This window comes from Pithys albifrons, chromosome 3, assembly GCF_047495875.1.
Source record: "Pithys albifrons albifrons isolate INPA30051 chromosome 3, PitAlb_v1, whole genome shotgun sequence".
Classification (NCBI taxonomy): domain Eukaryota; kingdom Metazoa; phylum Chordata; class Aves; order Passeriformes; family Thamnophilidae; genus Pithys; species Pithys albifrons.
This window is the reverse complement of record NC_092460.1, coordinates 62920518-62981465: the sequence shown is the minus strand read 5'-3', so window position 1 is coordinate 62981465 and position 60948 is coordinate 62920518. Positions and strand designations below refer to the sequence as shown.

General features: G+C 41.0%; 1 protein-coding gene across 1 annotated transcript; it reads right to left on the bottom strand.

Moving 5' to 3' along the window:
* Nucleotides 1-17282: 17282 nt before the first annotated feature.
* On the bottom strand, nt 17283-37099 carry E2F7 (E2F transcription factor 7). The gene is made up of 13 exons (XM_071552179.1): nt 37061-37099; nt 36834-36914; nt 33452-33727; nt 31586-31754; nt 29282-29563; nt 28494-28652; nt 27321-27458; nt 26330-26482; nt 25595-25679; nt 24483-25002; nt 23325-23595; nt 21712-22130; nt 17283-20436 (listed from the first exon to the last, which is right to left on the bottom strand). Exons 2-13 carry the CDS (start codon nt 36912-36914, stop codon nt 20260-20262), a joined length of 2730 nt encoding a protein of 909 aa, XP_071408280.1. The 5' UTR covers nt 37061-37099; the 3' UTR covers nt 17283-20259.
* Nucleotides 37100-60948: the final 23849 nt, after the last annotated feature.

The following is a 60948-nucleotide window of genomic DNA, read 5'->3' as shown; positions in this document are numbered from 1 at the left end:
TGCATGGAGATCAGGTCTGTGTGTGGTCAGACTGGAAAGCATGCCCAGCCTGATCAGATGCAGGCCATTTCCTGGGGACCTGGCAAGACCTGGAAGGCACCAATACTCTGTACAATCCCACAAACTGCACGGCACCACCACACATCATGTGACACAAATGGTGCGGTGCAGAACCTCTGTGCACCCCCAGCTGCTCCAGTCCCCATGGTGACTTGGCACAGCCTGGGCAGATGAATAGCTGAGAGGCAATTAACTTCAAAAGAGAAAGACACCTCAAAGGTGTAACACAAAGGTACTATTTGAATGCTGGCTGCCCAAGCTGGTTCTGGAAAATTATTTTGAGACTCGTGGGCCTTTAAGCTGCAGTAAACCAACTTTTAAAAGGAAATAGGTTCCCCTACCCTACTTATCCAGTGGACAGTGATGTTGATCCAAAATGTTCACAGTGACGAAGGGCTATTCAAAGTGATAGGGGCTTTGAACCCTGCCTGTCAAGACTGGGTCTTTAACACATGTCCCCTCGGAAATCAGCGTTACAGGTCTAATCTGGCAGGCACTGCTTTGGAAAAGCCCAGCAGTCTTGTCTGTAAAAGAATGGCAGGAAGGTACTCTGTGGCATTTCTAATCCCAATTGCCATAAACTGTAACAGGATTTTTAATGCTTTAGTTGTTCAGATGGGTGCCTTGGCAATTGCTTTCTTCTCCTGGCATTTTTCTATTCTTTTTCTTGAAATGCATATATGGCAAATAATACTGCATTTTATGGAATAGGACAGAAACTAGACAAAAGAAATAAGTAAATCCATGAGACTGAGCAGTGGCTGATTCTGTTCTGAAGTAATTTCTTCCCACTGCTTTCTCTTCTCCAAGACTGGTAGCTCTCTTATTTCCCAGGTACTCTCTTTATTCCCAGCTTATAATGCATGAGATGAAATGCTATTAATTAACCATATTTAGGAGACACAATCTACCACCTTGCCAGTATCTATAATAACAGGACTTTAAAAGCTACACAGAGAAAAGAGAAGTCCATTTTTCCAAGAGTAGCAAACCTACTGCTCAGTAATGGTTTTGTCAAACTGAATCTCCATGCCCTACTGTTAAAAATCAGGTGCCTGGTAGAGTATTCATTTACAGAAAACCTTTCTTTTCTACTATCTGAAAATGGCCTCTTACTCTAAAATAATGATTTTAATATATTTCCAAGCATTAACTATTTGTTCTCCCTTAAGACTATATAAAAACCAGATGGGACTCATTTTCTCTGACTTGATCCAAACATTTCAACAAGTGGATTATTTTTCTTGTCAGCTTCTGGACTACCCACTGTTCTTAATAGGATTATTTGAATGAATAAACTGATCCAACTTTGACCCTTTATTAACCACACACCTGAGGCAGAACATGCAGAAGTTATTGGAAAGAAAGGACATCTACTCTGGTAAGAAGTGAACTAATGTTGTTTTCCATTAAAAGGCATAAAATTCTTCTTGCCTGAAACAAAATATCATGGTGTTTTGGCATACATGTCCTACTTTACTTCTACTGTAGTTCAACAAACACCAAAAAGTGGACAGGTTGGAACATGGTTTAGGAGGGGAAAAGAAAGAAGACTTACTATAACTACATTATGGTTTACAGATGCTTCAGGTAGTCATATAGATGTCTCCTTTGTTTCAGAGTTATCCCTGTATGATTTTGGCAATGTTTAAACTAATTTTTCCCTTTAAGGCTTAATCTACCTTAACTATGGTTGGAGGAAAGCAGGATATAGTCTATCATATAGCAAAAGAAAGATAAGGAAATCAAACAATGAATCAAAACCAGTTTCCACTATAGACATGAAAAGAAAAATTTTTGAAAAGTGAAATGATGAAGCAAAATAGAATGGACATCCTCTTTTTCCTTCAGGGGCTGAATAAATTAAGAATGCAAAGACACAATGTCATACCTGTATCAGTGATAGATTTCAAAGACAGCACTGAGATGGAGATCCTGAACAAGGGAAGTTAAAAGCTGAGCAGCATTGTAAATATGCGGATCATGAAAGAGGTTCAGGTTAAATTCCCATACATCCTAGTTGACCTTCATCTGCTTCCCAAGCTCTGATCATCAAGGAAATGAAGCTGTAGTAAAATGTACCAACAGGTTGTACCTATCTTTAAGATTAAATACTTTGATGCTGTGAATGACTGCCATGACTGAAGTGCTCTGACACATAACACTGTGGAATGTTTGTGGCTTTGTCCTCATCATCTGGTCTTTTTGTAGAGGGATTACAGGTCTATTGGTGTAATGGAAATGATGCCATGATAGACTGGAAGTAGGAGTGAGACTGAAGCATCCCTTGTGCCTTATGATTGAAGGTGTATGTGACATTGACGGCTTGTCCCAGCATGCAAGAAAGCATGCATTGCAAACAAATGCAACAGTGTTTCTGCTGTCCTACAAAAAGCTCCTGTTTGCTCAGATTTGTGGGTAGGGCTGCTAATGAAACTCCCTTCCTCGGTTCAGTCCACGTGAACTGAAAGCCAACACCTATGAATGGAGTCGTTTGGTCTAACAGAAGTGGTTGAGTAGATGCTCTCCTGAGGAGCAGGGGAGAGCTAAGAGTGCTGAATTCTTCAGCTGTTATGTTGTATTTGTCCTTGGTATCAGACCCTTTTGTGAATTTATCACCCTGTAAACATGGAGCTGGTTCCAACTGTGAATTCAAAGAGTAGGGATATAATTGTTTGTTACCAACACCTTGAGCTAGACCTGCATTAGGACAGTTAGCCATGGCACCTGAAAAACTAGACAGATCTGTAAAAGAATTTTTTCTGAAACAATCCTCTTATCTTTTATAGAAAGTACTAAGTAAAAATAATTCAAGTTGTGGGAGAGTGTGTAAGTAATGTCACTGTACTGTAATGTCTTGATATTCGATGCTGTGGAAATAAAGAAAGCAGACAAAGTGGCTTCTTTGGCAAGAGGTAGAGGAGATGACCCTGCACAAGGTAATTTTGTTTCTGAACAGGCCATATGATGCAACTACAGTAGTGTTCTGCTTTGGACGAGAAGAGTTTTATTAATTTTTAATAAAATATTTAAGACCTTGTTCCCAATGTAAATGTGGCCTAACGAATACTGTGTAGTAATATCTGTTAATGTTGACTGTACTGTGACCTTGGATAAATCATTGCATGTCTTTGTGTGTGTTCTCATCTCTAAAATGCCTTCCTCACAAATATGTAGTGAAGGTTCATTAGTTAATATTTACAAAGTACTTTGAAGACATAATTATGGTTATTATTTTAATGATTCTTAAGTTTTGAGATTGGGAAGGCATCTTACCCTCTGCATCCCACTCATCAGTCAGAGGCTGCAGTAACTGTCTAATAAATAAATGCATCTTTCACATTAGTCCTTGCACTTAACTGTTATCTGCTACTAAATGTCATTATAAATCTACATGGTCAGTGGCTGTCCATGATCTATGACTGTCCAATATTTTATAGCATTTAAGGAATAAATTATATTCATTTTTACCAAAATTTTACACTAGAGATGAAGATCTTTTGCATACACTGATGTCATTTGTCACTCCAAGCAAATACAGAGTGATTTGCTTTCAATAGTTCCTTTATTCATCTAATCCAGAGCACCTCATTTCCCAGGCAAACAGCAGAATCCTATCTGGACCTGGAGGTACCATTACAATAAATACATTTGAAATTCATGGGTTTATTTCCTGCTGAATCTCTGAATGACATTGGCAGGTATCATTATAGTGTCTTTTACAAGCTTTCAGATTAATATACCCAATTGATCTATCTCTGCTTCTTGTGCTGTAATTTAATATGCAACAGGAGATCTTTTAGCACAGTGAAGCAATAGAAGTCTCGATGAGAGCTATTGAAAAAATGAAAATGCTCGTCAAATCCAAGTAGAAATAATGTGCATTGCTGAACATCAGATTTCCACCAACGAAAATTAAATCAGACTTTATCCCATATTGGTTAATAACATATATTTTGGTCTTTTTTGGCAAAAGAAACAGCAGTGACATGGAAATAAACAGGAACTTTCAACTATTAGAATAGTTCAACATTGCTCTGATTTATATATTGATATATGGTCTCTGTGTTAATGGTAGATAAAAATACAGTTATGGTCAATGCCTCCATTTCCCTATGTCCTTCTATTCTTTTGTGTTGGGGCTGAATGGGATCACTTCCACCACAAAAAAAGGGAAGAATATGTGGTGATGAGGGGGAAAACATCTGTACGTCTGGAATGGCATGAAACGAGCCATGAAAAACAGGAGGAATCTGCTTTCCTTTACCAGGAAGGATTACTAGGAAGGAAGACCAGGAAAACCATGAGCATCATTCATTGATGATAAAACAAACCATTAAGCAACAAGTTTTTTGACTTTGCTGCCATCTAGCAGAAGATGGACAAGCTGACACTTGTCCATGCGCTGGGGCAAAGAAGATTAGATTGTTGAGGAAGGTGGAGGATAATGTGGATTACGGCTGAGGTCTGAGCTGGCCATTCTGGCCTAAGGCCTTTTTGCAGTAGTAGTTGACTGTAGGTGACTTGTTTTTGGAAGAGCAGATTTGGAAGCAGAACTGGCTGAGACTCACTCATGTTGCTGGAGAAATGATCCAGGCTGTGCTGCCCCATGAGCACTGTTAGATTGAAGCAGACATACAGCAAAAATAATGGGACTTAGAAGAATTCAGATATGCCCTCTAAAGACAAACCTTATCAGCAAGATAAAAGCCATTTTCTTTTCTGAAGAGAGGAAAGCATACCTCATGTGTACAGACCACATTTAATAATAATCAGTCACCTTGTTTAAGGTTTGGTCAAGGCTCCTGCTAAAAAACCTTTTAGCTTCTAATGCATTTCAAGCAAGTCATTAGCTGATTCTAAGTGATACTGCTTTATCATCTGAAAAGTCTTGAACAAAGCTTGGTTACGTAATGATCATGTTAGGCTCCATAATGAGTTGCCTTTCCTGTAATTATTAATCCTCCAGCTTCCCTCTTTGTTGCAATCTCATTTTCTCCTGCAGTGTATGTTCCTTTCTCAGGGACAGATAACTAGGTCTCGCAGACAGTCATTTCTGGTCTGTATTCATTAGTTCACAGGCCAAGGAAGCTAAGCAGACTGCTCTGATTTTCCCTTTGTGCAATGAAAGCTGAACATTTATTATGGTTTTGTTGCTGAGGGGAAGTTCAATTGCTTAATGTAACACAGGCTAAAAATTTGCAGAAAGAAATGTTTCATGTTCTGGAACAACTGAGCTCACATGTGTTTTCCAGGAAAGTTAAAAATAGGCTAAACCTGAGCTGAGGTAATTGAAATGTTCTTGTGAGGCTGAAAAACATTATGAGAATGTTGTGCTTAGACTCAAAGTAGGGATTAACCAGAACACTCAGACTGAATGGTGAGTTTTAAAAGAAACTGAGGCAAGTTAAGATATAGGACTGTACAGACAAATCATCCAGGTAAGTCTGCCTTGTATCAGTGTTCGTTATATGACTGAAGGCAAATAATTTTCATGCCAGATCTGATTGGACTAAATTTTTAAAAGATAAAGTGAGAAGTTTTATTGCCATTCCCTTTCTATTGGACAATACAATATGGCAAGGGTCATTTACCTGGGAGGAGCATGTCAGAAGCAATGACACCCACACTCAACTGAGTTTCTGGGCTGCTACGTTTTCCTAGGGCTTATGAATTCAACACTAAATCATGTTCTAGGTCTCTAAATTACATTACATGCAAATATATGTTAAGTCATTTAAGAAAGGCCTTGGGAATGGGGATGTTGACCGCCCTTCCAACCTGAAAGGGCACAGGGCATGCCTTGCCTGCCTCACTGGAGCTGTCATCTGGACAATTCTCATCAGCAGAGCATGGGAAATGTCTCAAGGTCAGAGAGCTGTTTCACATGTTCAGCAACTCCAGAGCTCAACTCTTCTCCAAGTGCTGTGCATCAGGATATAGTTTGCCAGGGCCTGTGGCTAGGGTGGGATAGACATTACACTGTGAACATCTGCTTCAGTTTGGTAAGGTGATGGGCTGGAGGGAGGGAGGGAGCTGGAGAGTGAGGGTGTCCAAGAAACCACCATGGCCCATCAGAATGCATGGGCTGCTCAGAGATAACCTGAGTGTTGTGGACTCTGTCCTGTACATTGTGGGTCCTGGGTCCTCCTCCTCTTGGTCTCCCTTTAATTTTGCATTACGGATATTCTTAAAAGATTTTATCACATAAGCTTCCTTAAACTATTCCTTTTCCTCGGGTCCATTAGACCAGAAAGAAAAGGTGTCTCTGCTCAGATATGCCCCAGTAACCAGTCCTGAGGAGCTCAACCCACTAGTGTGGTGTCTGCAGTGCGGTGACATGGTCTTCATATGTTGTTTTTGGGGCTCAGCCTGACAAAGTTTCGTGGTTAGTCTCTGCTCCTGATTAAGGAGGAAAACATTCATGTATGCATAGGCAAAACAAATGACCTTAACCAAGAGAGAAAATGGGAGAAATATCTTAAGCTTTAAAACAAAATAATTTTCAAAGCATATTATCAGTGTCACCCAAAAAAAGTATTTTAAACCCAGTTAAATTAAATCAATTATATTGTAAACATGAGAATGTTTATGAGGATGGTGCAGAAATGTACATTTAAGCCATCCAAACAACACTGATGTGGGAGTATAATTATGAATTAAAGCCAGATTCAAATAAACTGTTTTTTCCATCAACCCAATGGTGCCTTTACATTCATTTGACTCTTTCTGAAGCCCCCCCCCCGTGCATGTTTCCTGTATGGAAGTCTTAAAAACTCTAGGGAACATTCCTCTATGTTCACCAGATCAAGGCTGGTGAAATTAGAGTTGCTTTGAAAAGAGAATGGTACCTGCTAGCCAAACCTACCTCTAACAGCAAAGGATCTGATAAGTAATGTGCCAATCGAACTCAAAGCTAAGTGGAGTTATGTGCATGCTCCTTATATTATTCTCACTTACTGATTCTTTATTAAATCACTCATGGCCCTGTAAGCACTTTCTGTGATAATTAACAGTTGGTCTGGAGGTTGGAACAGAGCATGTCTATGTCAACGCAATCTCCTTAACTGTAGGATGTTATTGATGATCCTCTGAGCATATGTTAACTTGAATTAAATTTTCAGGGTGGGAATTACATTTTCAGATTTGCTTATTATGTAATGGGTCCAGTACAAGGTCTCAAGATGCCTTTTATGCAAGCAGTGAGTGCAGCTAACTAGAGGAGGCAGACAGATGAGTCTTTTCTTTTGTTGAAGATATAAGGTACTGCCCAAAAAAGAACAATTTGTCCAACCAACACAGTGTTACTTAGAATAAATTTACAAAAATCCAGTACTGGACAAAGGATTTTTGGGCTACTGAGAAGTGACCAAAAGCAGGAAAGACCAAAGCTGCCTCAACCATCACCATCTCTATTATAAGTGTGCATTTATGTAATTGAGCATATATTGATTGATACATTCACTCTTGAATGTGTTTTTTGTTTGTCTTTTAACATATTGTCTGGTTCTCCCAGGGGAGAAGAAGGTGGATGATTTTTTTTAATGTCCTCTGTATAAGATTTTCACTTTCTCATTCACACCAGCAGTTCTTTGTGTGCAAATAACTGAACGGACACTTTTGCTTCCAGCTGTGACTTACAGGTCTGGCAGGTGTCAGTTAGGCACAGTCATGGAATGATGCTCCAGGAACAACAGTTTTGAAGTATGATGTTCCCCACACTGAAACTGTTCTGTCATGTGAAGGCTTATAGCTTTGTGGAAAAAAATGTCAAGGGCTATCAAGGAAAAGGCTCTCTGAAAATTCTCAAATGATGAAAGCTTTTAAAAAATATTTTGAAGAAAAAACAAAACAAACAAACCGGAAAATGTGAGGATTGGCATATTTCTTTCCAAGATGGAAACCATGAGCACAAATAGAAATGATTGTCTTTACCCCCCTGCTGTTGAGATATTTCCAGTCTCAGAGAATTTATGGCTGCTCACAAAGGCTCCTATCTGGATAGAAGAGCAAAAAACATAAGGAAAACAGAAAGAGATGCCAAGACAGTGTCATCTGTTATTTAAACTGCTTAGAAAGTGGAAAAAAACTACTCTGTTTATATCATGCATTGATTTAGTTTCTTGCTTAATAAGGAAAGCTGGAATTACTCACTATTTTTTTGAATTTTAGTGCCATATGATTACTTTGTAATGCTGGGGAAAAGATTAGGGAGTTTTACACTGTCCCTGGAGGCAGCAGTATCATTTGAGCCTCAGCACAGCTGGTATCTTTGGCATCATCTCAGACCAAAGACTGTGAGGTTCATAGCTATCAGATTTACATGAAGAGGCAGCAATTAATGCACCTTCACTGTTGTTTGAAATTCCCATCCAACAGAATAAATACCCAGTGCACAAGTGATACATTGCACATAGCCTAAAGAAATATATGTACCTGGCTACAAAGAGGGGAAACAATGGCAGGCACTGGCAAGCTGTCTGGACCCAGAGACCTATTTTACTCTTGCAATAGCTAATGTGAGCAGTGCTGCATTTTTAGGTGCAGTTTCTTCATTTCTACTGGAAAAAGACAGTGCTAGTGCTTGTCAGAAGCCCAGAGAAATGCACTGCCTTGCTCAGGGTCCTTCTATACCCCTCCTACATGCAGCTGTATGTCATATACACAAGTAAAAAACCCCAACAAGATCCAACATTTCAGTTAAAGTATATTGGGGTTATGAACATATTTGGACCTTGAGTGCAGCAATACAGATATCATTATCTAAGGCCACCATCAATTTGAGGTCACTTGGTGGGAACTTGTGCAGTGCAAAACTGAGTTGCTGTAGTTTTGCTGCTGCTGAGGTCTTGTGGATGGTTAAGGGGGAATTAAGAAAGGTTCTTGCTCAGCCTCACAATTGGTATTTGCTTCAAAATCAGCTAGCTGTTCACATGGACAAAGCTTAGCAGAACTTAAACTTGTCATCACTTTTGTAGTGAAGAATGCTCCCACTTGCCTGTCCTCTGAGATTCCCATTACTGAGATACACATCTATCTAGAACTTTCCGGAAATCTTAGGTTTCTTAGGGACAAAATAAACTTTTTTAATGTTGTGTCTGGGGAATCAGCTGCAAGTGTACTAAGAACTGGAGCAGAATGGTGTGGAATACTGCTACCTGGGCTGTTAGAAACTCCTGGAGACCATACCATTTCTATCTCCCCATTTCTCCCTTTCTGAAAAAATATGAAGCCCTATGTAGCCAAATAGTGCTTTTATAGAGTAGAGGACTTTGTCTGTGTGTGTTAGCTAGAAAACGCATTTAAAACTTTCCTCAGGTTTTCAAATACAAGATACTTGGTGTGGCTTTTAATGTGCTTTCTCTAGCCACAACAGATAGTGGTTTCGGCAAGGCAGTGATGTGCTTGCAGCAATTTGTAGCTAAGTAGAAATGTTGCTTAGTTTCATGTCAACTGAAATGTTCTCAATGGGTACAGCTCCCATTCCAGATGTGCATTTTAATAATTTAAATTCTGAGGTTATGGATATCTTGTCACTCTTGGCTCTGGGGGAAAATGTTGATAGGACAGAATTTAATTGAACTAAATGCATGAGATAACAATATTACCTGATATAAACTTACTGCAGACATTAAAAAATGTCTTGCAAGAGACACCTTAGCCTAAATAGCATACTACCAAGATATTTTTCTTAGGCATTAATCTTAGCATCTCCAGATATACCCATTGTTCTGTACTTTAAGAAATCAGTACTTCTTTGACCTTCCTTTCCTGAAGATGTACAAAGTTAACTCCTGTTTATTTCACTTCCTTAGCAAAACTGCACTGAGTTAGCTCCCGATGCAACTTGATTAACTTCAGCACGGTACCGCTCACTCTTCACCATTCCCTAGGAGAAAAACCAATCCATTTGATCAGATATAACTGACACACAGGCTGAGTAATTCTTTCTTACCTTGATGTCAATTGTCTTTATAGTCTGAAAGCACCTTCAGGGTTTTATATATATACAGGGATATTTTACTCATGGTATAACTTTTACTATCTTGAGAGGAATAACGAAAAGTTTCGACTCCTCAAACAGAAATCACAAGTATGATTTATGGAATCAAACTTATGTATGAGTTTCTGCTGGCAGAACTAAGATTCCATCTAAAAAAAGGAAAAGAAAAGGAAAAGGAAAAGGAAAAGGAAAAGGGAAAAGGAAAGAAGAGGAGAGGTTCAGAGAGGAGAGGAGGGGAGGGGAGGGGGAGGAAAAGAAAAGGATTGTCACTCTTTATTTATGGAAGCTTAACTGTCTTGCAATAAAGACTCAAAATAGAGCAGAAAAGTTCCTGAGAACAGACTGACAGATTCATTTGATTCCTTAAAAAGTAACTAGGTGGCATACAAGTTTTCTGGAAACAGTATTGTGTGGAATAGTCATCTGTTACCAGAAGGACTAGATCAATTCTCTACTACTTTTTTAAGAACTGCTGCAATGAGGGTAATTCCCCCCGTACCTCCAGGAGTTTCTCTATATTTCCTGTTTATTAGAATTCCTGATTTTTAAAGGTCAACTTGGGACAAGAAAACAAGGACTATCTCTATAGAAGCAATACAATTACTTGCCCTTTTGAGTCCCATCTCAAAGAATGTGAACATGACAAATTCTCCACTCCCTGGAAAGTTAGTTGAGAGTGGGGAGTCCTAGAGCAAATTTCCCCCAAAACAAGATGCATGGATGTGGGTGGTTGTGCCCTATAGGGCTATGCCTGAACAATTGCATCACCAAGCAACACATTTATGGATTTGCCTCAAGTTGCAACATCTTCTTCATTTTACAGAATTTAATTTGGATGTGCATCTGGTTTGCAGTGTGGAGAGCAATGGGACTCATCAGGATATATCAAAATGAAGTGATATAACAGGAATACAGGGTAGAAGAGCAGATGTTCATATGAGGGGCTCTCTTTTGGAAATGCAGGCTGTTTGACACAAATGGTTTCACCCTCAGTTAATATAAACAGGCAGAGGCAGCATTGCCTCCAGCTGTTGTATTGTGCTGGAGGAACATCAGAGCTGTGCCAGCTATTGCCATCCCAGAGAAGACCAGGTGAATAATTTGAGGGGACTGTCATGAAAAAGCATCATGGTGCAATAGTCAGTAACTTACTGCTTGGATTTGCTGATATTGTTTGCTCTTGGCAGAACTGATTCTGAAGCTGTGATCACCTCAGAGTTGCTTCATATTTTCCTAGATTGAAATGGAAATTACCTAGCTTCTATTCTGGTTCAGTTGGAGTTGATTGGCTGGATGTAGCTGACTGATTGTTGCCACAAAGGTTACTGAATTTCTTTTCTTTTTCTCTTCCCCCTCTGCATTGGTTTCAGTTTAACATCTTGTCCTCCAATGTGTTTTCACTGTTTTTTTCCCCCCTCACATACAATTTCAAGCTGTTTTAAACAAGCTGTATTGCTGGGGAGCAGACAGGAAACAGTTTGAAAGGAGAGGAAGGCCATAAAATAATGAATTCCCATGAGAAAAGAGCTTGAGTATCATCAGCTGTGGTTAGGTAGGATCTTGCACTTCCACTATGGCAATCAGACCTTCAGTACTGGGTCATTTAAATGCCACCTTGACACCCAATCCCATCAGGTCTCAAAAGCTAAGCAGGGTCAGCCCCAGTTAGTACTTGGATGGGAGACCTCCTGGGAATGTCAGGGGCTGTAGGCTCTAGTCCTGAGGAATTCACCGTCACCATCCAAGCTCGCTCGGCTGTGGCAGATGAACCTTTGGAGTTAAACACTGGGGCCAGTTCCGTGCATGCTGAGCCTCACCTAAAAAATCCACTGCACCGGCTTGAAGGACACACCCACATGGAGAGAGTCCTTCCCAAATGTTCGTTCACGAAGCCCAGCCATGATGATGACAATGACTGGGCCATTGGAGGGGATATACAAATTTCTTATACTACAGCTTTCTGATACGCTGCTAAGAACAAAAATCTATCAGTTCTAGCAAATTCTAGATATAATCTGAATCTTCTTTCTAGAAGAGAGCTTTAGCCAGGTGTAGTTAGGGAAAATTCCCCTTGTACCCTAAGCAAGGGTTACCGTTCATTGAGCAGTGGCTGCTGCCATCATCCCACAAGTGGCTGTGTTCACCTTGTCCTGCATGGGCATGGCATAGAGAATGACCACAGATCCTCTGACTGGAAAGATATTTAATCCAGCTCTTTATGCTGCTAGACATTATGGATCCAAATGTCTTCTCTTTGAAGTACTGCTGAAGGGGGAAGTTTTCTTTACTCCCACCTGGTTATGATTAATCTTCTCAGCCAAACCCTCTTTGGTCAAGGAGGGACCCAAGACAAGAACAGTCTCTCTCCCTCTTAATTACAACCTTTATCCTTTGGTTTAACACTAATAATTAGAGTATAGAAAAGCCAGTAGGTATATGTGAATATGCACATTTGCAAGGTGATATTTTAAAGCTGATTCAAGTCTGTACACAACCTCATTCTCATTACACAGGTGTAATAAATCACTTTGACTCATTAACTTGCTATTGGATTAAACAGTGTCATTTTAATCTGTTGTGGAACTTACTCTCATACAACAGAAGCCAATTTCCTTTGGCAAATACGATCAAGCTTTTCTATATGTGTGGATGTGGCTCAGCAGAGGTCTTCTAGTATTAAGTTGATTTTAGTATTTTTATTATTCACCTGAACTTGAGTACTATGTTAAAGACATTGTCTTGGAGAGCATCCCTGCTCCAGGCATCTCATTGGCTAAGCTGAAGAATTTAGCTGGCCAAGTCCAAGGTGGGCTCCTTTGCTGATAAGGGCTATAGCAAAAGAAACTAAAGGCAAAACACTGTCCCTCTTCTCCCTTGGGAGCTAGCTGCTTTTCATCTGAGGCTTTACAGCTGGTCCCACCTGGGCTAGGTGGCAGCTGGGTAGCAGCCGTCCCTGGGCTCATACCTCTGTCTATGAACTTGGCCCAGACTCAGACTTGCTGGCTCAGATGGGGACATTGTTGGTCTCTGTCTGGCCATGGCCACTGCCTCTGGATCCAAGAGGGGAAAAAATGACATTTGGTTTTCTCTGCCCTAACTGAAGAGGAGTTTAGAGGTAAAAGGTAATGAGAGAAAAGGCAATGGTGCTGACACAGGCAGCTGGAATTTGCAAAGCCAAAGAGAGGACATGCTGCACCATGCCGGGTGGGAGGCACATGAAACGGGCTGATTTGTTCCCAGATGCCTGCACCTTTTAAAATGATAAGCTGTTTCTTGAGTTGCAGATCCAAGGATCTCCCTGACTTTGGCTGACCTTGGGAGCTGGGAGGCCTCAAGAGATGTGCAAGTGTTCCCAGTGTGCCTCAACACCTGGAAGGATCCAGGACTGTGTTGTCCTTCAGACCTTGTTTACACCTCATAGCCCCTCATGGGGACATATGTCAGGGAGGGATTTTTCCTACTTATTATTTCATCACTTGTTTTTCTTTTAATATTGGCCAGGCAGAATCCCTCCTTGAAAATGAAACAGAGCAAGTAAGTACAACCCAACTTTCTATAGATATATGAAAATAACATTTTTCTCTACAAAATTATAATCCAGACCAATATTTCCTAAGCTTCAACAGAGTTTAAAGGTTTATGAACCTTTGAGATTAATTTTGCTTTCCTTAATTAAACTTTTTGTTTCTTGAGAAAGCCAAAGGGAGCTTACAGCCATGTTTAGCTGGCATAACAAATGGTGAGGACTTTGCTGGGAAAAAGCTGGTGGGCTGGTACATTCTTCTTGTCCACTGTTTTCTCCCAGAGATAACAATTCACTAGGGTTGTGAAGGACTTTGCAGCTTGCATTAACTTGAAGAGATGTCTGGACACACTCTTAACAGGGCAGGAGGGCGGTTGGCGCCTGAGTGAATCCTTTTATCCTCTGCAGAGGCTCCTGGAACTCAGCTCTAGTTACTCTGGCAAGGCATTGCATAGTTATCTGATTATAGCAAAATATACTCCCTGACTTGTCTGAAACATTTTTTCCTCTTTAATTGTGTATGCTGGGAAGACTGCAAGAGCCTTTGCTTTTTCAACGTATTATAATACTCTCTTATCAAATGCAGTGGAAATACTCTTGTAGATGTCTTATACACATAACAGGCTTCAATCTATGCGGTTTCAGCCTCACACTTATGAAGAGAAATCTTACACTAAAAATCAGTGGTCAGACAGAATAAGAAAGTCACTCCAAGACCATCAGGCTTGCACTGTAGGAGCACAAGAGGTTTTGATGCTGTCCCAAGCTAACAGGCTCTAACACGTCCTGACATATTAAAAAAAAAAAGAGAAGTCCCAAGCAAGGCTGTGTAGAAAAGCCCTAAATTATTTTCAAATCAGTGAATGTACTTTTCTGTTTCTTAATGCCTGCTCAATGGAGCTGTCCCCTGCTCTCTTTCCATCTCCCTTTTACCCTGCATGCCACTTGCATAAGCTAGATCCTCAACTCTTGAGAGGCCAGGTGTCATTCCTGGTTGATTGACATTGCTCTGGATTAAGAGATGCCTAAGACTGCTTTGCTCAGTGTTTTGCAGTAGATGATGGGTTAAGAACTCCTGGTTTCCCAGAACCAGGATGCTGATCCTCCTTCCCTTTGAGCCAAAGTAAATCAAGAGTGAATCCATCCACAAGTGTTTGAGTGTTTGCCACTTAGGCCTAGAGTGTCGGTAGAGACATTTTGAACCCACATCTTCCAAATATCCTGGTGCAGTAGTGATGGGAATGCTAAAGTAGATGAGGTGCCAGTGGGTGATTTTGTCATCACCCTAGACAAGCATGGGAGCAGAGCTCAAGTCAACTACTCCCTAACATCTTCTACCTTGAATTCATTAAATTCCCAGTGCATTTCGAGCACAGAACTAATTGTTCCCTGGTAATAAAGATTTTGAAGGTGTGCAGATTGATTAAATTACATGTTGGTTGGCTATCAGTGAGATCCAGACTGTGAAGAGGCAAAGTATTTTTCTTAGCATTGAAGAATTGGCTGCCCATTTAAGGGAGGAGTTTCCTTCTGGACAATTTTTTGTGAAATCTTTATACCTACATCTTATTTTCTAGGCTTTAAATTATTTCCCTTTTCTTCCCAAAAGATTTTACCTGATCCATATTGGCCTATTTCAGCTGTTGTTACAGGCACTTACCAAGTTGCAGTATTTCACATATATTGCTGATTTGTTTGATTTCACTACAGTGCCTTTGCTATCACACCATGCTTTGGGGGTAAGACCGTAAACTGCTGGTTCACAGCTGTCAGTTTTGAAACAACAAAGCAACTGTTGGAAAAAGCAAGTTTCATGCTCCTCTCCCACCCAGATTTGGTATATCATCTATGAAATTACACTGTTGTCACATCCAGGGTGAGAAATATCCAGCCAGAGATGGGGGAAAGGTGTAAAGTCTGGCATCTCACATTCAGGGCAAAAATGAGTACTTATTTATTTGGAAAATACAGTAAAATGGAGAAGATCCAGTTGAGGCAGAACTTTGTGTTCCCTGGGAGGCCCCATGATATTAGATTCGGGGGTCTTGGAATTTTGGAAACAAGCAAGGCAGTCTTTTGCCATCCCTACAAGACAAATGGGGGAAGGCTTTAAGAATGGGGGAAGACCTTAAACTGATGCTGACTGACACCACTAGGATCCATTTCATCACTCCAGAAATCCTTGGAGAAAGTGCTGGAAAAAAGATCCTAAATTCTTGTTGCATTTCTGGGAGCAATAAAGAATCTGGATGCTAATGCTTACTGCACACATGGATCTTCTCAAAGGATCACAGTCAGCACAGCTTAAATTTGCCTGTTGCGTATGAAGCCTTTCTTTTCCCTCCTTTACATTCAAAGTTACTAAATTTTAAATTATTAAGCAGGCTACAGAGCTTTGCTCGGGAACTCTGGTCTGGAAGGAGAAAGCATTGCCAGGCACCTCTCAGGAAACCCTTCTTGTTTACAAAGACACTGGGGAAAACCTGCTTCTCTGGACATGGTGTGAGGCTTTGCTTTGCCACCCATTGGAGGCTTCCCTTCTGCTTCTGGCTCTGACTGGATTTGCTGGCAGCATTCAACTCCTTCCAGTATCAGTGGGTTACGCTTATCTCTCAGGTGGCTCTGGGCTGCACAGCTCAGACTCTGAAGCATTAAGGCATTCATTCACAATGGCACTGCTTATGGATTTCCCTTTTTATAGAGAGAACTAAATCAGACAGAGTTTGATGTTCCTCTCTAATTACTTTTTACTTCAAAAGAGGGAGTTCTAAGTGCACCACTGAGGACAAGAACTGCTGGAAGCTACAGCCTTCCTCAAGGAAATGATAGCCATGGCCCTGTCAGTGAAGCTGGAGAGCAGGGTTAGGGCTTGTTAATGCTTCTCATACCCTATTATTAGACTTCTCACTTTTCTTCTATTAAAAGGGAAGGGCATGATTGCTGAAGTAAGAGGTCAAAAAAAGCCCCAAAACCATACTGAGTGAATTTGAGTTTTCCTTTCAGGAAAGAGTTGCGCCTCACAGGCCTTTTGCAGCTATTGTTAGTGGCACAGGACATCACAAGGATGGGTAAGGTGGCAATATTTGGTTTGTTGAAATCAATAGTGAACCTGCTATTGATTTTATTGGGACCAAACTCAGGTTTGGGTCAAGCTGTGTCTTAGGTGTCTGTGTGATTAGGAAAGGGAAGACGGTCTATGGCTGTGTTCTTCGCTTGTTCTTTACAAGCAGCTGGTGGTTATAAGGATGCACATGTCAGTTTCTTGGGTGTCTGTGGCCAGCGCTCAGGCAGGCATTGCTGCCATCCTGTGGAGAGCCAGACCAAAGGACAGCTGCAAGAGCCACGGCGTGTCTGGGGCAGGCCCCGCAGAGGTGGTGGGAGGCAGCCCGGTGGTGTGGAGATCACTTTGCATGGCTTTGGGCCAAGGCCACCAGGTGTTGCACTGGTGTGCTCCAGGACTTTAAGTGCCAGTTTACATTGCACTGGTCTTTGTGCCTGCAATAGCTGGAGTGGGAATCGTGCTCATGTTGCATAAAATAGCTGGATGCTCTAGCCACTGGGGTGAGCTGTTGTCCTCTGAGACTCACTCAGTGCTCAAATCCAACAGGGACTGCTGGACACACGGTGCCTGAGTATTTCTATTCAAGGGTGTCCTCCATAATGAAATCACAGTCTCAGTTTCAATTCCATTTTTTATCCTGTAAAAGTTTAATATTCTTCCAAAAGATAGTATAAAAAAATATTCAACCCAACAGTGTGATTGGAGTAAAGCTGTATGCAGACAGGCAAAAAGATAACTAGAGAGCAGGAAAAGCAGGACATCTAATCACTGAAGAACAGTTATAAACAATAAAACAGTTATAAGCAATAAAATTAATATCTATATTAAACTAGCAGTGCAAGAACAAACTGAAAGCAGCTTTACATTAAAAATACAGCTTTTTAAATACAGAAATAGCACCAATTTACAAAAGACAATCAGAAATGTAAACCTGGCAGATTCAAGTATAAGTCATATGCTCATCCTCCTCAACAACTGTCTTGGGACAGAAAGGGGTTTCACAAACCCTGCAGAACATCCTGGGTATGCACTTCGCCTCAGTGCAAATACAAATTCTGCTTTTCCAAAGCTACTTTGCTGATGAGTTGTTCTTAATTTATTTAACTTCTTAGCTTTCAGTGAAGGTAAAGATAGGAAAGGTAAACTCATTCATTCTCTCTTGAAAACCAACTCTTCCCCCTCACTGGTCTAGTTCAGCAGCTCAAGTAGCCTTGATCCCTTTGCTGCCCAACTGCTTCAGTGGTCCCACTCTATTTTAGTGAGAATTTTGCATTGACAAAACCAAGACAATATATCAACATCCTTCTTCTCCCAGTCCCAAAATCTGCTTTCCCAACCATGACCCATTGAAAAGGGAGTTGATCCTCATTGCTAGACCTGTGTATTTACGGAAACACAAAACGATAAGCAGAAACTGGAAACTGAAAATCCATTTTTCAGTCCCTGCATTTTCAAGTATAGTTAGGTTAGTTATGGCACACAATAACATTACTGAAAAAGCAAGGCAATTTTGGTGGTGATGCTTCAACTGGAGCAAAGAGTCAACATTAGCTCTAATGCTCCTCTCTGCTCCCAGCTGCCATTTCACTAAAAGGCTGCACCATACTAGAGAGAAAGAGAAAAGACAAGGTTTGGAGAATTGGCACCCACCATGTCACCTGGGACACTAGGATCTGCTTTCTGTCCCAACAGTAAGACATGCATGCTAGCAGAAGTGGAGGGGTAGGGTAGCACTTGCTAATTACACACTGCTTTTCAAAGAAAAATTAATCTATGTGGGTGTATAGGGAGAAATAATTCAGAAGGAAAAACTGTAAACTTTCATAACTGTAGTGTCATTAAGATATAAAAAAATTAGCAGTCTGAAGATGTCTCTTTACCTGCCCTGAAATTTCCTATAATTCTGCTATAGATTTTCTTTCAACATGGGCTAACCAAGCCCTCTTTAAAATGCTGTTATTGGTCTACTCTAAAAAAAGGCCACATTACTCAACCTCTCAGCTTCACTAAAATTCTTTCTTAAATTTCATTTTCATAAACATTTCATTATAAAAATAAATCCCCCTCATCAAATCCCCAAGCTTTTAAAGTCCTAGACTCCTTTGACCACCAAAATAGCACATTCAACAGCGTATCTACCCTCGGAAATCCAGTACCAGTACGAAAGAGAGAGCTGATAATGCTGGCCTTATGTTTGCTAAAAGTCCAGGACAACCTGATGTCAACAGCAACATTTTCTGTCTTTTAAAAAGGAAACTGCACATATTTAATTGCAGCTTGCTCCATGAATGAAAACATACCCAAGCATAAGAGCATTAACTCTTAAAATTATGTTCTATATTATTAATAGCACCATCCATTATTTGAGGACTCTGAATGTAGACTGTTAAGACTTTTCTTCCTTGTTACCTTCTCCAAAAGTATGAAGATTTTTTTTAATATTAATTTTAAAATTTCAGGCTCCTGCTCTTTTCAGCTTCTTTTTATGGTTTAGATAGAGAAGATCTCCCTTGTCTTCCCACTATGCTCAAATGCTCTATTAACTAGTTATAAAATTCCTGTAAGTGAAGAGTTAGGCACTTAAGTAGATACCCCTTAAGTAGACCTAAGTAAACAGCTAAGTAGGCACTTAGTAGACTCAGATTAGACTGAATCTAATAATGGGGTTAATGACCCATCAGTGTTCCTTGGTCCTAAAGTCTAGACTAGATATTTAAACAGGAGATGAAATCTTAGCACAGTCTTCTCAATGGCTTGTCACTCTCAAATTACTTTGTCAAACCTATTTAAGGAATCAGGTTTTGTATTCTTGACATCTAACTTGCATATTTTGCTTAGAGTAAAAGAAAAAAAACAACCCATGGACTAATAACAGTTCATTAACACAACTATAAAAATGTTAACATTCACAGTTATTTTGGTCTTAATATTTTTCAAATGTATACATTCAATCATATCGTGTTATTATTAGGTTTTTCTAACCACAAGTGCTGGGCACTGTACAACAACCAACTGACATTCAAGTAATCCTACCCTGAGAAAATCTGTTATTCTGAAGCTGCAAAAATCCTTTTTTTCACTAATCCCACTTCAACATACAAAATAAATAGCAAGAGACTGCACTGCAGAGGCAAAATTTGACAGATTGGAACCAAGGAAGCAGTTGCTCTCACAACTGCAGAACTTTATCATTTTCACCACAGATTTACTCAGGGTAAGTAGAGTACATGCAAATAAAATGCTTACCCCAGGTAAGTGCTAGCCATGAATAAAGAATCCCTGGGGACTCCAAAATCTCTTTGCATCTCCTCACGACAATAAAAAGAGTTTTTCAAATTAAAATCCCAAACAGAATTTGATGCCCACAAGGTTGTGTGAAACACAGAATCTGAATCCAAATCAGTACTGAAGGAACAATTCAGTAAAAGGATTTCAGTACCAAGGATGATTTGTGAAGAAGATGGTTAATAAACCAGTGGGTGAATGAATAGCGGGGCAGCATGCCAAAAGGGGTGACATTTTAATGTGCTCCTCTTGCCAGGTAGGAGCTTGTTCTCTTGTAATCAATACAGGGTCCTAAGACAATCTGCCTACCCTTTGCAAAGAGTGGAGTTAGTCAGCACTAGTACCAGAGATTTCCAGTCTCCTCTGCACAGAGCTCGCATTTCTGGTCTGGTTGCCTTCATTTTTCTTCCATGTCACAGGGTCTCCAAGACTTCCAGGAGTTTTGAAAAATGCCTCATGATGTGCAGGACGAATGCTCTTGGGAGTGAGGGGAGCTGATGAAGGCTATATGTGAAACAAAACCAAAGTGATTCAGCAGGGTTTACTCAAACCTTACATGCAAGCATGCAAACAGAGGACAGCTGGGAGACATTAATCCCTGTACCCTGTACTAAAGAGAACCACGTCACACATCCTTTCATAAGCTCCACATGAAAAGCTATGGCCTTTGCCCCTGCTTTTTCTTCTGGAACTGTATGCCAGTACATCACTGCTAGAAGATGAAAGCCTCTATCTCACTTCCAGCTTAAATGTTTTCATGATTAGTTCATATTCATTCGTTCTTATGCCAATCTTGTCCTTTAGCTTAAATGGCTTTCCCTTCCTTGATGTTTTACTCACTTTTGTTACTTGTTAGCATCAAGAGAAATCAAAAATTGGTCTTTTAAACCCTGACCACTTCTAAATGTCACTCTACTGTAACTTCTATGTTAGTATCTCTAATAAGATTGGCTGCCAACCAGTCTCTTACTACAGCCTCTTTCTAAAGCTTGAACAAGATAAACATAAAGCAACATTCATAAAGCTTCAAAATGTTCAACCTTTGTCACTGCATTAGACAATAGGAAAACAAATCACAGATTTAAGAATGTAACCTGAAATAGTGTCATAATGCCACTGCTATATAAAGAGCCAGGTAACATAGTGTAACATGATTGATTTATGTCACTCATTATATTTCAGATAAATGAGTCCTCCTTCATTTTTGAATTTCTCATTTTTAAAAAAAATCTTTAAAAAAAAGTATCAACAAAACTCACAAAAATAGTTGTTTTTCCTCAGTTCTAGTGCTGCTATTACATTTCCATTATGTAGTGAAGGGAGATCAGAAAGGGGCTGAGGTGGTACCCTGGACACTACTACCTGAAGAAGTGTTGCAGCCAACTGACTCCTGAATTCCAACAAACAATCCTCCTATCCTCTTAGTGTGTTTCTGTAGCCATTGCATAATGCACAATGATAATGTAAAATGGGGAAAAAGCGCTCGCTTAGATTTCTGGGGGGGTTTAAAATTCCTCTAAGGGTTTTAAAACTAACCACTTCACTGTTCAGGGCTAGATGAGCTATGCTGAGCTATGCTGAGCTATGTCTTCAATGCTGTCTCAAGCCCTGTGCCACTGCTACAGATAGACACACACAAATCAAGTGGAAGGCACCAGCTCCCAGCGTGCCAGCTCACCACTCTGACACAACAGCATCAGCCTGCAGCACAAGGTGTCTTGAGGCCCATGACCTAGCATGGTCCTCTCATCATCACTCTGTCACACCTTTCACCCTTACCTGCTGCAGCTTGAGAAGGGTCACTGGGTGCCCCACACACACAGGGGAGTCCAGTTTAACAGCACCACAAGATCTTGTAAGCACAGGACTCAGATGCAGAGCGGGATGAGCTGGTTGTGATGGATCCACAGAAGGGGTAGGTGAGACCTTCGGGGTGACCACTGCCGTAGTGCTTATGAAAACAGGTGTTGTTGATGCCAGGCTGGACATGCTGAAATTCATAGAGGCAGCAGCTGGGAAGGAGCCATCATGGGAAAGGGGACTGGTGAATGAGGGAGAACAGACGAGAGGGAAGGAAGCCAAGGCTGCTGATGGCACCATAACACAGGGTACACTTAGAGAAGGTAACTGGTTTGAAGGCAGGCTGATGGCACCAGGGGCTTGGTTTGCAGAAAACAGGAAATTAAAACTGCTTAATCCTAAACCAAAGAAAGAAAATAAAGCATTAATACAGTTGACAAATTATTGTAACTTCATCTAGAATAGGAAAAAGGTGTGACAATAAAGAAAAGTCTGCCTAGGAAGTAAACTATGACAAAAATAACAAAAAAAAAAGGAAGAAAACAGTCACAAACCGTAGATTCTTCTGTCCAGTTGCCTTTCCTCACCTTCCTCCATCTCCACACCTACTGATCACTGCACCTACATCCATTTACTTCAGTCATATTAAGTACCAACCGCACACCTTGCTGTTCTCTGCTTCTAACTTCAATTACAAGCAACATCCTGGCAAAACAAACTCTTCACTAATGGGAATCATATTGTCTGCTACATGAAAACATATACATTGCTTTTAGTGAGAAAAATACCCCAATCTAAACCAAACCCAACAAATGGGAGACACCCACAAAGATATACCATAATGGCATTAATTTTTCTGAGAACAGCTGAAACATTGTGTTGAAACAGAAGTTGCTCTGGCTTCCAGTTTGTCTGACCTTTCCAAACACCAGGATCAACATTTTCAAACTGAGCATCTCCATCCTAAGTAAAATCCCATAGACCCCACTCCATTTTGCAAGTGAATCAAAAAAGCAGTAGTCACAGCAATCTGCCACGTATCCTGTTCCAAAAAACCCAGTCTTCTGCTGCACACAAACACAGGCACAAACTATGGTGTACACAAAATCCTCATGCAGTATTTTCATCTGCTTCCTCTCTATCCCTATGGTGCCCTACAAGCAGGATTGGTTACGCTCCCAGTGCCTTGGTTTTCGGGGGGTTATTATGAGGATGCACGTACAGAGTTTGTGGGTGACTAAATTCATCCACTCAGGGGGATGCTGCTGCTCAATTTTGGTCACCTAACCACCAAAACTACACTTTTAACTCCTCTGAATGCCTTTTTGCCGCACACGATTCAAGCATGCAAAACTCATGTTATTCATCTCTGTTAAATGTTTGAGAACCTCCAAAAAATGCCTGTCTTTTCAGAGGAGCAACAGTTCACACAGAGTCAAGAGATTTCAGAGCCATTAAACTACTACAAAGAACTGCCATCAAGTTCTTTTCTCTGCCAAATACAGACTGTTTCACCTATTTGCAGGACTCTGTATTTGATCAGTGAACAGATACAAAGTTTGTGTGCTTCTAGATCTCATAGCAGTCCTTACCAGCAGGAGGCTGAACATAAAGATACTGTGGTTGGAAAGGTTGACTGGCATTTTCTTTAGGGATGTGCTCATTTCCTGGAGGAGGTTCATCAGGGTCTTTGTTCTGAGGTTGTTTTTCTTGCTCCTGACAATCTAAAGGCTTAGTAGAGTCCTTGCTTCCAGCCTCTGGAGCAGTGGGACTTTCCCGGTCAAGATGGTAAGTTTCTAGATGTACAGCAGAGCGACAGCCACTTCCTGGGGTAGATTCTGTCCTGGGTGATTCAAAAGGCTTCTAGGCAAAAAGAAAAATGGAAATAAATGAAGGGTCCAAAATAACAGTGTGATGCCTCTCATGCACCTTCTTTGGCTACAGAGTAAAACATGTATCTATGCAAAGGAGCAGCACAAACCTGATAAGCAAATCACCAAGTTAGAAACTTTGATTGAGGGTTTGAAAAGCCGTATAAGTGATGCCTGATTCCTGTGCCCTTTGCTGTAGTGAACTTTGAGTACTTGGAAATACTAGATAAGAAATACCTGATCTCTGGGATTTTTTTATTGCTAAGGAAAAAACACTTGTTTCAAATAGTTTATATTGAATATTCAAATGACTTATATGATACAGCCTTGAGCCTAATCCCTGCTTTCAGTAGTTAAGGGAACCCTGAGGTAGCTACACATCACCTTCACCATCATCTTTCTCTCAGCAGCCTGCTGTGGGTAACACTGGGCTTGAGAGAGAGAGACTCAGGCTGTAGAGAAGGGGGAAAGTACGAATCATATTTGCTATACCTCAGCAGAGTAAGCAATGCTGCTGCTGTCTGGGAAAGCCCAAGGTAACAAGGGAAGATGAGGAGTAATAGTTATTTTGTTTTCTTCCCCTCTGACATGTTGTTTTGTTCAAGACAATGATAAGGACACTGATTCCAAAGAGTAGCTGAGCATCACAATGCTAGGCAAAGCAGTAACAGTCTATTCTCCCCTGGTAATGTGAAAACATCTCTCAGTTAATGCCAGTACTTCCTGACACAGCCCCTTTACAACTATTAACATGTGGGAGGCAGCATTTGTATCTCTAACAAGAATGGTGTAGTGAATTTTCATTTCTGAAGACACTGTCTTAACCAAAAGTCTTTCCTTACCGTCAGGAAGCCTAAGTGATAATGAAATCCACTTTACCTTGGGTACTACAAGTGAGAGAGGCAGATCAGTTTGCTCCATATTCTGCTTTTTAGCCACTGGCTCTTCATCATCTACAGGTGGAGAGGGCAATGTGCACTTGTGGGAGCTGCGTTTTTGGCAGAGAGCAGGAGGTACAGCAGCCTGAGCTTCGGCACTCCAGTTTCCCTTGTCTCCTGCAGTGGGCTGGGTCTCACTCAAGTTATTTTCCTGAAGACCTCCACATAACATAAAAAGGGATGAAGATGGGAAGCACAAGAAGGGTTGGCTGGGGACCAGGGCAGGTTTGCCATCTTCTGTTTTGGAGGCTGCTTGTGTGGAAGGATGTGGAACCTGGCTGTTGATGCCAGCTGGTAGTGAGAAGCTTGGCACCTCTGCCTGAACCACAGGGAAAGCTGCCTGAGGCAAAGGGTTAACACAAAAATCAGAGTCCCCAGGAAGTGGAAGAAGGGAGAATGGTGAGGTTACGCTTGAGTTCCTTGCTGAATTTAGTATTGTTTCTGTGCCACAAGCGTTATTCCTAAAAAAAACAGTAATGAAAAGAAGAAAAACATTTAGTCCTATTTTATCCTTAGAAGCAAATAGATACATTTTGGATGCAAATGTGGAAAAATTCCTGCCCCCCAAACCACCATTTTTACACAGCTTACAAGGAAGAAAATTTTTTATTTTTTCTAATTACACAGAAGCAGACGTCTCAAGGTTTTGGAGGAACAGTAATGTTTTTGCTGCACTTGACTAGAGTCAATCATTCACAAATGAATTCAAGTTGGGATAGGTGTAGAGAAGACAGATGAGAGGCAGAGAGGCTCTTCCATAGAATAATGATTTGCTCAGCCTATGTAAACAACAGGCCAAAGGGCACAGGGATGACCTATATAAACACGAATGATACAGAGAAATACAGAAGTGAAATGACAACAGTGGCACAAGTACAGGTGGGTGTATAAAATGACCACAAAAAAGAAAGCCATGCTGACACCTATCTGTATTAAAATCATAATAACAAGACTTCTGGCAATTTTTTATTCAGTCTCAGCAATGGAATCTATCCTTAAGCTAAACATGACAAACATGAAGATGAAACTGAACAGGAGTTAAGAGTAACCTACCTAGTATCTTCCTCTATTTTCTGCCTGCAGACAGCTGCTAGATTTACCATTTTGGAACAATGTTCATCTGAATTCACAATATTGGCTGAAAGAACAAAGATGAATTCAATTAATCACAGGTAGGTTTACCAAGCATATTTTGATGCTGGCCATACAAAATAATTGCTATAATTTTTCAGTCCTGAGACATTTTTATAACATCCACTAATCACCTAGTGCCAGAATGTGCAAGTCACTCAGAACTTTGAGTCCCACTGCAGGGGTGCTCAACATCACCATTTCCTGTAAGAGGGGACTGTGAAAAGCCCTGTAATTGCTTTAGCCTTTTAAAAAACTTTACATTAGGTTGTTACAATTGTAAACTTCACTATATTAGGAACCATAAAATGAAGCAAGCGTTTTGTGGCTAAAGAGTCTTTCTTTATCTATGCCAAATTTTAAAAGAAACTGTAATACAGTTGCAGTTAGTAGAGAACAGAAACGTTTACCAGAAAACACACACCGCAGATTCAAGACAGTAAGGCCCAGATTCACCTCATCTAACTTTAGGTACTTGACTGAAGGGTCTAAAACACAAATCTCATCATCACATGCACAGTAGAAATATAGGCACCTCCCAAGAGTAATTCACATATTTAATTACACTGATTAACCCAGCTAAGTTCCTTAAATTGCTGGGCTGTCATTTGCACAGATCCAGTGAGATACAAAAGAACATGTTTCATTAGTAGTTACCTTGCCTCTCGTGACGTGGGCTGTTGGGTTCAGAACTGACTTTTCTTCTGGTCCCTTCACAAGGCTGTGCACCATTAAATGAAGCATGACGTGTAAACCTTTGCTTTCCAGTGGCACAGATCTGATACCGGGCACAGGCTTCTCTCTGTGTTTCTGGCAGAGGATCAGATGTTTGGCTATGCCCTGTCAGCTCATTTATACGGACATAATTTTGTACAACAGTCCTTGAGGCAACACTGCTCATCATTTAGACTTCTATTTTACCCAACTTGGTCTTAAGGGAAGAGGAATCCTCCCATACTATTTCAAACCCCACAACATTGAAACAGATTTAAGAGCTCAGGAAGCATCACAAGCTTCCCTCCTATTCATCCCATAGCAGGGAGAACACTCTCATGTGTGTAGCTGGAGTAGAAAAGGTACTAAGACAGCATTAACATTATCCTTCATTTTTACTTGGTCCTGACACTGATCTGACCCAAATATCAAAGCCTAAGGGCTTCTCTTTGCTTTGGCTTCCAGACAAGAATCATCAGCTTACAGAGATGATCTGTCCCACTGCCTCATTCTTTTGCAGACAAAACTTTTATACAAGGGGACACGTACAAGAAACAGCCTTGGTCTACCTTGGTAAATCCCCTTATAATGAAAATAATTCACTGCACAATTACTATGGAATTACAGAGATTTGCAACCCAGAAAAGCTGTAGACCCAAATTTGAAGATGTTGGTGTTATCTGGCATTGCTCTGCAATTCATAGTTATACATGCAGTTATCTAAGTCAGTAGACACAGTATACCTCAATAACCCTCCACAGTTCCAGCTCTTGAGCACAGTCTAACAAGGGCAATTGTTGAACTGGCAGAAGTAAATAATCACAGGATACACAGTGAATGCTGAACCATTCTTTACACATAGAAAGCAACCTTTTACCACTTGGGAAGGGACTGTCAAAACAAAAAGAAAATAAATGCAAGCTACACAAGTTACCGGTCTTTCCAGAGAATTCCACAGGCCCAATCCACTTGAAGGCTGGTTTGCGTCCTCGTTCCTCTGTGACGTGAACTTTCTTGATCAAGTCTAGGCTGGTGAGAACGTTGGCAATATCATACAGTCTTCGTACCTTTGCTAACAACCAAAAGCAGAGACTTAAGACAATTGGGTTTACAATGCCAACAGGAAATATGTGGTAATTTCATTCCAAAACATCAACACTGTTCACAGATGAGGTGGCTAAAATCAAATTGGGATGGACTTAGGCCACCTTCTACGAAGCCTGCCATGCCAGCTGCTACATGATAGTCACTGCTGCTTTGTATCTTAGCTTCTCAGGTTTAAGTTCATCTACCTCATTTTGATGGAAATAGGTTAGGGAACAATTAAGTCAACTTGCCCAGAAAAGGCAGCTACCTCCATGTGGGCTAAACACAAGCTGGGGGAAAGGGGCACAAGAGTGCACAGCTCATCACAAAGGACACATATTTATAGGTTTTAAAACTGTAATACACTCAGAAAAATCTCTGTGATTCTAGTAAGTAATATCTTTGATCTGACTATGATACCCATATGTTGTCCAGCTATACTCCTCAGTCCTCCTGATACTGGGGGTAGAATTTTAAGACTGAAGTCCAAGTACTTTATTTTAAAAGTCCTTTAAAGGTTTAAAATAAAAGTATTAATCTCAGAAAAAATATTTTCTAATGTTGACTTTTTCCATGTTGTCCAAGGGACCCAAGTACTAATCCCTACTAACTTAAAAGCCAGCTGCCATCCAGTTGTGAAAGATTTAGGTAAAAAGAAGTTTAATGTTTCTACAGAGAAAATTATTTCTCTTAAATTAAACATCATGTTTCTGTTCAATATGTTCTGAAACATGCAGAGCAATACAGGAAACAGGGTTTAAGTATGAAAGAAAAATTCAACTGAAAAAGAAATTTTTTTCTTCATTCTTAAGCTAAAACTTGGGAGACAATTGTCAAAGTGACTCTTTCCCATGCCAACTCTGTTTTCACAAACTGACATTTGCAATTAAAAAAATCCAAACTGTATTTCAGCAAAAGATTCATGACCCACTCTTGCTGTTACCTGCTGATGTCAATCCAAACATGCCACTGTTTTCTTTACTCACTTACTGATTGATTCGCCTCTCATTAGCCAGCTTACTTTTAAATTTGCTGTGATCCACTGTATCCTGGGTTTCTTCTATCAGTATCTTTGCTGCGATGTCCAGAGTGACTATCTTGGTCTTGGAGACAAGGAACAGCATGACAAACTTTTGGCTCATAATCCGCAATGACTTGTCCTTTCTGCTGTTTGCAGATGCTGTGTTACAAATAATACCCAAGCCTCTTAGCATATATCATCCATCACAGCCAGAAAACTAGTAAGTAGGTTTCTCACACGCAAAGGAAGTAAAGTATTTCCTTGTCAGGAAGAAGAAATCTTTTGAAAGGCAGCAAATAACTGAGTAATGCAGACAGAAGTGTCTCTTCAAAAGGCAATAAAAATTGTAAAAATAGCTTTTAGAAAGTCAGATTCCAAAGCTGATGCTATGCTATGTTACACAGTTTTGTGCCACTATAATTTTGTGATTCCAGTGGACTTTGTAGCTTAAATGCCATGTGTTACATGGGCAGCATGAAACACTGGACACGTGAAGATGGCACCTTCTGTCGGGACAAAGCATTTACTGTCAGGTACAGGTGGGAAAAGAACTAGAGTGTCTGGCAGAAGTTCCTGCCAGTCTGTAGCAAAAAGGGAAAAATCTGTCTTGAGACCTATGTTAGGGACAGAATAGAAGGAAGAATTCTGCCCCTTGCATGGTGAATTCAGCACTTTTTTTTTAAGGATAATTTTTTATTTTAATTAAAAGCAAAACAAGGGAAAAAGTCACATAGTAAACTGGAGAAAGAGTCTTGTGTCTGTGTATCATCACTCATTAGTTATCTTACCAGAGCTGCAATCTGGTTCTGAAAAGTCCAGTAATGGTCTGTCTTGAGACTCTGGAACAGTTTCCCTTTTCCGTTCTCCAAATTTGTAATCCGAGTCCTGCTCCTTGTGCTGGAAGGTCATTAGCTCTCCATACTGCAGCTCTCCTGCTTCCTGAAGCTTTTTCAGAGTTTGGCTGAGGTTGTGCCGGCCATGCCAACAGTACTGGTTCTTGGCAACACGGCTAACCAAGTGCAGTGACTCCAGGACATTCACTATATCGTAAATTCGTCTACGCTCAACTCCTGTTTTAAGTGGGGGAAGGGTAAAAAAAGACAGAGATGCTTATCTAGATTTAATGTGCTGCTCAGCAGAAGCGAACAGAGAACAGACTGTTCTCTAATACTGAGTGTCCACAACATTTTTCACTGTTCACCTGGACACGTTCCATGAGATCCATCCATATTTGCACAATTAAGACCTGATTTATGTGTGGCCATCCTCTCTGTATGCTGGTCTTTGTCAATTTTCTTAAATTCCAGCCCAGCCATGGCTTCATCTTACAGCAACTACGTTGTGTTTAGAACTAAGTGCAGTCTGCCCAGGGCCACTCACTCAGACCTATCCAGACTGCCTCCAGGTTTTCAAAGCACTTTGGCCCTTCCTGACAGAAATCTTCATAGCTCAGACACACACCTATGCACAAGCCTGTGTGTAACAGAGGACAGAAAAGGGTCTGGGCCTGGCACTGTCACGATACAGAAATAAAAGCCCCTCATACAGGAACCAGTGGGAATGTGGTCCTCCACTTGTGTTTCCAAGGGCAAAATTGCTTTTACTTGCTAAGAAGGTACCAAGCAAAGGAACATTACAATCTTCACAAAGTACAAAGCAGTGTAGGATGAGACCCACCACTTCCAAATGCAGTAGAAATGAGTCTTTGGTGCTGACTGGGTCTACGCCTAGGGGAAATGTATGAAATATGTCCAGCTTGAGTTCACTCTGCTCACTGCCCCAAGTACTCATGTCCAGTGCTGTTTGAAGCACGGCTGTTACACATAACACAGTGTACCATATGCTAGTGGCATCATCTGCACCAGAAATCCCCTAACACTTAACATTAGCTGAGCAGAACAAGTGCTAGTTAGGGAGAAAGATTTTGAAAGCCTTCCCTGGGGAAAGTAAGGTCTTGATGCGTTTGTTTACCCATCTGAAGAATATGGGTAATACTTACCAGCCTCAAACGGGTATTAGGTGAAACAATTAATGAGTATTTCTAAGTGTATGAAGATCTTGGATTGAAACATACTCCGGAAAAACAAGAGTGATACACATATCCCGGAGTGTGCTGGGCACAGGCAGTGTAGCCCCCTTTGTGGCCTTTCAATAGGTCTTCAGTGAACAAAGCAATCTACATTTGTAGCAAAGGTTGTATCACAGCTATCATTTGTTACATAGAGAACTGCAACATCAACCCTGAGTAGTTTTGTTGGCACTGAAGCAACTTGATACAAGGAAGCAAGGAAGGGAAAACCAAAGGGAAAAGGACAAACAGCCCCACTTCTGGAAGGCAAAATTCCCAACAGTAAGTTTTAAAAGAAACATTCTATTATTTAGGAAAGCAAGGTAACATCCCTCCCAAAATGACATAAAGGACTATTCATGTTGAGCTGTACAAGGCTGGAGCACAAGTATCTCATGCAAGCACATGCAGGGGTAACTACAAAATCTAAAGGAATAATGAATTTAAAAAGTAATTTATTTAACTATTTACCTAATCTGAATTCTATCCTATTTCCACTTCCCATCACCAGGGCAAATAAATGAGTATTTCAAGGCTTTTCTTAACAGAGTCACAGAGAATATGATTTAAACCTAAGATAACCTTTACAAACTATGAAATCTCAGAAGATACAGTCAGTCATGTTGCAGAAGTCAGGCAGTAGACCCAACTAATCTCCTGCACCTAGTTGTTTGCAATCATTTCCCCAAATTTGATAAAACTTGTTTGTAAGTCCTCCTCCAGAGGTTTTGCAACTCTTGACTCCTTCAGTGTTCAACAAATTGAATATTTAAGAAAGTAACAGAGTTGGTAAAGAGCAAGAGGCAGGATCTGTCTAGTGAAAAGTACTGTCAGAAAGTAGATTTCAAAGCGGTAGCACTAACAAGCAAGCAAAGACATTCAGGAATTTTAGGCATTTCCAAGTCTTGATTAGTATGAGCATCCAGACGATGGGAAAGGCAGTCTATTAGAAGACGGTCTTTGGAAGGCCCATCTGTTGGGTTACCCCAAGTGATCAGTTACCCCATTTTGCAGGTATACGTACCAAGAATTGAAGCCACTTCATCCAAAGAAATAGTAGTTTTCTCTGTTGACAACGGATAATTTGGATAGCGAGCCAGAAACTTTTGGCACAAGAGTCCTAAGCTTTTCTGTTTTCTGCTGGGCCTCCGTTTTTCAAATTCCTCAACCGTGCTGTCGTCTACTATATCATACTGTTAAAAAATAATTGTTAACCCTTTAGTGCAGAGCTTTAAAAGCAAGACATAATCAAGTGAGGCATATTTCAGATGTTAGCAATATTTAAGCTCAGATTTTCTAATAAGGAAAAAAATCATGGGCTCCATGCAAGCACAGAGCACTTGGGTGACAGGCTTGCAAGCTCTTTTTAATTCATCACACTGAGTGTCTACAAAAAAACTCTTATCTGCACTATCATGAAATAATGGTCACACACAAGGAAAAAAACAGTAAGGCAAACAACCAAGACTCTCAGATGTTAAGATCCTACTTGGAAAGAGTATTTCTTTTTGAGAGAAGGAGTAATATTCCCTCAAACACTTATGGATCTAATAAACAAGAAGGTGGAGAAGCCAGAAAAGAGTTCCTGCAAAACCTCTTTCAAAAGATTTTGCTGCCCTTCATAATGACACTATTATTTTAAGAAACTGGCAATTGGGGAAGGGCTGGGGGCACAATTCTAAGACACAATAAAAGGTGCTACCCAGTCTTTGAACCTTAAACTCAGGCAAGCTGTTAGGTTAAGGAATTCTGTAGGATGGCTGAACATGGTCTTTCATTTTTTGCAGCAGAAATAAAATAAAACCCAACAAAACTGTGATGCCAAGAATGTATGAAGAGGTATGTTTATTTATTACAAAATAAGGATGGAGGATTTTTCTGCAGTGGTAACATTGGGAGTTTCTTCTGTGTCAAAAAAAGGAAAATAAGTTTTGCACTCTGGGAATGAAAAGCTGAGGGTGGTGGCCACGTTTCCTTGCTTATGGGTTCTCAAACTGTCCTTTGCTAGATGTGACTGAGTGACCTTGTGGCAGGCTGTTGCTGACAGAATTCTTTGAGTTTTATATGGTAAGGAAATGGCAGTATTACAGTAACACTTCACTTCTTTTGTAAGTTACCTTTCTCAGTGAAGAAGATTAAATGTAAGTTTTATTACCTAGAAAATATTTGAACTCTTTATAGGAGCCACCCCAAAAATGTTGAGTGACCTTAGCAGGCTTGGAGTGGTAATGAACTAATCTTCAACATCAGCTATTTTTTAGTTACGGAATGCTATGCCAGGAATAATCCTTAGATAAGTGTTTGTTTCATTAGACCATGTAAGCTGCAGAATTCTTTAGACTAAAGTAGTCACTGTTCTTGCTGTAAAACCTACACTTTCTAGTGTGATCTGTTCCTATCAAGTGATGCTTCTCAGTAGGAGGACCCCGAAACTATTTTCCTGTCACTGAAATCACCAGGGAAGGATATTATACAAGAAATAATCCAGAAGAGGGAAAGTGGTGGTTGGAATAAAAAAACATATGAAGGAAGAAAACTGTAGAGATGCTTACTGCAACCTGACATCATTCTCTCCAGGGACTGACTTCTTAAAGCGAGGACAGGGATCAACCCCTGCATTGCCCAAGTCTTGGCAAGTAAAAATCTTCGTAACACTTGACCCTGCTTTCTGACCACTGTTTTGGGGGTTGGGGGAGAAAGGTTTCAGCTGACCACTCTGCAGGACTGTTGCAGATGAGGTATAAGATTTGAAGTGTGCTCTTCCATGTTTGAATTTATTTTTGAAAATTATGCCTGTTTAAAAGTGTCTGCCAGTTGGAAGAAAACGGAAGAGCAACTCAAGGAAAGTCTGAGTCCTAACAACATATGGTAATTGTGTTCTGAGTCTCACCTGTAATGAATCAGGAGTGTCATTCTGTTCACTGTTTTCTATGGGTCTGAAGAGCTCTTTCTTCTTCTCTCTGTCCCTCATGTCAGGGCTAGCAGCACTAACAAGCATCTTCAGGTTAGCAGTAGGGGTCCAGGGATCAGCCTGAGGTTTGTCAATTATCTTAACAGGTGTAATTGGATTTCTTTCTGGTGTGCAGCCTTTTTGCTTCGATAAATCAATTGGTTCATTCTTAATGGGAGTCTTTGGGGCCATCCTGGATCGATCAAATATGTTTTCCTATTAAAAACAAAGTTCTTTAGATACAACAGGAAAGACAACATTCCAACAATCAATTTTATGGTTCTTATGAAGGTAATTGAAGTGACTCATGCCTTCATACTGATAGATATATTTAGCACAGTTCTTCTGCTTTTGTTAGACGTGGTAAAATATTTTACATGCTGCTGTACTGGAGGAAGTGTATATGAGATACTGTCTTGAAATACAGAACCTGAGGTCAACAGCCTAACTTGTGGCCTGTGAGGCTTTTAAACTCTGACTGTTATTACACGACAGCATTGCCCACAAACGTAAATCACCAAATGGCAGCAAAACTGAAATAATGCACTGGTCCACATTACACCTAGCAAGAAAACACACTGCTCTGTTTGAAAGGTCCCTAGATAAAAGCCATGATAGGAATGCAGCTCAAACTGCCACAAAATGTCAAACTAAAGTGGATGTAACTTCATGTGCAAGTGAGGCAAGTTTTGCATCTGCACTAGCTGCTGCTCAAAGCAACAAGGAACATCTCCACAACTGTTCCTTGACTACAGCTAAGAGATGTTGGAAGAAAAAGTCTAATTCATCAGCTGATCTTTATCATTTTCTGAATGAAGCTCAACTCCTTCCAGTCCCCAGCTGCAAACAAATTTTTTCCATATTTCATCTTTAGATCCAATTTTACCCCTTTCTCCTATTGCAAAAATTATCACTACAGATCAACTCATTTCAAAGGACTAACTGAAGGAAGCATCAGTAGTGTCCTTCAGCTGACATACGTTTTTCGAGCAACAAGAGACACTACTTCACTCTAGCCAGTTAGTGCAAATAGCTCATAAAGACTAAAGAAATGAAGTAGACAGGATGCCATATTGGCTTTCTTTGAAGGATATCAAAAACTGTGATCCAAGTATCTTAAGCCTGGTACAGAGCAGGACTTCCAGAAATACCCCTGCAGAAAGTCATACTGTTCCTTCTTGCTCAGGGAGATCAATGTTCTGTTCTTAGATAACCCAGATACCAATTAATTCTCCTTAATACACTATAAACAGGACATTGTGTTTTTTGGAATTCTAGCTAATGTGGTCCAGTGGTTTCTAGATTTAGTATGCACTTTGAGTGAAGTCAGACAGAAAGCAAACTGAACAGATTATCAGGAACCTAGAAGAGCTTATAACTTGCTGTAATTGGCAGTGACCTTTGAAATCACAGAAAACTATTAAACTAAAATTCAGGTTTGAAGTTATTAACTCTTCAGTCTAATTGTGGCTTTTTGGTCTCTAACTGAGCAAGTCTTCCTGTTTAGATTAAGATTATCCCTTCATTTTTTTCAAAAGGAGTTTTAAAAATCTGACATAATAACTTTGAGGCTGGACATTATGCATTTTATTTTGTGCTGCAAGAAATCCAACTCAGAAATGGAATAAAAGCCTGAAAGAAAATATTGAGTTACACTCGTTTGCTGTAAGAACTTGCTTTATTTGAAGTTATTTATCTGTTTCCTATCTTAAATAGATACTTAAAAAACAGGTATGGACTAGTTAGAAAGCAGAAAGAAGTTTCAGTAACAACTGAAACTGATTTGTATTAGGAGCAGTTTTGTAGCATGCAAACTGGAAACAAATTTGGCACATCAAAAGCACTGTTCTCTGAGTAGTGATGAAGAGCACTTCTGCATACATTCACCTATGAACTACTCAAAAGGATGTAATAAATACATCTCTTTTTACAATTAACAGTCAGCCAGTTGTAACTTACTACACTGTGATAATTAGAGGTCAGTTTAGAGGCCATGGTACTTCTGAGAATATATGTTCACATAGTGCTGGCACTCAATATATTCTTGCAATTTCTCACTTGGCAGTGAATCAACACTTAAGTAATGGAGAAGGTCTACCTTCCCCTCAAGTTCCTGTTCACTGTGGCTGGTGGTGATGGAACTGCAGTGAGGGCAACTGAAGCAACCTGCTCTTTCAGCACCTCAAATTTTCATGTTTCTGCAAATATCAAAATGAAAAAAGTAGTGGCTCATGAGAAACATCTACTCCCTTTCAGATCTTTGTTTCCTACTACCGTAATGACCTACTAAGGTAAGAAACATTTTTACCCTGTCTCCCTTCATTTTAGTAGCTGCAATACTACTTCAGCTATCTGTATTGCACAAAACTGCAAGGGCAGTTGGTGGAAGCATGAGATTGACCTTGATCCAAGCAGAGGTAGCTTACAACTACAAAAGGACTGGAAAGGCTGGCTTAATGAACTTAGTACGTAAGCAAGAATTGAAAGAAATTTGAGGTAATAGGAGTAGAATCCGACCAGAACTATGTGATCTTTGAAGGACTCAGACTGAGCATGGACCACAGGTCATGAACTGGGTCTAGTTCAGAAGACATTACTGAGCAAGGTTATGCCCAGTACTAAATATCCTGTCGCCTGGCTGAGATGGGAGTAGGGGAACAACGAGCTCGATTCTTGCTGAGTGGCCCCAGCTTAGCTTCCTGACCTGGGAGCACAGTTTTATGGATACAGACCAGAAGGCAAGCAGAGTGGACACGTGCATCAGCACACACAAACTGCTGCTAAGTAACAGGACTATACAATTCCCATCTCAGCTTAGGCCTGGTGGTTCTTACCTTTGGAATGGCGAGTCCTACAAGAGTCCACTCCATCTTTCACATGGTAGCCGTGGGGATGCTTGCAATCACTTAGTGAGTTTTACTTATGTGAAAATTAAAAACTATTTCCCTGACAGTAGTGCCAGAGTGCAATCACTTAACTTACTGACAAGGGTGGCATGACTCGGGGTTCTTTCACTGGATTGTCCCTTTATCATAAGGGTAGCGTTGGACACCCCAGTGCTCCAAGGTAAGATATTGCTGTACAGACCAACATTGCAGAGCAGAGCAGGTCCCATGGGCAGCACCCCAAACGCTGCCCACAGGAGCGAGAGGAGCCCGAACCAGGGCCCGGGACGCGGCCCGGCACTCGCCCACCGGTCCCGCCGCCCACCCTCCTTCCCTCCCTCGCTCCCTCCTCGCCGCGCTGCGCCCGGGCCGCCGTGCAGGGAACCCGCGGCGCCGGGACCGACCGGACCGTGCCCCGCGCCCGCCCGCTCGCTCACCTTCTGGGCCGCTTCAGCGCGGCCCCGCCGCCCCGGCCGGGCGCTCGCCAGGTCCCGCAGCGACAGGACGCTCACCTCCATCTGCAAAGCGAGAACGCGTTTTTAGCCCGGCCCTTATGAGGAGCGGGTGCCGTGCCCGGCGGGACGCGAGGGGAGCGCGGCGGGTCGAGGCTGCGCCCCGGGGCGGGAGGGGCGGGATGGGGGCACAGGCGGCTCCGCGCCCTCACCTCGCCCGGGGCCGGGGCGCGCGGGGGGCGCGCGGCTGTGCCGCTCCCGCCAGGCGCCCTCAGACATCGCTTTACAATCCGGCCAATCAGACGCGGCCGCCGGGGAGCCCCGGCCGCTCCGCCAGCCAATCAGAGCGCGCGCGGGCGGGCGGCGCGCAGCGGCGGGCGCGCGGGACGGGGCTCCCGCCCGCGCGGGGCCGTTTCGCTCCTTTTCTTGGCGCTCCCCGCCCTCCCCGCGCGCGCCCGCCCCGTCCCGCGCCCTTCCCGCCGCCACCGCCCGCTCCAGGCGGGAAAGGGCCGGCTGTCCCCGCGCCGGGAGCTGGGCTGCCCCTTGCTCCGCGCCTCTGCATCCCTCCGTAAATCTGAAAGAGGGGACGAAGGGCTGATCCGGCGGGAAGCGGGTGCCGCCTCGGCCGCAGAAAGAGCCGCCGGGATGTCCGCGTTGGGGCAGCCCCGCAGCCCGGGCCGTGGGGCGTGCGGCACAGCAGCCCTGGGCGACCCGAACAGGGTGTGACACTCCACCGACATCCCCTAAAACGAGTCTGCTGCCGGGAAGGTAACGCGAGCAGGCGCCATGGGGAGCAGTCTGGACACAAGAGACTTTTCGCTTTCCCCTGAGTCACTCTACTCTGTAGTTTTCCCTCCCTTGGTACCTTACGGAGTACCACGATAAGGGAAAAACTGGGAGAAAGCCTGGTTCAAAGTTAACACATCAAATCCCGGCAGTCTGTGGAGCTGCGCAGTGATGAGCTTTTCGTTGTACTTGTTTTGACTGTGGAAACACTGTTAAAAAAGTGATAGAAGATTGTCAAAATCATAGCTTTCTGCTATGCAGAACTATTTCAGACTTGAAAGTGATTGCTCTAAGCTTGAGACCCTTTCTAGGGAAGTTTTCTTTGTACAGTGTAATTAATTTTGCTGTTTAAGGTGAGTTTGTACTTTTTTGTTGTTATGATAATTGCAGACATGCAGTTGCATTATTCCTGTCTTGGTTTGTTGTGGGTTTCCTTCTCAAGTAGCTCATGAGTTAGTAATGAGTTGTCACGGTAGAAAAAATCCAGCGCACAATTCTGATTATCAAAATATTCATTTGGTAGTTTTTGAGGAACCAAGAAAGATTCTTTTCAATAGGGATGTACAAAACAGATAGGTATTAAATCTCTATAATTTATTCACTTTTAGAGTACTCTGATTTCTTTTCAGCAAGTTCCAATACACCACAATTTACTGAAGAGAGTGAAATAAAAATTCTAAAAGAACCTCTTTTTATATATATATAAAACCCTGTACAAAAGAGCCCTTCAGGCTTTTTAAGCCCTAGTCTTCTTATTGTCTAGAGAAACATTAATTCCATAAGTGCAAAGTATGTCTCTTAGTAGGTATTTGCAAATATATACAAAGAAACATTCCTAAGGAGTAAACTATTACTGCTGCTGTCCCTCACAGGAACTCTGAAAACAGTCTCATGAGAATTGTAGGAGATGCAGAGTCATGGAAAATCTGAACAAGAGTCTGGCATTGCAGACTGACATGCCTAGGCATGAACTCTAGACCAAGGTAAAGAAGTTGAGAAAAGAGTTTAGCAGCTGAGAAACTGCTTGTGTCCTGCAGCCCCGGTGATAGGAAATTGCCATCTGGCCCCTTTAGTCATCTACTTAAAGTGACATAGAAAAATATGTTCTCAGACCCTTATCTTAGGTCTGTCACAGGCAATTGCATATCTATTGCCAATTAATAACACCTCTGATAATGTATTACATGGCATGAAGGTCTAACTGCATTTGCAGCTCTAGCACAGAGACTTCCTGGTTAAGAGTCTAATGGTGGTTAGGCCTTAATATTTGAGTCACTTGCTGAAATATTATGGCCTGTGCATGTAGAATGTCATTTGATCATTACAATTATTGCTTCTGGCCTTAGAAATCTGGTCATTTATAAGCTGTTAATCGGAATATCTGTAGACAGGCATGAGACCCATGAGGCTCAAGTCCAAATACCTGTCAATACGAGCTACACACTATGTAGCCGATGGGGCACATTCTATTTGAGATGTTATTGACTGGAATAGATCTGGGGCCTTAACTGACACTCAAGACTTGTGACTTTTCTTACTCTAGGCTATTGATGCCCCTGGATATAAATTGCTACAAGTCTTCAAGGGAGAACTAATTTGAATCATGTTTGACACCTTCGTTTGATTTTGCTGTCATTTTACACACTTGGTATTCCAGGCAGCAGAACCACATACTGCTCAGAGGACACTGGCTGAAATTATGTAACAGCTGTTCTAGAAAAGCCATGATCTGTTGAAGATGAGACAAGTGAATCAGATCTCTGATGGGCTGGAAGTCCAGCCTGCTTGCTAAGTGAAATTCATCTCCAGAAGGTGTTGTGGAGCTCAGCATGCAGATGAGAAGCAGCAAAGCAGAGTTGGAGGGAGAGAGGCGTCACTTCTGTGCTTAAGTGGGGTGCTGGAGCCCACTTTGGCACTGGATACTGTAAGGGGTATGAGTCACACATATAGACTAAGGTGGGAGAAGTGAGATATGGCACCATATGGGCAGCTATGGGAGCTGCAGCAGTTGTGAAGGACACTGGGTGATGGTTTAGTCTGAGGCAATTATGTGTATTTAGACTGGAGGAACCCCTTTTACTGGAGATATTGACAGTCATTTGGATTCTTCTGTACAGTAATTCTTCTATAATATGGAAGCAAGAATGTTCAGAATTAATATATTAATATGAAGCTGTTACAAAATGTGATGGACATATATAACATAAAAAATATACTTATTTTAATATATTTTAAATATAAACATATTTGTTAAGCAGTGCTAATCTATTCCATAAGATGAATACACAGTATTGTAATATTTGTGAGTTAATCAGAACAAAACTATGACACTACAATTCCTTTTCTGTTTGTAGAAGCTGAAGAAGGTAGCTGATTATCAGATAAGATTAATTGTTGCAGCCCTACACACATACATCATAAAATGCTCCAAAATGATTTATTTATTTATGTACATATATATGTATGTATGTATGTATGTATGTATGTATGTATGTCTACTACAATTCGGAGGAATAAATTAACAAATTGACTACTAAGTTTAAACACAAGTGCCTGTTCTTGAAGGATTTTGTTATATAATATTTTTACAGGACAAAAAAGCACTATCTGATTATTTATGATTTTAAACGAATGGCACATGGACTAATACATACATTCTATTTAACATAAATATTATTAAGAATTAAACATTCCCATTAATCTCCTTCCATTTGTTTCTAGACTTGAAAATACAATATTTCATGCAAGTCAGCGACAAAGGTGCCAATTCTTTGTGGTAGAAAGACAATAACTTTGGCAGAGGAGTTGGATAAAAACAAATATCAATGTGTTCAACAGTACTTTTCATCTTGGAATGGGAAGTAGTTTTTAAGACCTTTAAACCTGTATGACTTCTTATAATGCAAAAAATTATATGCCAAACCCCCAGTATTTCCTCTCTTTTCTCTTCCCAGCTACTTTTTTCTATGAACTCAGTGATGAGGGAAATTTATATTTCTCTCTGTTTTGGCTGGTATTTAAAATTTCAGCTCAAAAACTATGAGTAAGGAAGAGACAGAACTCCACAGAGATCAAATTACAAGCTTTTATTTCCATTAAAAGCCAGGTTGAGTCACCCAATTGCTGAGCCATCAGGGAGTCTGTGTACACCAGCACTCTCACTGGTGAAGGTAGTGGCGTGTCTGGTGTCTCTTGCTGATTGTTTCCCAAGCTTCTGCCAGCTTAGGTATCATCTCCTCTTTGGGACAGCTTGGACATTACCACTCTTCAAGGACCTCAGGCTGCCTGGGGCTAGGTGTGTTCTGCACTGGCAAGGGCTGTAGCCATGACCACTTGACATTCAAGAACATCTAGAAGAGGTTGCATCAGGAGTGATTCTATGGACATGTGGCATCAGTAGCTGTAACTAAAATACAGAAGCAGAACTGGGAGTGGGACCTGGATCCAGCAAGGCCCTTCTCCCACCATGCTGTGAGGTCACGTGCTTTTGAAGTTTACGTTCACTGTGATACAGAGCCCAGGCTCTGAGAGGAGGGACAGAGAGGGGCCACAAGTAGACCACAGCTGGGTGGCTCAGTTAACTGACAGGTAAGATATGCATATTAAAAACCATTCCAATAGAGGAAGGTGTTGAATGAGTCCCCCATTTTCTGAGTGCTGGAGTTGCTTAACTATTCTATGAGTGTCTTTGCTTTGTCCCTTTGCTCTGTCTTATCTATAAAAATAGTAGGTTGTTTCCCTGGACTCAAGTCAAGGAAGTCACTGGTGATGTTTAATCTGAGGCTGCAAGTTGGTAGAAGGGCTTCAGATCTTCAGTATTTCCCATTCCCTAATTCAGGTGGAGCCCTGCTCAGTGTTACAGATTCACAGGAGGTAGCTGACTGTTTGCCTAGTGGATAGTGTAGGCAGGCACTCCAGCTGATTTGAAAAATCCCTTCTAGGAGCTGAGCAGCTGGCATGGCCATACCTCAGTCGTTTTATGGGTCTGATGTCAAGGAACCTGCCAAAAGTCACATATAAGGAAGCAGGTAGCTCTCTAAATCACATGTCTCTTGAATCAGCTTTGCACCTGAAAATCACTTCCAACTGCTGCTTTTAAAAACCCTTCACAAAGGATTGCATTGGTAGCATTGCACTCCCATTGATTATTGTATACTGAAATTAAATTGCTGTTTGCATACTGAAATGAATGCTCACATCTCTGTAAGGTTCCAATTTCACCACTCTAAGCCAGATATAGCTTGCTTAATGCCTGTACCACAAACCTTCTCTGCTAGGGCTTGGGTAAATAACTTTTCATTAAAAAGAATTGAACGAAGAGTCAATGTGTTTGGTGCAAAACAATTTTAAGGTTATTAAAACAATTACTGAAATATTACAGACGCCAGAAGGCTGCCATGACAGTTGGTTGAAGCCCTGTCTTCTTTTACACTGTGTAATATCTTTACTCTGAACAGCCCTTAATCTAAAAGATAAGGGTCTGTGGATATCCTTCTGCTGGTCACTATCTCAGAGATGCTGTGTGCCAACTCTGTCGTGTCAGGTTACCTTTGGTGAAAAGTGCTTATGTACCTCTGCTTTTCTTTTATAGATTCATCCTAAGATTAATCAGGACCATACAGCATTCAGATGTGGGACCATACGCCTCCCATGCAGTTGCAATCTTCATTGATTCAAATTAAAAGTCTAGAGCTCTTTGTTTGTTTTGTGGAATATCAAGAGAACACTGATACACAAACATTCCTGCCTAAAATTCACAGTAAAAGATTTGTAGTTCCATAAAACTGTCAGTAGTTTAACTCAAAGAAGGATGCACTCTGTGCTGTAAATATTCAAAACTGCTCTCTAGTGATTATTTACTATTATTCCATTGTGCTATTATTCCATTCTATTATTATTCCATTCTATTCCATTCCATTCTATTATTATGAATGGTTCAGCAGCACTAGTTTCCTCCATGGACCTGCCACCTGAAAGTTTATTGAATTGGTAGTGAAATAGAATGCCAAGTGTCTTCTTACAGATGAACGGGTTTTCTTCCTGATTTCCTGTCTAGAAACAGGACAACTCCTTCCCTTAATAATTTTAAAACTTTTCCTGAGGCCAAACATGGAAAATATGAATTTGAAAAACAGTCTCTTACCTGGAAATTATTATCATAGATTTTATAAGACAAGTCCCAATATGACTCTAGTGATGTAGTACCCAAGGAATTCATTAAGACTGTTTACAGTCGGTGATACAATCTACCCAGGAAATACTCTCCAATGGAGGAACTAAATCAACAGATGGACAGACATGAGAGAAAAAAGAAAGACCTGTAGTTCTTAATTTTTTTGCACAATAGTCCTGGCAAAGATTGACATATATGCTCCTGACTCATTTAATTTCTCTGCCCTGTACTCTTTGATCTGATATGATTGTCCCTAGATTATAAAGCCAGAGGGACCATTCGATCATCTGGTTTGACCTCACGTGTGTTGCAGGCCATTAAAATTGCATTCATTACATATTGATCCTAAGGACTTCTGCTTGGCTAAAGCTTGTGTTCCAGAGAAGCACGTGGTATTGATCTGAAGACAACAAAAGACTGTGAATCCATCATTTTTGCTATTATTAGTTTAAATATTAGCCCATTGTACCTATTTTTTGTCCTTGTTTCTAATTGAATTTTGTCTGGCTTAAGTTTCAAGTTGTTAATTCCTGTTATGCTTTTCTACTTTTAAACTGCAATGCCTTTCAAATATTGCTTTTTCCCATTGCAATAATAAGAAAGTCACCTCTTTGCTCATTTTAAGAGGCTTGGAGTAAGAACCTTCACTTCTCATTAGAAGCTAATTTTTGTTTTTATGAAGCAGATCATTTTGAGTGCCATCATGCAGCACATACGGGAGAACTAGGGGTTCAGACCCAGACAGCATAGGTTTAGGAAAAGCAGATCTTGCTTGACCAACTTGACCTCCTATGACAAATTAACCTGTGTAGTGGATGATGGAAAGGTTATGGATGTTGTCTACCTGGACTTCAGTAAAGCTTTTGACACTATTTCCCACAGCATTCTTCTGGAGAAATTGCTTTCCCGTGGCTTGGATGGGAGTACTATTTGCTGAGTAAAAAACTGACTGGATGGCAAAGCTCAGAGAGTGGTGGTGAATGGAGATGCCTCCAGCTGGCAGACAGTAATAAGTGGTACTCACCCAGGCTCAGTACTGGAAGCAGTTCTGTCTAATATCTTTTTTGTTGATCTGGATGAGTTGAGTGGGAGTGTTGATCTGCTGGAAGGCAGGAAGGCTCTGCAGAGGGATCTGGACAGGCTGGATCAGTGGGCTGAGGCCAATGGTATGAGGTTGAAAAAGGCCAAGCGCCAGGTCCTGCACTTGGGTCACAACAACCCCTGGCAGCACTATAGGCTGGGGGCAAAGAGACTGGAAAGCTGCCTGATGGAAAAGGACATGGGGGTGCTGGTCAACAGCATCTGAACATGAGTCATCAATGTGCCCTGGTGGCCAGTGTCCTGGTTAGAGCAGCCAGGTCCAGCTTATCACTGAGGAGGTGTAACCAAAACTCTGTATTTTACACCCTTGGTGTCATTTCTGATGAACTGTTAATAATGGATCATTTCCAGCATCTGCCCAGGGTACACCTGACACCTCAGGCTTCAAGCTGGATGTTAGAGAGCCCTGTGAGATAGGGTCTTCACACCAATGACTCAGGTGAGTTAACTCCCCCTGGGGAGGTATCAGCACCTTCACGCCCAGCCTGAGGGGTCATGTCTGCTAATGGGGCATCAAGGAGCCCAAAAATTTCCATGACTCACTCCCATTGTGAAACTCCTGGCCCTGGTATCACTCGTTGGATCTAGAGGAGGACCAGAACCTAGACAGGACTGTGACTGTCATCCTCAGGTTTTCTCCTTTCCTTTTACTTTGGACTCAGCGGAACCACATGGCACTCAGCACAGGGGCTAACAAACACCATTCTGTTTGTGCCCCAGGGTGCTGGGTTATACATCTGGGTTTTGTGGGTTAAAACTAATTTCTCTTTGCATCATTTATTGCATTTATTGTAAAACTCTTATTAAATTGTATCTCTGACTTGTAATTTCTCTTGTGTTGGGTTTGTTTCTCCTGCCGATTTACCTTTAAACCAGCACAGCCAAGAAGGCCAATGACATCCTGGCCTGTATCAGAAATAGTGTGTTCAGCAGGACCAGGGCAGTGATATTCCCCCTGTACTCAGCACTGGTGAGGCCATACTTTGAGTGCTGTGTCCAGTTCTGGAGGCCTCACTATATGAAAGATGTTGTGGTGCTAGAGTGTTTCCAAAGAAGGGCAATGGAGCTGGCCAAAGGTCTGGAGCACAAGTCTTATGAGGAGTAGCTGGTGGAGCTAGAGTTTTTTAGCATGAAGAAAGGAGTCTCAGAGGAGTCTATTGCTCTTCTTGTCAAGCAGTTCTTATCTCTTATATGACAACTCTCTTCAAATGCAAATTTTATTAGTTTTTAGTTTTTGTCTCTGTTTAATGTTTGCACCTGCTGAGAAGAGAACAGGCACAGCTGTTGTGTATCAGTATGTTTTAAAGTCTTGCTGCTTTGGCAAGTTACCATACATCAGCAAAATGGCCACTGGACTCAATACCCATCAACCTAGTATGGAAAGCAGAGCAGTTCCCACTGGCCCCTCATGTTATGTATGTGCTATGCTTAAACAAAATTGCCTGGCTGATGCCAGCTCCTATAAGGCAGGGCTAGCAAAATAGATAAATAAAATCACTTAAGAGTTCCAGCTCTTAGACATCGAATTGATAAGATCCAAACTTAAAGAGCACCTTAGGCAGATTTCAGCCTGTAAAGTAGAAAGTTTTTGCCAAGACAAGCTCTTGTGACCACCAATCACCAGAAGTCCTCACTTCTGCAGGAGAAGTCCAGAGCTGTTCCTGCCACCTGGAAAGATACTAGCCTGGAGTCAGGGCTGAAACTGGGCTACCTACCCCATCACCCTCAGCTGTAGTTACTGTCAATAGCTAACTCTAAACTGATACAGACATATTTACATGGCAAGGACAGCATAATGCATTTGCCTTTTGTAGTGGGAGTGATAATACAGCATTTAGACATTTGGGAATGTCAAGGCCCATTTAGAGGTCCTTGACTCTCAAGCATTTGCAGAGGTAGGTGCCACACTGAAATGTAGTGGGAAGCACTTTTCACCCAGAATAAGGATGAGCCTCTAAGTGTAGTTTTATGAAAGTTTCTGTCCTGTGCGATAGAGCCTGGTGCATCAGTCTTCAGAGCACCTGAACTTTGGAGTGAAATCTTGAACTCAAAAGTGTACATCACACAGACCCTTTGGTGACTATGTGTCACATTATCTGGAGATTTTGGTATCAGAAGTGTATTGCCTGGATGTTGAACCTCAGCTGGTGCCATCTGACCCTGCACTTAGGATAATAAACCCATAATTTCAGCCTACCCCCTTCCATCATGACTGAAGTAGTATTCAGAACTACTATCACTGTCACTTTTCTTTTTTCCATGCCCCTACTCTTCCCTTTTGCCTCAAGGCCACTAGCCAGTTTGCCTGAAGCTGCCCTAGATCTGTCATTTACTAGGCCATGATATGTCTACTGTTTTTCAATATTTTATTTTTTAGAATTCTGAGCAAAGAGAGCTCCATGGTTCTTCAGGGGACTAATTGCAATCTGGCAGAGCATGCATGCTTATAGTTGGACTGCTTCCACCCAAAAGCATTGCTTCCAGGCTGTAGCGTGGAACAAGGCAGATGCACTCATGCAAAGCTGTCCCTGGGGTAATAAACTAGCATTAAGTTGATTCTGCACAGAGCCATATGATGTGTCTCTACCTGTGGTGAGGTCAGTCTGGAAGGCAGAGAAATTGTCAATAGTTAACAAAGCAGAGCTGGCTATATACCTGATGTACAATACAACTGTGTTTTTAAAAATAAAGACACTTAAAGAAAGCAGTGCTCCAGCATTACATTTGATAGATAGTAGGGGCTTATTTGTCCTGCAAGGGAATGAAGACATTTAGCACCTTGCAGAAACAGACCCTAAATCTCTTGGTCTTTGTAAGGATTCAATATTATACTTACAATGCACTTCAAGGAAAATAGAAGTCAGCTGATACTTATGGTTGACACATCAACACTATGATTTACCAAAATTTCCTCCCCAATATCAAAGGAAGCTCTCGGGAGCAAAATAAACTGAAATATCTATTTGTAAAGATCGTGTCAGGGGTAGAGAACAGGATAGCATTGTTATCTTATAAGTTTTGTGGAATATATTACAAAATGTGTCTTAAAAAATTCTCTAAACACATTTCCATTTCTCTGATGTTTTTAAGCCAAGAGTTTTATCTTCCTCTATCACTAATGTATGAATGTGGCTGTTTTGGCAGGGGTCAATCAATGCCATAAAATTAACACTAGAACCCTAGGGTTTAAAGTGTCAATACAGAATGGAGCTATGAGTCTGTTAAAAACCAACTACCATTTGTCTGACTTTCAAGGTGTGCCTTATAAGCCTTGCAAATGAACTGGGGAACTGCTAAGAGTTTGGTGCATCTTAAGTGCAAGGGATTGGACATGAAAGCACATCTACCCTACAAACAGTTGCTCTTTTTACATTTCTTTCTTCAGTACTCTATAGGGATAGTTACAGGAAAATATCTTCTCTCAACCAATAAAATTTCCAAGTGAACTGTTAAATTTTTTTTTAGCTTAACAATTGTGTGCTTAAGCTTGATATATTTCATACAAAACAAAAGGGAGATAAGACATTCTGCTAGAGCCCTTGCAGTGTGTTTTGAGCAGTGGTTTACAAGAAGGACTGTCAAACTCTGTTATTTATATTCTTTTAGAAAAATACAAGCGATACCTCTCTTGGAAGCAGCGATAACATTGTCTTCTCTGAAATATAACTATGGCATATGCCCTGTGGGGGAGATAATAGCAAGAAAACAGAAGAAGGACAGAGAAGGAAATCACTTAGATTGGGTCTGGTCAGGCCTATTGGCTGCAATTAGCTTTTGTAAACACAGTCTCCACTTTATTAAAGACAATCTGTTGGTTATAGGAAGGACACCAGATGCAGAGGTTACCTTGAGCAAAACTGTACAACATCCATATTGCCTAGTAATTATAGTTAGTGCTGGTGAGTACAGGAGAATGCAGGAACAGCCATGTTAGACTAAGCAAGAAGTCTGCCCTGAGCAGCCCTGTCTTGCAACTAGAGTAGCCCTAAGGGAAGTACATAAAATCAGAATATATAGAAAGTGATCTTTTCCCTGATCATTATTCCCAAGTCCAGCACTTTAAGGAACTTCTTGAGAAAGCATTTGCATCTAGACAGTCATGTTGAGCAGCTGCCTCTGAACTTAGCCTGCAGAAAGTCACTTTTGAAGTCAGCTGCACTCTTGGCCATCTCAGTTTTCTGTAGCTACAAGTTCCACACTGTAATTACACAGTGGGGCAAGTACTTTGCTTTGATATATGCTGTCTTCTGGCTGAGTACAAAGGCTTCCTTTACATTAAGCTGTATGTTAAAACAGTAAATATGAAGAAATTAAAGGTCTGCTGAGATATATCACTATAGGATTTATCTCCAAGTGTGTTAATGGTGCTATTTGATTTGCTGGTGTAAATCACATATTTATGTGACAGTGCTGTTCTTATTCCCCAAAGCCTGCTAGAGTATATGAATGAGATGCTATGTTTGAGCTGCAGTGTGTGCAACCAGAGGCTTCTGGTTCCTTTGGGAATTCTGTTATAGCATGAAATTAGTTTCTTTCGCTACTGCGGTTGAGCAGGTGAAAAGTGAAAATAATTATCAAATCTGTGCCCCCTAGTAACTGTGTGAAAGCTCAGAAGATGCCTGCACTGCAGCTTGCTACCATAGTTTGCAATTGTCTGAAATGAGAGAGTGCTCAAAATAGAGAGCAGCACTGTTTTCCTCTTGAATGGCTGGCAAGCTGCAAAAAGCAGGTAGTCAATCTGAAGTCTTTAAAAAGCCACTCATTTTTAGTGTAAGCATTGAATGAATTGCTTGTTCAACATACACAATGTCCTCCTGACATGTCCTGTGTAACTGTGAATGCCAGTAATTAGGCTTACTGCTGTGACTTGTCTCTTTAAATGAAATACCAAGTACTGATTTTAGTGGTACTGCCTACACTATCAAGAAGGAATGCTCTATCTAACCTAGAGAACTGGCACCAAACATTAATTGAAAGCTACTGATACTTTTTTTTTTCCCTTGGCTGAATACCAAGGATGGCTAAATATAAGCTGAGAGCTTACTTTCATTTCTTGAAGAAAACTATTAATGATCTAGTGCCTTTGCTTAACCATTCTCACTCACTAAGGAATCAGAACAATTTCCAGAATAGTCAGTAAATGATTTTGGTCTTATTTGCAGTTATTTTTTTTCTTTTCTTTTTAAAATGTTCAGAACTTTTCAGAACCTAAAGATGCTCAGGAGTTAAAGAATCACCTGTTCTCACTCAACAAATATGTAAGAAAGTAATGAAAAAATGTTAGCATATATATTCTGGCCTTGTTTACAATGGGCTTTGTTCCAGATTAGTCTTGACCATTCTTTCCTTGCTGCATCAACAAAAAAAATAATTACTACAGCTAATAAAATACTTGGGATATGCACCTGAATGGACTCTGAGTTCCACATTTGGAGGCTTGCACTGCTGCCTGGGACATTGGTTTATCTTGGAATAAAACCTCGATAAATCTGTCCCTGAGACCTATACTCCTTAGGTTCTAGGAAAATATAATTAACAGCCATTATGATAGCTTGGTATCCAAAATCCAGGAGATGTTTTCAGTCTTGCATCTTTAAACAGGTTACAACCATGGAAGGGTGCTTGAAGCACTGGTTTCAGGCCCAGAGGAGAGATAAGATTTCAGATCATCCTGCAGTCAACTGAATTAGCCTTGACCCAGTCTCTGAACTTCTTGTGCTGAATACCTAATTCTACAAATTTTGCAGCAGAATCTTGGCTTTAGGAATTACACCCATAGCCTGGCAATGCCCTAATTCAATGTGAAATTGGGATCAGATGGTGTTCATTTATAGATGCTGAGTGTTCCCAGTTATGTTGGATCTGGACACTTCTATGTGTTTTAAAGGAGTCACACAGAAAGTGTGTAGCAAGTTGATGTGCCTAGGGCACTGCAGGGAAATGCTGGACACTGGAGAGAAATGTGGAGTGATTTGGAAGGCAAAGTTGCATCCCACTGCCATCTCCAGTGAGGCATCTTTGTTGCACTTAGTCCAAGAGTAGCAGTCATTCTCAAGTATTCAGGTCATACAATAACATGTCTTTTTGTACAAATCACAAAACAAATACTGCCACTGGCTAGTGACTGGTGACATTGATTCAAGGTCAGAATCTTGTTATTTTCATCAAAGATAAGCACAGAGTATTTACAGGCATGAAATGTTCTTGCTCTGATTGAGACTTGATAACTTCTCTAGCAGAGGATGGGAAAACTATTTCCTGGGGAAGAGGCTTCTATTTTCAGCCTTGCAAACATGTAGAAAGATTGGTTAAAGTTTCTGCATTCCCGTGGAAATTAGATAGCATGCTAAGTAGAAATTATTCAGCAAGTACATGCATGTGTATGGTGAGCTTAGGCACATCAATCATAGATGTGCCCAACTGAAGGTCTTGAGGTTTTGCTTTTCTTATGCTGCCTGTGTAGATGTAGTGTGATATGGAATAAGATTTGATTCATAAGTATGCTGATATTTAGGAGGACTGGCTGTCAGTCAATATTGATTCTGGAAATCTACTGTTGCTGTAAAAAATTTGACAGAATAAAAGGTCTAAGTGGATGTCTGTCACTACTCATTCATCCTTCCTGGTCATTTTTATAGGTGTGACACTTGTATCTGAAATGAAAAAACACCCCAAAACATGTTAATAGTTCAGAGGTGAAATCCACAGTTCATGAAGAGGATGTGGTTAAAAAAAATGCAATGGGCGGCTTTCTATTTGCCACATGATTTCAACGAAAGTACGTTGACACACCATCTGTTCTCTGAACAAAGTAACTCAAACTGAAGTGTGAAATACCCAATTAAATCAGAGGGAAGGACAGAAAGACATACTTCAGCTACTGTATTTGAAACAGCTTGTGACTATTCTATTCCTACAGAAAGATCCATGACTGTGTGTCATGTAGGCAGAGGATAAATTCAGTGTGCTGTGGACAAGAACTGTGAGAACTTAAGTGTGCACTCATATCTGGCCAATATATCTGTCTTGTGTGCTCTGCTTTATACTGTCACCACATTTGAGTTTAGAGATGATGTTGGTGCTTTTGCCCCATACTAAAGCAAGGGATCTTGTTCTCCTGATGTTTTTTCCAGAAATTTCATGCTCAGTGACTTTTCTCCATCTTGGGGATTCCAATGTTCTGTACTGTACTTGTAGCATGTCCATTGCATACCTGTTCAGATGTTTAATAATGAAACATTTACCTTTTGCTGAGGGGATGGGATACTCTGTCATTTCAGAGTAGACCCTCTTAGCATTTTTCTGTGAGACTTTGAAAGACACAAGGGATTTGATACACTGCACAGGACAAGTGTTTGAGAACTTTTCATATCATTCCTATCTTTTTGTCCTATGTGCTATTATTGAGAAAAATATTATTGACCTACCACTTCTAAGTAAAGACATTCCTACATTCCTTTTTCTTATGAATGTACAGTACGTGTTTTTTGCAGAGTATTTAAAGAGATGTTCTCAGAAGGAGTGTGTTTTGTTGTTGTGCTTTGCTGGATACTGCCGTTTAAGAGCAACCTGACTTCTCTGTTCAATATGTCACAATATATCTAGCCTGAGGTCCAGAATTAATATCGGATTTTGATCAACTGGATGACAGTAGAATAATTAAGTAAAAGAATATGATTAACTTGAGTCATCTTGGACTTTAGTCTTTAAATATTCTTGCTATTTCTTGACAGATTGATGAGGATGTGGCAGGAAATGAAAATGGAGATGGAAAGGAAGTTAGATTGTTTATTAAATGTTTAGTGTGACTATGCTTGAGATATAGTAATTTTCCTTACTGTTCATTCTTGTCTGTCTGCCCCTTGCCTTTCTAGAGGTCACTGCCAGCTGAGGTGTTTGCCTGACTGCTCTTTAAATATCTGGAATGATTTGGTTTAACAGAACACACTCTCAAATCCAAGTTATAGTAATTTCATACTTTAGCAGACATGCTTGTTTAGGAGTTCCTGCCCCTGGGTACCAAAGGATTACTTCTGACCTGGGGCTGTTGCCTGGCCCAGCTCCCAGCACAACTCCAGAAGTACTTGGCACTGGAGAGAGAGACCAAGTATCTGAAGGTGAGAAGAAGAGAGAAGCAGGAGCTGGAACTGGATTGCCTCTTACAGAAGACCCAAGTCAGCCCAAGGACATCCCATGTGTGTTTTTATTGACAGCCAAGAGGCTGATGATCTTTCCATAGCCCTGTCTCTCTCCCATCTCCATTCTGCCATTCACCAGCACCCTTTTAATGTGCTGATACAGCATTTTCTGAGGATGCCATGCATGCCAGCCCATAAGATATATACCAAACTTTAAAAAATGTCTTTTTTGTGTCATGTTTTTAATATGGATCCATTTTATTCTGGATCATTCTACTGATATGGTTTAGAACATGATATACTAAACAGTTGCCTCAGCATAACTTTGGACAAGAATGAAGGAAATAATTTCAAGATTCCTCAAAGGAGGGGCAAGGAGAGAAAAACTCTTCTAAACTGGCTTTGCAACAAAAGAATAAAAAACCTACAGTGTTCCAGCTATCTCCTACAGAAAAAGCATCAGGGTTTTGTTTCAACAAGAACTTGCTCAGAGAGCCTTCTCCCTTCAACTGGCACAGCTGAATGAGCTGCAAACTTCTTTGGGGCATGGGGATGAAGTACCAGTTGGGTCTGGAAGGCGTAACTTGCCTAACCACTTCAAAGACACAGCCACTATACACAAGCCCAACTTTTCTCCACAGGAGACTACACCTATAATGTGTCTTCACTGGTCTGAAGCAGCTGATATTGGTATATACAAAACTTTTATAAACCTGAAGGAGATTTGGCCTTTTCATACAGCTTCTTGTACTGCTCAGACAAGCATAGAGCTGTTTGAAAGGATCTTCAGATATTGCCGTGTTAGAGAGGAGTCCTGAGGTAGGAAAAGCTGTAACACATCTCCCTTTCCTGCCTGATAGTCCAAAGACAAGGCTGAATGTATAGGAAGAAGCAGTAGAGCATTGGTATTACCAACCTTTTAAAGACCATCTCTATCAAGAAAGAAATGTTTCCCCAAGTTAGCTATTGTAAAATGCAGACTTCGCAGAATTCTTTATATTGGTTCTGGTATGTCAGAGTTATGGATTTGATTCAGCAATATGTTGAAATTTTGTGGCCTGGGAATTTTGTTGCTATTTTTATTTTGTTTTCAAACAAAGGAGGTCAAACTAGATGATCAGAATGGTACTTTCTGGGATTGGAGTTTATGAAAGATTTATTCACTCTTATTCATATTCTCCTTTATAGTTATGGGCATAAACTAGCTACCGTAGCAAACGTCATTAAAAGGGAAAGGGCACTCAGAACTGCTCTTACTTTCCTGTTAACTGTTTGTTGTTCTGCAACTTTCAGTTTTAAATTAAATGCAGCATTAAAACCACTCAATATTAATACAAATACCCTTTATACAAAGTAGATAATGTTATACCATATATTGGACCAAATATACATGGAAGCTATGAAGACAAAAGCATCTTTCAAGTGTTGGCAGTTTTAGTGGCTTTAAAAGCTTCTGCTTAAGTTCCAGTCAGTCTTAAGTTTTTCAGACTCCCAAGTCAGCCATTTGAAACTGGTCTAGTCACCATTTTAGTCAGATGTCATAATAGCCCTTATTGATGGAGGGTGCATGGAAATTTGTATCCAGTAGATGTATTTCGGGTCTTGACTTTTACTCTTCGTATTTCTGAAGTGCTGAAGTTTTCAAACAATTCAAGAATAACAGTTGGCAGTATAATTTTTAATTTTGGCCCTTTCAGAAAGAGAGTGCCATGTAGCTGTCACTACGAAGTCTGTGAAAGGGTGATTATTTAAACTTTTAATTGATGTCAAGTTAGATCACATAGTATTTGAAGGGTATCTCTGCAGAAGAGGATTTAAAAGCCAAATATCACCGTAATAAATATTGAGGAGCTGTGACTGGGGACACATGAGGTACAGGCTCTGTCATTGTTTTGTTGTGTGACACAGAGCTGGTCATTGCACTGTGCTATGTGTCAGTCTCTCTGCAAAACAGAGAAGAGAATGCTGATCTTGGTAAAGCTATTTATGTAAATAGCAAGATATTAATACTTATTTATTCAATGTCCTGTTTATGCAATCTGGTACAGGTCAAATTTGGACATCTTGAAACAAAATCTTCAGTCTGTCAAGGGGAAATGCACCTGGCAAAGCTGCTGCAGAGGAGCTGCCAGACAAGAGCAATAGGCTGAGCACAAAGCCTCACACTTTTACTGCATGAAGGCTCCTGTTAGCTAGTTGAGGGATGAATCACAGAATATTCCAAGTTGGAAGGGACCCACAAAAATCATTGAGTCCAACTCTAAACTGAATGGCCCATACAGGGGATCAAACCCACAACCCTGGTGGTATAAGCAGCAAGCTTTAACCAACTGAGCTAATCTGAGGGTCTCTGCTCAGGTCCTGTTAGGATGATACCTTTCTGCCTGAAAATTACTTGATTTTCATCTCTAAATTTTTTGGCTCATATGTAGCAGTCACTTTTAAAGGGGCATCTGTCATTTCCTCCAGCAGTCTACAGAGCTTGTTTTCACAGTCATTTGGTAGATGCTTCCAGCATGAGCAGTGTGTCACCTTCTGTCAAAGAGAACACAGGGAGGGAAGGAAAGAGAAACAAAAGAGGAATAATCAATTAACAGGGCAAAAGGTTAAACGCAGAGAAAAATTAAGCAGGGAAGAAGAGAGCAAGGGCTTCCATAAAAAAGAAACAAGTGAAGAAAAGAATAAGATTAGTAGAGGGAGGGTAGTGGTTCTTGTCATGTATTTCAAAGGCAAAGCATGCCTGTTCACAAGGTCTTGTGTTTTTCGCTCATATGGAAGAGTGGCAATTGGGGTTAGACATTGAGGTCTGTCCCCAAGAAAGATCCCCCAAAAGTGTTGACTTACTGCTAGCTTAATCATTGCAATGGTTAAATAACTGATGAAACAGCAGTGCCATTGCAGCTGCCAGGGCAGTCCACAGCTCACTCTGCCCAGGAAGTCCCACCACCTCTGCTCTGTTATACAGTGGTGCAAATGGGGAAGAAATGTGGTCTAGCCTAGACTGGGGCAGGGGTAGGGATCAGTCTGCCAAGGCAATTGAGAACCCTTTAAGGACATAGAAGAGCAGGTTTTTCTGAACAAGTACAGGCCATTCTTCAAGATTATTAAATAGATTTATGTTTTAGCTCAACTCCCAACAATATAATTTAGCTAGTTTCTGATTTTTACCATGTGTAAACCTTGTATGAGTTGCTGGCAGTCAAAATTCTGGCTACAAGTATGGTAAAGCCTATCAGATTACTGCCATAGAAAAGGGCAGGTGGCTAAACTTAGTTTATCTCCTGAGGTTTTTAAAAGTGCCTCATCTCCACTTAGCCATATAGTCATCTAAGACTATAACCTACAGTCCTGAAAGTGCCTTCATCAGTGTATACTCAATAATCATATTTTTTCCAGTGGACCATTTACAGATGTTGCAAAAGGCACCCTAAACCAAACAGATTTACAGTTAGCTGTCATTCCTAAAAAACACTGAATTGTGTTACAAAAAAAAAGTAGTGGGTTTCCTATGCTCTTCCACATCCAGATCTTTGCTATACTGTAGCATTATAAAAGCTACTAATTGCATATAAAGTGTTATAACAGAGGAAGGTGGGTGTCTGGAAGTGTGTAAAGATTCTGATTGTCCAACCAGGAAGCAAGCACATGTATTTGGTTTTGTTTGCTAGAAGTCATAACATCTCTAAGCCACTGGATGTACTTGTGAGTACACGCTGCCCAGCAGCCACCCATGGAACATGTGAACGCAAATAGCGAAATGTTAGACAAAGGCAGCCTATTGGAGTGGAACAATAAAGCAGGGGAGTTAATAATAATCATTTAGCTTCACAAATTATGAAGTTCAGATTTTTTCTGACCTATATATGGGTCTAATATTCTGGAGGGACAGTGATGGCATGTATGTCCACCAGACCATCTTTTTCCTCTTATTCTCAACAAGCCATGTTACTACATTCCTCTTTCTAGACACCAAGTTGTGTTCCACCATAAAGAAATGGATGCTGTGTAGCAGGAACAATTTAATCTGAAGAGAGATGAGCTCAGAGCTACAGACAGCATGGAGAGGGCACAACTCTATGCCTATGGGAAGACAGTCTTTGCCTGTCATTGCTGCTGTTGTTCAGAGAGACTACTGCAGTAGCTGGGAAGAGCCTTAGGAGGGTAAGAGGGAGCACAAATGCCAAAATACCTTGATCCAGATCTGTCTGAGCTGATTAGTTAATGTCTGACAAAACAGATTATAATGAGATATTGGACTTGCATGCATAGGAAGCTTTTCTCTTGAAGGATCCTGGAGAGCTGTGTAGCTGGCAGGCTACTGGTCCTGGCAGCTGACTGGGTCCAAGCAGGGTTCCTTCTCCCACTATGAGAAAATTTCAGGGCTACTCTGTAGCCTCCTGCTGTTTTATGGTGAGAGGTAGCCCCTGTAGGCCTCACACTAAAAGTTGTAGCTCAGAAAAGTAAAGGATAGAATATTAACATCTGCTTCCTAACTTTAAGCATGGACTTTACCAGGCAACCCCAATATGGACAAGGATTCCCAGGGACTGTCCAGCTGGGTTCCCCAAACAGACTATGGAGGCTCAGCCATACAGGAGGAACTGTAGGTGGTTCAAGGTCCTTTTTGACATGCTGGGGCAGTCACATCTGCAGCTCAGGATAGACTGCACTTGGCTGAAGCAATTTAGGCACATATTAAATCCAGAAAGACACTGTCCTTGGGAGAAAGGTGTTGGCAAAAGAAGTGGCAGGGAGGAAAAGCACAGAAAAATGGTCCATTGGGCTCCCTCAGGCAAAAGGGGCCCTCCAGAAAGTGATGCACTTTTGACATTTCCTTCAGATTTTATATGAAGTCCCATAATATTTGGTCTTTGTCCTGAAGCTTTTTGTGACAGCCTGTGCTCAAGGAAATCTTTTGTCTTCATCATCTCTAAAGATAGATTCTGCCTGTCAGAAGAAAGCACAAACCCCAGAAATGCTAACCAATGCAAAAATGCAAAATAAAAACAGACCTTGTGATATACCTGGTGGCCATCTTTTATGTCAGCATCGTGGCTATCAACATAACCCTGTCTTGCGAGCTTTGCCTTCCACATAGAAGTTTCAAAATTGCCTTTTTCCCTCTTGCCACTGAGGAAAAAAGACCTTTACAAATCCTCTCTTTTGTGATCTGCAAACTAATTGTGTTCTAATTAAGGGAAGTATTCCTCAGAATTAATTACCATGAAACATTTGTCACTTGATGAATGTGTTTTACTTAGATTTTACAAAAAATAGGGAGACATAAAGGGGCCTTGAGCAGCAGCTAAGACATGGACCTTCTCCACTCATCCATGGATGAGATGGGCTCCTTCTGCTCTAACATCTGTAACAGTGAGCTCCAATGTGCTTAGACACTCCCATTTACCCCTCCTTCTAGTAAACCCATGAAGATAATGGTTCAAGTTTAGACTAAATCCTAGCCAGCTAATGAGATGTCCTGGGTTTGCAGTGCAGGTTATAATTTCTAACTGTTCACCAAATCCCTTGCAGAATGGAAACCCTGGAATTGTGACTGTCCACTGCTGGCTTGTATCTAATTGTGATCTCATGTTCTGCTGTGCATGGTCTCTGGCTGTGAGGTTACATAGATGTTTCTTAATCTGATTTTCCTGTTTCATATTTTCCCTGCACTGTAAAGTTTGGCAATAAGTCTTTGGTTTTGGTCTCTGGAAACAGAATTAGACACTTGCCAAAGTGCCACAAGTCTATCAGATAGGTATTAGCATCAAGGGGTTAACTGGACAAAGGAATCCTTAAGCTATACATAAAAACATCAAATGGCTGACTTCAAGGGGAACATTATAGAACTCTTTAGAGCCTTGAGAATGGCTAGACATGAATTATACTGATATATGTCCACAATATTATTTTATTCGGAAAGATAAGGATAAAACAGGAAAATCCATCATATTCAAGCAATTCAGAATACCAAATACATCTTCAACTGCATTAGACACATATTTTTTATCCATTTATGTAGACAAATACTTTGTTTTTACCATAAATAAAATAAAAAGTATGTTTTTATCACTGGTCGGTTTAAGCTCTGCTGCAGACATAATGGAACAAAAAGGCACAATAGCCTAAGGCTGCACATTTTGTCTGTGGAGCCAATAATTTCTTTTCTTTGTGTCTGAGTGAATATTTGTCTTGGGAGGAAAATGTTCTTTTACCTGGAAACAAAATATTTCTCAATGTCTTGGCTTTGATTTTAATGCTGAACATATTTGTAGGAAGAATGCAGTTAAAATAACTTTTCTGGAAACAAAAATAGAGTCTAACCTTTGAAAGGTTAGTAACATGAAATGTGAAAATCTAAATCTGTACTAAGCTTCCTTATATCTGAGGTGCTTTCTACCACAAAACTTTAACAAAACCCCTCCTGAATCTGGCCATTTGAAAAACATAACATGTAGCCTTACTCCAGTTATGGAATTTTAATCTGTTTCTAGAGGGACCTGTGTTATATAATTCCACAGTTCAGTAGGATTCTACTTCTTATTCAAGTACACTCACTGAACCAAAGAAATCTAGGCTTGACTCAAACTAATGAAGCTTGTGAGAATTTACAAACAGCAGTCAAAATCTTGCCAGCAATGGGAAACAGTATAGAAGCTCAAACCTCTCCCTGCAAATTGAACAGCTTTCCTCGGAGCTTCAGTTAGGAGTCTGAGTCTTGAGGGATATCTTTGATTTAAATAAGGATTTTCGAAGCACAAAATTAAAACAAAATGTTTAGGGACCAACCAAAATATTTTATAAACTTTTCCTAGTAGGCTGTGCCGAATATCTGAAAGTATTAATGGCTGAACAGATGATCAATTTGTGGATGGAAAGCTCAATTGCCTTAACCTGGCCTGTGTATACACTCTTGACTTAGTGCCACAGTAAAGCAAAACATATTAAGCTCAGCTAAATGTATAGGTTTTATTCCTTAGTTGCAATGAGTCATGAGAGGCATGCAGATGGTTAGTTAAAATCTTTCTGAAGATGAGTCAGCTTCTCAGACCACAGTAACTCAGTCATTTGCGGTTAACTTGATTGCCTGTGGTAGTCTGACTGTATGCTTGCTAAACAATAACACTCCAACAGTGTTAATTTTTAATTCTCTGAGCAATAATATTGCACCTGGCATCACACCCCCCCCTCCTGGGTGTAACACAGCCCAAGAGTGTCCTTCAGAGCCTACATGTCGTGCCATCATTTATGTTTCCATGTTCTTTCTTGGATCTTGAGTGAGGTGGGAGGGTGTCAGTCTGGAAAATTTGTATATTTTCGTATTGACACTGAGTCAGCCTGAAAAGTTGTGAGTACAATTAAGGATTAGTGATCCGGCCAGCATTGGACATGCTGGCATTCATGGAACTGCCTCCCCTCTCTGAGTCTGCATGATGTTCATCAGCAGATGCCTGGTGATGGTAAACGTCATGCAGACTCAGAGAGGAGAGCCAGTTCCATGAACGAAAGCACCAGCCCATCTGTTACAGGATCTGATACAGGCTTTTTGGGATAAATCTGCTTCCTTCATGTAACTTGTGCTTCCTGCTGGGTACAATCCCCATAAGAGGATCTCTTACTGAAATTCAGGCTGGCTCTGTTTCAGAGGAAAGTATGGATCCAGGCTGGCAGGAAAACTGCAGCCTATGGAGGACACCACACTGGAGCAGGTGGGTATCCAAAGGAGGTTGTGACCTCATGGAAAGCCTGCCCTGGAGCAGGCTCCTGGCAGGACCTCTGGTACTGTGGAGAGAGGTGCCCCCCTTCGAGCAGGTTTGCTGGAAGGACTTGTGACTCTGCGGGGGACCCACATTGGAGCATTCTGTTCCTGAAGGACTGCAGCCTGTAGGAGAGATCCACACTGGGGCTTTGTTAAAAACTACAGCCTGTGGGAAGGACTCAAAATGGAGAAGTTTGTGGAGGACTGCCTCCCGCAGGAGGGATCCCCCCGCTGAAGCAGGGGAAGAGTTTGAGGACCCCTCCCCCTTCTGAGGAAAAAGAACAGCAGAGACAACACGATGAACTGATGGCAAGCCCCATTCCCATCCCCCTGCACTGCTGGAGGGGAGGAGGTAGAGAAAATGGAGTGAAGTTGTGTCCAGGAAGAAGCAGAGGTGGAGGAAAGGTGTTTTGTGATTTGGTTTTATTTCTCATTACCCTACTCTCACTTTTGATTGTCAATAAATTAAATTAATTTCCCCAAATCAAGTTGGTCTTGCCCAAGTTGTTAGTGGAAGGTGCCAGGTTATCATGATTAGAGAAATGTTAAAAGCTTCTTTCCAGATTTCCTTGTCCCAGGCAATATTTTACCCACCACTTGTTTCATTTTTCTGGTCTTGAGCATGACACAACCATGCTCAAATCTCTTATGCACATTACTGAAATCTCAGGGCTGGATCTATGGAAATTAAATAACTTTCTTATTGTTTACACTGAAATTTCATTTATGAGGTGTATTTGTAAGATATGCTGGCATAAGCTTTGTGTCCCTTTTGACCTTGGGCATTAAACTCATATTCTGTAATATAGATGAACATATGGTATCCTTGCAGGAAACTGTGGAGAGCAATTCAGAGTTCTAGGCCTCTGCTGAAGGTTGTTCTATGTGTAAGTGTCCTTGCTGATCCACCTGCAGATACAGTATGCACTAACCTCACAAAGGAATAGACAGAGCACTATAGAATATGATCAGATTACCAGGGCTCTGGAACATCCTCATAGTGTGCTATTGACTATTCCACACCTCTATCTCTGTTGCAGATCTGCAAAAAAAGAAATGTTGCTGTCTCTGAATCATAAAACCATTGATTCATAGAATAACCTGAGTTGGAAGGGACCCACAAGGATCATTGAATTCCAACTC

Bases quoted from the DNA above. Each gene is read 5' to 3' on its own strand.
- E2F7 (XM_071552179.1), bottom strand. From the start codon at position 36,914: ATGGAGGTGAGCGTCCTGTCGCTGCGGGACCTGGCGAGCGCCCGGCCG. The intron at 27,459-28,493 runs GTAAGCTGGCTA...TTTGGTTGTTAG, and splicing joins GGATCACAGCAAATTTAAAA to CAAAGGTACGAAGACTGTAT. The intron at 22,131-23,324 runs GTAAGGACTGCT...TCTTTGGTTTAG, and splicing joins TTATGTTCAGCCTCCTGCTG to GATTAAGCAGTTTTAATTTC.